Source organism: Vicia villosa, linkage group LG4 (assembly GCF_029867415.1).
Source record: "Vicia villosa cultivar HV-30 ecotype Madison, WI linkage group LG4, Vvil1.0, whole genome shotgun sequence".
Taxonomy (NCBI): Eukaryota; Viridiplantae; Streptophyta; class Magnoliopsida; order Fabales; family Fabaceae; genus Vicia; species Vicia villosa.
The window spans coordinates 8,774,300-8,846,388 of record NC_081183.1 but is presented as its reverse complement, the minus strand read 5'-3'; the positions used below and the strand labels follow the sequence as shown (position 1 = coordinate 8,846,388).

The window sequence follows — 72,089 nt, the reverse complement described above, 5'->3', positions numbered from 1 at the left end:
TTGGCTTTATGTACATTTACCGCCTTGATTTTCACGTGGCAAAGATGTCTCGTATTTTTCACGTTGTAAAAAGTTGCTATATGTATTTATGTGTTGTGTTTGCTCACGTCGCTAATTTGTGATTTGTGGCGTGATACTTTTGTTTGCAGCGTGAATTTCACGTGGCTAATGAGTATTTTTTTAGTACAGTATCATTTACATGACTAAATATATTTTTAAGAAAATCACAATGATTCTTAAATTAATAATATTTGATTATATTTATGTTTCAAATACAAACTGACTCGTATCAAATAATTATGAATACATTTTTTTTAATATTGAGTATATATATGTTTCAAATAAAATCTATTTATTATTAATAAGTCAACTATTTCACCTCACATATCGTAAAACTAAGGTATATATATCATGTACGCACCATGTTTTTTTAATAAAAATATATACTATATTCCGTCGATTTTTTCGAAAACTGGGGGTTAACTAATTCAGCGTACACGCTTTGAATCCCAACATCGGACCATTTTTTTTATTAAAAGTAACGCCTTATTGAATATTTTATCTTTAATCTATAAATAAGTCACTTTTCACTTAAAGCTTTAGATTGTAGCATTCAGTTCCACATGTCAACTCTAACGAAGAGCCCTCAACAAGATAGTCATAAATATCACTGTTGAGAATCGAACATGGGACCTTTAGGTCTATCACAACGGTTGTATTAACTAACCGTTGTGATATCGCGTGTGTTTTCCAGTATACTACAACGGTCGCAGGATCGTGATTGTAAGTAACATGTTTACAACAATACATAACAACGTTAGGACCTATGTGATTAAATATCTTTTCCAACCGTTGTTAAATTCCTTTTTCATACTAGTGCTGGTTCAGTTTTCTGATTCCAAATCTTAACTCTTTAATATTTGTTAGCTACGAAGGTTCTAACATGACTTCCAAAATTTATAAAGGTTTAACACCATCTGTGAAGATAACATTCACATTCATCTAGTGTTTCAACTTCTCTGCTTCGTGAGTTAATCCTCCTTGTTAGATACTTGGAGAGACTCCATATATTATTTCAAGAGTGTACCACATTTCCTTAGCAAAATTATATTTAAGGACATAAAGAAATTGATTTTCACTTAAAGACATAACCACAAGGGTTTTAGCTTTAACATCCAATTCGAACTTTCTCTATTGTCTTCTTCAGTTCAAAGGAAAACAAGTTTATCTACTACTACACCATTAATGTAGTGACTGGGATAAAGGGTCTTGATTATTATTTTCCACAATTCAATATTGATACTTAGTGAAAATTTTAATTCTAACTTTCCACAATTCAAACATATCACCATTAAACAGTGGAGGTGTGTTTAGAAAATTCTGCTTGTTAAAATAAGTGTTTGAAGTCATCTTTCTTCTAAGATTATTAGTATTAAAATAGGCATTAGGATTTCATACCATTTGTTGAACATCTGACTTGTAGAGTTATGTGAATTGTAGAGACTTGAGAAACTTTGGTTGAAAAAATCATTTGGAAAAACAGAAATTGGAAACATTTTAAAACTAAACAAGTAAATAAGCAGCGGAAAACCAAAGGAAATACAATAAATTAAAGAGATAAGGGATAGAGATAAACACTAAAGATTTATACAAGTTCGACCTTAATTGACCTACTCTTGTCTCCAAAAATAATTCTTGAGAATATCCAATAAACTAGAGAGCTTTTAAAAGAATATGCTCATAAACCTCCTTATACAAGCAAATAAATTTTTAAGGCTAATTCGAACCAAACAAGAAACAGGGTTTAGAATACTCATACTCCAAATCAAACAGAGATTTTCAACAAGTTGATCTCGAACCAAGATGAAATTTTGAGTCGGTTAGCCTCTGAAATGAACTAGAGTTTTATATAGGGTGACCAAGAACCAAGTTGAGATTTTACAAGTGCTAATATCAAACCAGCCGAGCTTTAACGTCATGTTGAACTTAAGAACCAAGTTAAATTTTACACTAGCTAATCTCAATTCGATAGAGCTTTTAACCAGATCGAGCTTAAGAACCGTTATGGAGATTTTAATGGTTGATCTTCACAAACCAAAAAAGAGTTTTTCTTCTTGGCATAACTCATGAACCAAATGGAGACTTTCTAAGACAATCCCCCAAATCAAACAAGACTCAAGAACAAAGTCCTCACTCTTGGTAACTTACAATTAAATCCTCACTCATAACAAAGTCCTCACTTAGACTCAAGAGCAATCTCGAAACATTATGGCTAAATATGTGTGAGAAAATGAGGGATTTATTGAAAATAATGAGAGAAATGAAAGTGAGATCAAAGTTCATTTTCCATGTGAAATAAAATGATAGAGAAACTCTTTTTCTATAGTCCAAGTTGTGGTTTAAATTTTGAAATTATCCATGAGTGAAATAATTCTCCTAATTAATTAGGCCAATCGATTATTAACTTCTAATAATCAATTGTTCAAGGCATAAATGGAAGGTTTTGATATTTAACCATTACCAATCATTAAGAGACAATCTTAATGGATTTTAGAATCAACCTAGTGAATATAATTGATTAGGTTATTAGGTCTAAATGATTATTCAGTTTGAAACAGTCTTCCAATTATCAAACATTCCCCTAAATAGATGGCTAGGCCATAAAAATATTTTGGCTAAACTACCTCCAAGATCCTTTAACTTATTTAATTGTAACAAGTTAGTCCTTAATGTATTTTCCGCTACACGTGGGTCCTTTATGTTAACTAACGCCTACACTGTTGACCTTTTTATGCTTTATTTTGTTCTATTAATTTTATGTTAACTTCTATCATTCATATTATATGCTTGGAGGGACTCATCCTTTCCCTGAATAATGGCTTCTAGCGACGTCTCTGATTTCGGGTGGCGACGAGAGGCCATGAAATGTCTGGACAAGGTTCTCCTCAACTGTCTCCAGGACTTAATGGACCCGTCGAGGAGATTCTTATACCAGGCCATATACCCTTTCCTCAAAGTGGTGACTTGCATTTTATCATGACCCAGACGCCACGGTAATCGAGCAGAGCCTCGATATTTTCTATATGCTCGTCAGGGTCGGTGGTATCGTCATATGTGTCCAAAGGGGGAGGATTCTCCAGTCCCTTGAGAAGTCTGGCCGTCGTGATATCAACATATCACGGGCCTCGAGGCTCGTCATCGTTGTTGAAATTGGGAGAGTGGGTGGGAGACCCACGATGTCTGCGGTCTTGTCGAGGAGACTGACTTCTTGAACGATCTTTGGGAGGTGTTCGCTGAGTCTCTGCCCGGGGATTTTCTTTACATATCTTGGACTCCGGAGAGAGCTGATTGTGGCGGGGAGAGTTAAAGTCACGCTTCTTGACCACTGGGACCTCTGGTTCTCCTCGGTTCGAACGACATTCTCTTGGCCGTGGAGAGGGGCTTCGAGCCCGTCCTCGGTGTCTCTGCTGGGGAAACCTTGACGGGCGTGTTCCTTCTAACGCCCCGATCCTTTCGTTTTGTAAGAGGATCAAGGAGTTAGTCTTGTTGATGGCTTTGAACAAGATCGGGAGCATGGGATCGACATTGATCGGGATAGGGATCTTAGAAGATTCAGGCACGCTTTCTTAGATCTTTTTGGCGTTGCCAGGGTTGGTGTGGAGGGCGCCAAGATCGCGAGCATCATCCGAGGAGGGAGATGCAGTGTCACCGTCCCGTTTCTGAGGGATTACATCCTCCAAGAAAGGGTTGGCGCGGTCGAGGTCGAATTTACGCTCGGGATATATAACGGCGGTATGAACATTACGGTCATCGTTGAGTGTAATACGGTGAATTGACTTTATTCGAAATGTACGGTAAACAAGAGTTGCCACCGGCTTTTATTTTATCCAAATTATCAGAAAGGCTAAAAGAACAGGAAAAACCTTTTAAATAAAAACTGAGTTCGGGGGGTAATTTATGCAAAGGGAAGGTGTAAGGCACCCTTTGCATCCATGGTTTTCCATGGGCTCTTAATTGCTTTGCTCTTTAGTTTTGAAGCCAAAAGTTTCAGAAATGTAGAAGAAGAGAAATAAGGAGTTTAGCTCGTAAGTGAGCGTAGCCTTTTTGAAGGTTCATGAAAAAGTGTAAGAAACAGATTTAAGCCAGAGCAAAGCAATTAGGACCAAATTACCTGGTTAGATGAAAAAATTTCTTTTAGCCTTTCAGGGCTATCCATACCATAGGAGGGTAGGGAAGTCCTTTTATTTGGAGGTTAACGGGTCATCGAATTATCGTTCGCCACAAGACTGTCCCATGCCATAGGGGGCAGGTAGTCTAAGGGAAGGATCAGAATAGCCTTTCGTTTAGGAAACCAGAGGATACCTCAGCACTTCGTAGGCAACTTCGAGGGACGAGATCATATTAGCGAATCGAAGGAAGCATCATTGGGACCTATGATCTTGAGAATGAACTGAGGGCAACATTGCTGAGGTATCCTCGTATTCGAGGGACTTGGCTATTCTGCATTAAAAACACAAGGCAACAAGCAACAGGCAACAGGCAACAGGCAACAAGAGGGGTACCATAAAAGGTGCGTGGGTGCATCAATCAGTGATCAGATTCAGTTATATTATCTTGCAATTAAGTGATTCTAATTCAATTCGAGGTTAACACTCCCTAGAATTACTAACCACGCAGTAATATAATATGACAGATTTAAGTGCCTTCAAGGCCACACAATACAACCTCGAAGCAGATACATAATACTATGGGGATGGGGAAAAAAGGAATAATAGAACCAACAGTGCAATAGGTCTGACACAAGTAATAATTTAAAAGAAAGAAAAATAAATTAGGTTAGATTTTAGGGTTACCGACTAATCGAGCTTTGACGGCTGGCTAACCCTGAAAATTTGGAAAAGGAAAAACAAACACAAAAGGGTGAGTGTATGGCCAGTTCATTGATATTGAATATAAAACCCTAATTTTAAATTAACAAGGCAAAAATAAATAATTAAACTAAAGGCAAAAATGAATATTTAAATGGAAAAGGCAAAAATAAATATTTAAATTGAAAGGAAAAAATAAATATTTAAATGAATAGAATCAGGGACTTAGCTTTGATCTGATATGGTTCGTAGTCGGAGGAAACCCTGGTGCTAATCCTGAAAAACTGCACAAAGAAAACATTTTCAGTGTAGGAATAATCCTCGTAAACCCTGATTAGGGCACAAGTTAACCATGACTAATAGAATAAATAAAATTTAAATTAATTATTGATTTTCAACCTAATTAATTAAATCGGCAAGAAATAGAGTTTCGATCAGATTAACTAACCCTAATATTTAAACTAATTTTAAATCAATTATCTAGTTATTTAATCTAAAAAAACTATATATTACTTAATTAAAGCAAATTTAATAATAATAATTAAAAGAAAAAAACTAATTGTGAAATTTTTATGAAAAAACTTAAAATATAAACTTAAAAGACTTTTAGTTGTAATAAAAAAACAGTTTTTTTTAAAATAATTAATTACTTAAAACAATAAAGAAAAAAAGAAAAAAAAAAGAAAGGAAGTAGGACTCAGCTTTGGATCCTATGTGGTGAGACTTGTGAGGTCTATGGTGGACTGGCATTCCCAGGGCGCTGGATCTGTCTGGCAAAGGGATCCGACGATAGAGATCTGAGGGCGTATCATGGATGCATATGAGACACCTGCATAGGATCCGTTGAAGCAGAATATTGAAAAAATAACATGCGTGGGGTGAGGATCGAACCCCATCCCTCACGCACAAAGGCCTTACGCTCTCCCTTTCTCCAATGGTTATGATTCAGTACCTGCGTTTTAGCTACGAACTTGCTACGAGTAAATCGTAGCCAATTCCTGCAAACACTAATATCATCGTATATGCCAAATAAACATCAAACAGAGGCCCAGATTCATTACACGTGACCCCACGAATATGATAGCATCGTCAATTTGGGCTAATTTCGTCCCTAATCCAGAAACCCCAATTTAAAGATTATGAACCCTAGCAATGGCATCTCATCATATCGACCCCAAAACTCAAACTAAATAGTTCAAACATGTTCTAAACATCAACACAAACATAAATACGCAAACAAATTCCATTAAAACTCATGATTGAATGAAAAACGATTTAGAGTTATGAACACCAAACCGTGAGCGCAAGGTGATGGTTCTGAATGCATGGGGCTTCTGAGAATGATTGGAAAAGCTTCACGAGTGATCCAGGAATGTTGTTTGATCTTCAGAACCTCTTAAAATGCCCTGCAACTTGGAAACCGGTTTGATCTTTTTCTTGTATTTTTTGAGTTTGTTAAGGGTGATGAAGCTGCAGAAAAATCGTCCCTGAAGGTCTGCAATTGCTTCCCTTATATAATAGAACTCATTAGGGTTAGATTTATAGGCCAAATCCTTTTAAATCTTGGATTGCAAGTTTTGAGAAATTTGATTTAAAGAAGCTTCTAAATTTAGCAAATTTGCCCTCAATTATGCCAATCTTATTTTGTCATGAAATTTGATAGAAAATATGGAGTTTATTTGATTAGATATGATTAGGAACTAGATTCAAAACAAATCTCCTTCATAAATCTTTGATTTTTTCAATTTTATTGTCTTTTTAAATGAATAAAAATTCAAATAAATTAATTAAATCAAATAATTTAGTGGCCAATGGATTTTGGACTCTCCATATCATGGGGAAAGAGATTGGACCTTAAGAACATGGGCCCATTTGCAAAGAAACTTATTTTGAGGCCTTTTACTTCACATTTTTTCCTTTAAAATTGTCCAACTTTGACAAGGCATATCTCCCTCAATTTTTAAGATATGGAAGAGTTCTAGGACTTTTTGGAAACCTCAAGATGTCCTCTACAAGCCACCTTGGAAGCTTTTTCCCATTTGAAGAATTTATCTTCATGATATTACCTTTGACAAAAAAACTGTTTTTGGTTGACTTTCAAAAAGGACCTATAATCTTTTGCTCCATATCTCTCAAATGAAGCATTTTTAGACTTGGAATGTGAGAGACAAAATTGTAGGGAATTCAACTTCCTTCAAAATGAGCTTTGGATGGAAATTTTCTGATGTTCCATGTGGGAGTTATGGCTGGTCAAAGTTTAGTTGACTTTCTCCCACGAAAACCCTAATTTAGAAACTTTTGAAATTGTTGATTTCTGATCTTTCCTTGATGAACCATGATCATTTATTGATCAAATGGTAAATGATACTTCAAAAATAAGGATTTTGACAAAAATCAGGAGTTTTGACTGTACTTTGACCACAGTTGACTTTTAGGTCAAATTAGTCGACTGTTGACTTTCTGAGCAATTGAGTGATCAACTCTTTGAATTGAGCCCTGAATTTTGTCATGGAGGTAGTTTGAAACATCATAAATCATATGAGATGCCTTGGTCCGCGTTTTGGGCTGGATCGTGGATCTAGGCCCAAAATGCGTTACTGTCAGAATTCTAGGAGTATGTTTCGGAATCCTGGGAGGCTTTCCGAAACTAGTCGTTGGTCGGGCAGAAATGTATCCTTGGTCGACAAGAATGTCGAGCGAGCAAGAGGTCGTCTGTCCTCGACGGAGGGGAAGAGGAACTGCCTAGCAGTAGGCGAGGGATAAGCCAGGTCGAGCGCTGCGACAATATGCTGTCCTCGAACTTAATGGAGGAGTGTCCTCGATATAGGGGCAGACAGAAAGGAGTTTCCTTTGCCCTTATGTGATTGGGCCAAAGTCATTGGACCGCCCTAAAGTCAGAAACAGATTGGATCATTCCTAACCATCTGACCATACCAGTCTAGAACAGTATTTAATTAGCAAATCAATCTCAATAATTAAAAGATTAGTGCTACGATTTAGTTAGGTCTTACGGTTAGGATACTCTTTATATATATGAAATGATATACACAAGGCAAAATATTCTCTTACTAGTAATCAATTATTTAGTTTTTGAATTTCCAAAAGCAATATGTCAATCTCAAATATTTTGTTTGCATTAAACTATTCATTTTAGAATGGATGGTTCGTTAGCTTATTTATCCATGTCAAGCTGTATAGAAACAATAGTACACACATAACTTTTTTTTTTCTTGAGCAAACACATTAACCTTCTTATTTTTTTCAGTATTTCATGTGTATGTGAAATCTACAAGTCACCAAAATTGAAGTTAATGCCACACATAAATGATAAGAATAAGCACATACAATATTAATATCTACATTCAAAGAATACATATGTAACAAACATAACTTTATCATATACATAAATGCTTAACATAGTACAAAATTGTAAATCGAATGTAATTGAAGTGAAAAAAAAAACAGTATACAAATTCAAATTGTTATAATTATTCATTATACATATCAAGCTGCTGCTGCATCTGCATCACGATCGGTAAAGAAAGAACCACTACTACATCTTCTGACTCTAAAAGAAAATATTGATGGTGATGATGAGTTACCCTTGGAAGAAGAAACCAAAGGAATGCTCAACCAACGACACTGCACAATCGGTGTCGAACATGCGTGGGGTGAGGATCGAACCCCATCCCTCACGCACAAAGGCCTTACGTTCTCCCTTTTTACCACTGAGCCAAATTGTTTTTGTTGATAATGACACAAACGCCAAACCTAATAAATAAATTCAAGAAATTTTAAATAATACTTTGCGCGCCCAGTCTGTTGCGTCGTCTTCTCCAATGGTTATGATTTAGTACCTGTGTTTTAGCTACGAACTTGCTACGAGTACATCGTAGCCAATTCCTGCAAACACTAATATCATCGTATATGCCAAATAAACATCAAACAGAGGTCCAGATTCATTACACGTGACCCCACGAATATGATAGCATCGTCAATTTGGGCTAATTTCGTCCCTAACCCAGAAACCCCAATTTAAAGATTATGAACCCTAGCAATGGCATCTCATCATATCGACCCCAAAACTCAAATTAAATAGTTCAAACATGTTCTAAACATCAACACAAACATAAATACGCAAACAAATTCCATAAAAACTCATGATAGAATGAAAAACGATTTAGAGTTATGAACACCAAACCGTGAGCGCAAGGTGATGGTTCTGAATGCGTGGGGCTTCTGAGAATGATTGGAAAAGCTTCACGAGTGATCCAGGAATGTTGTTTGATCTTCAGAACCTCTTAAAATGCCCTGCAACTTGGAAACCGGTTTGATCTTTTTCTTGTATTATTTGAGTTTGTTAGGGGTTATGAAGCTGCAGAAAAATCGTCCCTGAAGGTCTGCAATTGCTTCCCTTATATAATAGAACTCATTAGGGTTAGAATTATAGGCCAAATCCTTTTAAATCTTGGATTGCAAGTTTTGAGAAATTTGATTTAAAGAAGCTTCTAAATTTAGCAAATTTGCCCTCAATTATGCCAATCTTATTTTGTCATGAAATTTGATAGAAAATATGGAGGTTATTTGATTAGATATGATTGGAAACTAGATTCAAAACAAATCTCCTTCATAAATCTTTGATTTTTTCAATTTTATTGTCTTTTTAAATGAATAAAAATTCAAATAAAATTAATTAAATCAAATAATTTTGTGGCCAATGGATTTTGGACTCTCCATATCATAGGGAAAGAGATTGGACCTTAAGAACATGGGCCCATTTGCAAAGAAACTTATTTTGAGGCCTTTTACTTCACATTTTTTCCTTTAAAATTGTTAAACTTTGACAAGGCATATCTCCCTCAATTTTTAAGATATGGAAGAGTTCTAGGACTTTTTGGAAACCTCAAGATGTCCTCTACAAGCCACTTTGGAAGCTTTTTCCCATTTGAAGAATTTATCTTGATGATATTGGCTTTGACAAAAAAATTGTTTTTGGTTGACTTTCAAAAAGGACCTATAATCTTTTGCTTCATATCTCTCAAATGAAGCATTTTTAGACTTGGCATGTCAGAGATAAAATTATAGGGAATTCAATTTCCTTCAAAATGAGCTTTGGATGGAAAATTTATGGTGTTCCATGTGGGAGTTATGGCTGGTCAAAGTTCAATTGACTTTCTCCTATGAAAACCCTAATTTAGAAACTTTTGAAATTGTTGATTTCTGATCTTTCCTTGATGAACCATGATCAATTCTTGATCAAATGGTAAATGATACTTCAATAATAAGGATGTTGACAAAAATCAAGAGTTTTGACTGTACTTTGACCACAGTTGACTTTTAGGTCAAATCAGTCGACTGTTGACTTTCTGAGCAATTGAGTGTTCAACTCTTTGAATTGAGCCCTGAATTTTGTCATGGAGGTAGTTTGAAACATCATAAACCATATGAGATGCCTTTGAGCTTTTGATCCATTGATTTTTTTCTCAGAACAACAAAACCCTAGTTCCTTGAACCTTGTTTAGGAGGGGTGTCTTTGAGCCATGCATGTGCCTTGACTTTGAGTTTGAATAGTATGGGCAAATTTTGGGGTATGACATTGAGATTGGCCATAATGTGATTGTTGAAAATTGCTTTGGTTTTCTAATGTTGAGGAGGAAAAGACGGGGAGAGCAAATGTTTCCCACAGACGTCGCCACTGATCCGGAGGGCGATCAGAACCTAAAAGTGGGCCAGCGTTTCCAATGATCAAGTAAGTAGGAGCACAGATACGTTTCAGTGTTTCAAGGGCTTGGCCATTGGTCCGCATTTTGGGCTGGATCGTGGATCTAGGCCCAAAATGCGTTACTGTCAGGATTCTAGGAGTATGTTTAGGAATCCTGGGAGGCTTTCCGAAACTAGCCGTTGGTCGGGCAGGAATGTATCCTTGGTCGACAAGAATGTCCAGCGAGCAAGAGGTCGTCTGTCCTCGACGGAGGGGAAGAGGAACTGCCTAGCAGTAGGCGAGGGATAAGCCAGGTCGAGGGCTGCGACGATATGCTATCCTCGAACTTAATGGAGGAGTGTCCTTGATATAGGGGCAGACAGAAAGGGGTTTCCTTTGCCCTTATGTGATTGGGCCAAAGTCATTGGACCGCCCTAAAGTCAGAAACAGATTGGATCATTCCTTACCATCTGACCATACCAGTCTAGAACAGTATTTAATTAGCAAATCAATTTCAATAATTAAAAGATTAGTGCTACGATTTAGTTAGGTCTTACGGTTAGGATACTCTTTATATATATATATATGATACTCTTTATATATATGAAATGATATACACAAGGCAAAATATTCTCTTACTAGTAATCAATTATTTAGTTTTTGAATTTCCAAAAGCAATATGTCAATCTCAAATATTTTGTTTGCATTAAACTATTCATTTTAGAATGGATGGTTCGTTAGTTTATTTATCCATGTCAAGCTGTATAGAAACAATAGTACACACATAACTTCTTTTTTTTTTCTTGAGCAAACACATTAACCTTCTTATTTTTTTCAGTATTTCAGTGTGTATGTGAAATCTACAAGTCACCAAAATTGAAGTTAATGCCACACATAAATGATAAGAATAAGCACATACAATATTAATATCTACATTCAAAGAATACATATGTAACAAACATATCTTTATCATATACATAAATGCTTAACATAGTACAAAATTGTAAATCGAATGTAATTGAAGTGAAAAATAAACAGTATACAAATTCAAATTGTTATAATTATTCATTATACATATCAAGCTGCTGCTGCATCTGCATCACGATCTGTAAAGAAAGAACCACTACTACATCTTCTGACTCTAAAAGAAAATATTGATGGTGACGATGAGTTACCCTTGGAAGAAGAAACCAAAGGAATGCTCAACCGACGACACTGCACAACCGGTGGATTAAACCGTCCACTCTTAAAAAAGCTTCCAAACTTAGCTCTAATTCGAACATCCAAATCAACCGCCAAATCATTGTAAACCCCGAGCCGCGTCTCTTCGCTATACTCATCAAGTTGTTTACGTCCTAGATTAATCACACGGTTCCCTTTGAACTCTATAGGTCCAAGATATGTTGTATTCTTGTGACCTTGATCAAAGGGTGCCAAACTCACATAACTGAATTCATTGTCTTTGTACCAAGCAATCGCGGTGATTCTTCGGTAATAGACGATGATGTTGTTGTTAGGGTTTCTTGCTGTGATGTTGACTTTGAAGTTGTAGTATAAGTTGTTGTTTGTGAGGTTGAACTCGGTGAGAGTAGCGTCGGTTATGTGGAACTTCACGCTTGAGGGGGAGATTACTATCAAGAAGATGATTGAGGTGGTTATGAGTAAGAATATTAGGGTGTAGATTGTGCAATAGAGGCACAAAAACCAGTGTCTGAAACACATATTTGTGAGGTTTGAGATTTGGTTTGTTGATGAATATGTGTTTGTGTGTGTTTTAAAGTTGGTGAATTGTTGTGTTTTGGGGTGTAGCGTGTTGTTTTTTATTTGCTAGGTGATTTCGTAGCAATATAGTAGAGTTTTCGGAGAGAATATAGAAGAGCGTTTACTTTTGGAAACTAATGATGGAAGAAATATTCAATGGCTTGAGTAACAAGAATCTATGAGATAAGTTTATAGAATACTTAGATTTGAAGAAAAGAACGTGTGAGAGAGAGACAGAGGAAATAAAATATAGTAACACTTGTAGTAACAAAAGAATTTCTTCATATATGAAAGGAAAAGGTAAAGAGACAGAAAGGTTTAGTATGTCATGTATGCCAAGTATTTTTGGACATTGTATATTAGTATAATAATATATTGGAGAGTTGTGGGATAAACGTCTAGGTCCTAAAAGAAAACACAACAACCAACTACAAGAATACAAAACACCAATAAAGGGGGTCAAAAATCAAAAGAACAAATAGTAGGCATACAATAATCCAACCAGACAAAACTAGATCTCCCCGATCCAAGAACACGTGTAACAGCAACGAAGCTAAAAGACACAACAAACAGAAATGAGAAATGCTAGCAACACTCTCTTTTCAACACTCTCTCCAACACTCACTTTCTTATTGGTTGAAACATGTGTGGGTCCTACCACTTTATGTGGGATCCATTTCTGAAATGAGGGACCCACACATATTTCAACCAATAAAAAAGTGAGTGTTGGAGAGAGTGTTGAAAAGAGAGTGTTGCTAGCACTCCTCAACCGAAATTCACGAATTAATATATCATTTCTAAGCCAAAATAGTGCTCATGTCTTTCACATCTTTAGGTGTCATTGAAGAATAAAAAAAACTATCATTTTGAGTTTTCTAAATCAAAAAAACTATATCTTTCTTTCGCTTTTAATTGATGTGAGATGATTCATACTTGAACTCAAAAATTTCTCTCACAAGTAAACTATCCACGTCACTAGCATTGACCCATGCTAGATCTCATTATGGATCTTCCGCTAAGTTTAACCTAGACTTTAATACTATTTGTTAGAAATTTGACCGTCAAGACTTTAATACCACTTATTTGAGAAGTTTGAGAAGCGTGGAGAGTGAATAGACTAAGCATTAACACTACATTTTTAATTAAAATTTTACGAGTAAGTGTGAAATTATGATCTCAAAATTTTTTATGGATCTTGAACGTTTAGTCCATTGATATTAACCACGATTCCTATATTCTCTGACAATTACTTAATTTTTAATTATTTTTATGTTAAAAATTGTAAAAAGAAATTCTTGTATAAATGAAAAAAAGATAAATTAAGAAAATTTCTTTAGCCACCTCCCTATGGGGGTCACCCCCAGCGAAAATCCCAAAATACCCCTGCTTCGGAAATGAACTTCCGAAGCGCTTTTTTTTAAAAAAAAAATTCCATAATTCGGAAGTTCATCTCCGAAAACACCTCAGGGGGTGTCTTCGGAGATGAACTTCCGAAAACACCTCATGGGTGAATTCGGAAGTTTATTTCCGAATTATGCAGAAACTGTGTTTTTTTTATGTTATTTCTTAAACAGTCTCGCATTTTAATTAAACGCAAACGCCAAATAAAATAAGCAACAGATAAACAGAAAATACTAATACGATAAATAAAATCCAAATAATATATACAAGCCGAACCAAATAGTAATAGTGTGCGCAATATACAATCCGAAAACAAAAAATAAATAAACCCGACCACTACTGGGTGTGCCTAACCCTCTCACCCTGAGCCCTCCTCTACCGCCTATACCCCGCCGCACGGCCCGCATCAGTGACGATCGCCTCCATCACGGCGACTGCATCTGGACCGCCCTGAAGAACGACACCCCGATCCAAGGCGTCCCGCCCAAGCATCTCTATCCGCTGGCAGATCGGCAGGAGATCAATGGCGTGGTCATCCTCGGCCTGCTGGTTCTCCAGGATCTCCTCATGTGCTGGCCTAGGAGCGCCGGGAACGTCGGGTCTCAGTAGAGGATGGGACACCCGGTAGAACCATGTGACGTACCCCTCCTCACTGTGCCAGTCCTGTGTGACCCGAGTGAGACGGTACTCCTGCGGTACCACATGATGCTGCCAGTCCTCCCATATGGCAGTGAGCTGCACTCGGGTCACTGTGTCGGGAGCTGCCTCAAAGGGTGACCTGGGTATCCGCTGCACGAATCCGAACTGACGCATGCACCGCTCAGGGAGATACCGGACCATGATGCCGGTCCCGCATGCCAACCAGCCTGAATATAGAGCAATGCCGTCAAAGGGGACAATCTGAGCGTAGTCGACGAACGGCCTCCAAGTGATGTGTTGAATGCAGTATAGGGCAAGCAACAAAAAAGATTTGGAAATATTGATCCGGGAATTATCGTCCTCAGAGATGGAGAGATGCCATTCAACAGTTTCTATGGTTTCGAACTTTGGATTGAATGAGCAAAAAGTAAACAAAGATATAGACAAGAAAAGAATAAACACATTCTTAGAAGAGAAATAACTTATCAGGAATGTAAATATATTCACTCTTCACAAACATACACTTACCAACCCGTTATACTCAACCTACGATACTCATCTATGTCATCACGTATTTCTCACATAAGCGTCCATCTCTGGAGCACAAACGAGATCATCTCACAACTAAGGTTATCTCTAACGCGAAGTCACGAGAACATTCGTGTTCTCGCGTCGGCGATCTCTCGCGTGCCGCTCAAACACAAAAGCATTAAGAACAGATACAAATAGTGAATGCTAGCTCTAAATCTATCTCTAGAGTTCAGAACCAACAGATTATCATCCTAGATAAGGATTCAAGAAGTTTATCTCTAAAGCACCCCAAATCCCCAGCATAGAGCAAAAATCCAAGATAACATCAACACAGATTTGTAAAGCAATTTAAATATAACATTATAATCGGTAAATATACATAAGATTCAAGTAAATATACAAACAAAACCAACCAAAGAGAAATACACAAAGAAGAAGAGAAATGAACCGAAGATCTCCCGGTTTGTCAGCTCCGTTCGACGCTCAATCCACCCCCGATCATCCTTATGCAACCTCCGAAGTTGTTTTCTAAGCCAATTCTACTCTAAGAATGAAATTGATGGTGTTGGGACTCAAAAATATCCAAACCATGACCTAAAAATGTGATTTTGGCCCCTTTTAACGAGCTGCTGTCTTAGCAGGTCCGCTTAGCGGACCCCCTCCGCTCAGCGGACTCAAAATTGCATCCAGACTCTGATTTGCTCCGCTGGAGCTCCGCTCAGCGGACCCCCTCCGCTTAGCGGAGTCTGCTAAAAATCAGATTTTGTTTTCGCCATAACTCGAGAACCGTAACTCCGAATTGCGCCCGGTTCGAAGCGTTGGAAAGCTTATTCAATGCTCTATCCAATAATGAATGAATGGAAACCAAAATGATGATTTTGGTCATCCTTATTTTGAGTCTTTGGAAGTCCGCTTGACGGTGGCTAAGCGGGCTTTCACCAAAATTGCGAAATCGAAGCCGTGCCTTTGACACTTTATTCCTCAAGGCTCCAATAAGCATGAATACCTATAAAAACAAAGGAAAAACTATCAAATGGTATAAAAGTATATGAAAATACAATTATTCACAAAGTATACGTATTTATACACAAAACGGAGAATTATTCAAACGGTATTAACAAAAGTATCGATAAGTGCCACTATTTACATACACAAAATAAGTACATTTTGGCACTTATCAAACTCTCCCCAACTTGAAACTTTGTTTGTCCTCAAACAATGTCAAATAAATCAAAGAATCAAAAGTAATAAACCAAAGAATTGTGAATCAACAAGTTTTGAAAACCAAAAACAAATGTATGGCTCAACACAAAAACGTATAAACAAAGTAAATACTTACCACTATACTACAACGACAACATGTAAACGAAACGAATCCTAAGCACAAAAAGCATACAAAACATTCTAACACAATACATGCTCACATCATGAATCACACCTAGCAAAATTTCATCAATGGATGAAGAACACACAAAGGTGGAGGACTTTTAACACTCATCCAACAATCTTGCAAACAAAAGATTAAATTATGCATTCATCCAAAAATCACATTGAAGATATAAAAGCAAGAATCACAAGGGCTTTTCAAGGTTGTAATGTGGCTTGGTTAATAAACAAGGGATAAGTCCTAAGGCTAATCGAAACAAAAACTTGCCTAAACCTAAGGGAGTGATCAATCCACCAAAGATTCAAACAACAAAATCTCGATTAAACTTCTTCCTTAAACACAAGTTTCTCAAACCAATCACAATACTTATTAGCACAATTATTAGCTTCTCTTTTCTTTTTGTTTTTCAAAACTTTTTCATTTTTTTTTCTTTCTTTTTCTTTTCTTTTCTTTTCACATTTTTTTTCTTTTCTTTTCAATTTCATAGCAACAACCAAATAAGTACACAACCATTTCTCTCCCCAACTTGAATTCAACCACATCATCATGTGAATACTCCCTACTTTTTAAGGCAAGGTAAAAATTCATACCAAAAATCATGGTTGAGGGTTCAAGAAAACAAAGAATCAATCATCCATGCAAAAATGACAACTAAACACTCAAAGATAAGCATTTAGCAAAAACAACATGGACATTGACAAAAAGGCTCAAAAGGGTTAACAAATGATCACACACTCACAAGGTGAATTGACTATTTGGTTATGGTGGTTGTGCTCAAAATGAAACAAAATGCCTTGATCCTTTTCATGCTTTCATAAAATCAACATAAACAAAAGATTAAGCATAATAAAATCCAGTTAAAACAAAGATTGTGGCCTCCAGCATATATGAACAATGGAAAGCTTCCTCACATTTATGGTTTGGGAACTAAAGTGATTCAATCAACAAGCAAGTAATGCAAAAGAATGAATGGTATGGTAATTGTACAAATGAAAAGTTTCCTAAACATGCTATGCTATAGAAAGCGATAAGTGAGTACCTTGAATGATACACTTCAAAAACAATATCCTACCATACATCCGCAAGTTGAAACACTCAAGCTTTGGAAAATCACCTCAAAAATCTTCGAATTACCGAACCAAAAATTGAGTACAAACAACCAATTAAAGAATTAGAAAAATAGAACTAGTATCTATAACTACTTAGCCTTGGTGAAAGTGGGAAAAGGAGTGAACCAAGTGGAATGGGAACCCCACTGGTACAGAGCAGAAAAACAAAATTCTGCTATGCTCGCTTAGCGGAGCTGAGCTCGCTTAGTGGGCACATCAGAACTCAGAAAAATCAGAATTGCACCAGCTGTTTCAATCACTCGCCACTTCACCTAAATTCCTCTTAAACATAAAAATAAACAAAACTTTACAACCGTTGGGGTGCCTCCCAACAAGCGCTTGTTTTACGTCGTTAGCTCGACACCTTTATTGTTTTGGTGTTTGGAAAGTAGCTTTTTCTCGTCATGCCATGGTGACGTCTCACCGCATAAACCTAAAGAAAGTGTCCTAACCAACCACTCAATAAATGTTACGGGTACAAATATATACAACGATTATACGAACATAAAAGAAAACGCAAGTATACACTTATGTACACAAACCAACACATATGCACAAGTATGAAACACAAACAACTATTATCATATAAAAAGAGAAAAGTTAGTGAATGTTGGATTCACAAGTTGAAAAGTGACGATTTGTTATTAAAGAGCTCATCCGAGATCAACATGTTTCACCAACATTCACCAATAAAAGTATACTTATATGTAACATATACAAGTAAACTTATATGGTGAACATAAACAAGTAAACATGTACAAGTAAATATATACATGTGAAACTATACAATATATACGTTATATACAAAGCTCAAAACCATGAAAGCTATTGCGATGCAATCATAACCATCCCCGGCAACGGCGCCATTTTGTTGAATGTAGTATAGGGCAAGCAACAAAAAAGATTTGGAAATATTGATCCGGGAATTATCGTCCTCAGAGATGGAGAGATGCCATTCAACAGTTTCTATGGTTTCGAACTTTGGATTGAATGAGCAAAAAGTAAACAAAGATATAGACAAGAAAATAATAAACACATTCTTAGAAGAGAAATAACTTATCAGGAATGTAAATATATTCACTCTTCACAAACATACACTTACCAACCCGTTATACTCAACCTACGATACTCATCTATGTCATCACGTATTTCTCACATAAGCGTCCATCTCTGGAGCACAAACGAGATCATCTCACAACTAAGGTTATCTCTAACGCGAAGTCACGAGAACATTCGTGTTCTCGCGTAGGCGATCTCTCGCGCGCCGCTCAAACACGAAAGCATTAAGTACAGATACCCACAGTGAATGCTAGCTCTAAATCTATCTCTAGAGTTCAGAACCAACAGATTATCATCCTAGATAAGGATTCAAGAAGTTTATCTCTAAAGCACCCCAAATCCCCAGCATAGAGCAAAAATCCAGAACAACATCAACACAGATTTGTAAAGCAAGTTAAACATAACATTATAATCGGTAAATATACATAAGATTCAAGTAAATATACAAACAAACCCAACCAAAGAGAAATACACAAAGAAGAAGAGAAATGAACCGAAGATCTCCCGGTTTGTCAGCTCCGTTCGACGCTCAATCCACCCCCGATCATCCTTATGCAACCTCCGAAGTTGTTTTCTAAGCCAATTCTACTCTAAGAATGAAGTTGATGGTGTTGGGACTCAAAAATACCCAACCCATAACCTAAAAATGTGATTTTGGCCCCTTTTAACGAGCAACTGTCTTAGCAGGTCCGCTTAGCGGACCCCCTCCGCTCAGCGGACTCAAAATTGCATCCAGACTCTGATTTGCTCCGCTGGAGCTCCGCTCAGCTGACCCCCTCCGCTTAGCGGAGTCTGCTAAAAATCAGATTTTGTTTTCGCCATAACTCGAGAACCGTAACTCCGAATTGCGCCCGGTTCGAAGCGTTGGAAAGCTTATTCAATGCTCTATCCAATAATGAATGAATGGAAACCAAAATGATGATTTTGGTCATCCTTATTTTGAGTCTTTGGAAGTCCGCTTGACGGTGGCTAAGCGGGCTTTCACCAAAATTGCGAAATCGAAGCCGTGCCTTTGACACTTTATTCCTCAAGGCTCCAATAAGCATGAATACCTATAAAAACAAAGGAAAAACTATCAAATGGTATAAAAGTATATGAAAATATAATTATTCACAAAGTATACGTATTTATACACAAAACGGGGAATTATTCAAACGGTATTAACAAAAGTATCGATAAGTGCCACTATTTACATACACAAAATAAGTACATTTTGGCACTTATCATGATGTCGTCGTGCATCGTGCGGTCCAAGTACAGACAGTATGGTCCCACCGCATCGTTCCCCCTCTGGAGAGCGTATCTGGCGGCCCTGGGCATGGCGTCCACGTACGCAGGATCGATGTGAAAGCCGTGGATGCGGGAGAAGTAGGAAATGATCCAGCTCTGAAACAGAAACACGATAATGTATTAAAAATAAATACGAAACATAAATAAATAAATAAATACGATAATGTGTTAAAATAAAACGTACCATAAGCAGTGTGCAGGATCCGACCAACTGCCTCGTCCTCCAGTTGGGGGCCTCATTCAGCTTCTGGTAGAGGTATGCCAGAGTAGCTGCCCCCCAGTTCCACTGGTGAACGGTATCCAGGTCCATGAAGTAGCGGAGGTAGGTCACGTCGACGTACCTGGCACTCTTGTTCACAAAGCATGCAGCGCCTACCACATGCATGTACCAGCACCGGAGAGCGCAGCCGCGGTGATAGTGTGTGAACAGCTCGTCACCCGCATCCTCGGATTCGGCCGCCGACACCAAGTGGTGCTCGAAATAGGCGCTCAGTGTGGTGAACCGGATATGAGGCCCAGAAGTCGTGGCGCACTCAAAGTGAGCAACCTCGTGCTCCATGCCCAAATAGAGCGTCATCCACTCAATGGCCTCGACCCTCTGGATCTTGGAGTGGTGCAACAGCGGCCCCCTAATCGGCAGGTGGAGAAGACACTGCACGTCGTGCAAAGTGATCGTCATCTCCCCAACCGGCAAGTGGAAAGAGGACGTCTCCTTGTGCCAGCGCTCCACAAATGCCCCCTGCATGCCGGTGCTGATGGTGGTGTACCCCGTCATGCAGAGCCCGCTGAGCCCTGAACCTCGCACATGGTCGTTAAACCACTCAGCTGCTGGTTTAAACAGACCGAAAATCTTGCGGGCGTGGTTGACCATTTTCAGCGGCTCTCTCTCCTGTTACAAAAAAAAACAAATAAGCGACATATATTAAATAAGCGGACATATATTAAATAAGCGACAAATAAACGGTTAGATTATAAAAAATGGTGACAAATAAACGGTTAAATTAAAAAAATACCTCTCCCTCCCAGATCCGCCGAGCGACGTGATCGTGGTAGTGAATCAGCACGGAAGTGTCAAAGGGCCCTCCCGGATAGCCATCCTCCTGCTCGTCCTCCTCCCCGGCTGGAGGGTCAACATCCGGTACACCCTCCTGCTCGTGGTATGGCACTGGCCCCTCCTCCTCCTCCTCTCGCTGGCGGGAAGAAGATACCCGAGCCAGCCGACTCCTAGATCCTGAAGCAGATGTACCCTCTCCCACGTCCACGGGAACTCGCAGACGGCGTCCCCGGCCCTGCCCCCGTCCCTCAGTCGACGCCAGCTGCGCCGCCGCCCGCTCGCGTCTAGCCGAAGCAGTCTGAGACTCTCTCCCCTGTCTGATGCGTGTTGGTTGGTTGCCTGACATGTTCCTGTAAACAATTGAAATCGATTAATATGCGAGACAAAAGAAGAAACAAAAAAAATTGAACTTCTGATACAGTTCGGAAGTTCATTTCCGAAAACTGGGATGGAGGTGTTTTCAAAAATGAACATCCGAAACACCCCTGCGCAGACCTTCAATACAGCCTCCAATGGCAGACCCAAAAAACCTAAACCAAAACTACTTTTATGCCTACTAAACATCCTAATATCAGTACTAACTTATCTTAATGTGATTTTTTCAGTTTCTAAACACCCTATTAGAGTTTATTCAAATAGATCTAAAACTTGAAAAAACAATGTAGAACTTACCAATTAGTGTTTGATGATGAGTTTGGAAGAAGACTTGGGAATGCTCTTTGATCTTACACTTGATTTTGGCAGAAAATTTGAAGAGGGGTTGAGTATTAAGTTGATTTAGGGTAAATGAATTGGGGGAGGGGGCTGTTTTGCTAAATCTGCAAAACGCGCAGTATTTCGGAAGTTCATTTCCGAAATGGTGTTTTCGGAAATGAACTTCCGAAATAAGACAATTTTTTCAAAAAAAAAGGCGCTTTCGGAGATGCATCTCCGAAAACGCATTTTTCTTGCATTTCGGAAATGAACTTCCGAAGTCATGGGTAGTTTGGATTTTTCACCAGAGGTGGACTAGAAGGTTGGGAGGTCTATAGAGAAATTTCCTAAATTAAATTAGGGAACATGTATTTTTTTAATACTAATTAAAAAGTAATGTTCACTCGTGGGTTTTCGACTTCAATAATAGTGGGATTTTCTACTTCATTAATAGTAGGGTTTTCTACTTCTAGTAACATTAAGCACCTCTAGTCTTTTAATATCCATTAACAAATTATTTGTTGAGATGAATTCAAGCCTCTGGTAGCTTAGAATTCGGTAGGTAGTTGGTTATGAATAGCTAATTCATAGTTATTTATAGTTAGTTTCCAACTTTAAAAAGTTTGTATAAAGTAATTATTTGATGTGTAAGCTAATTCATATATTATTCCGTTCTTATTCACTTAATTTTTATTCTCATATTCTTTTTTTCAATTTTTTTTTAAGAAATAATGTTCTTAACAAATTGGTATCAAGAGTGAGAACGATCTTAAAGATTCAAGTGAATTCAATCACTATGGGTTATGGAGAATTCGAAGGACACTTATCAATTCTTGATAGAAAGAATTGAGATAAATAGGTGACTCGGATAAAAGTAATTTTTGGTGTTCAAGATTATTATTACACTACTACGAAAAAGACATACTACAACAGTGGGAAAAAATGTATAATCACACAGGTCTCGACGTTGTTATATAGAGTGTTGTTGTGAATGTGTTACTTACAATCACGGTCATGAGACCATTGTAGTATACTAGAAAGCGTGCACTATCACAACAGGTAGTTAACATCTCAACCGTTGTTATAGACTTAAAGGTCTCAGGTTCTATTTTCAGCAACGATATTTTTGGAACATAAATTACAATTTATCGCGGTTACATTAGAAAACCGTTGTGGAAAGTACCCATAGTTTATTATATATACTACGTAGATTGCTTGTTTTTTCATACACCTCATTAAAGAAATACAACCATTCAAATTGATTAAAAAGTGTATAATCTAAAAAATTAAACTATTCTTGAAAACGAACTTTAACAAACCACTGTTTTCCGAATTGCATGCTTCTCATCATTCATTTCCTGCTCTTTAACACATAAAATGTAGTTTAGTGGTATGATTCATTCATTGCATAAATTCCTTCGATTCTAGTTTAATTTGAACCACATCAATTTATTGGCTAGGTCTACCTCATCATCGTCGCTTTTCATTGTGATTGTTATGATAACTTATCATCACAAAAATCACGATGATAAGCGACGATAATGAGGTAGACCTAACCAATAATTAGATTTTATTCATATTAAACTATAAGAAAAGATATCGATGTATTGAAAGAATCAAGTCATTAAATCACATTCTAAATGTTAAAGAACATTAAATGAATGATGAGACACAATCAATTCAGAAAACATTTATTTATATAAGTTGATTTTCAAATACAACTTAATTTTTAAAATATAAGTTTATAAGTCAATTTAAATGAATGTATTTTCAGTGAAAAATTAATGAAAAAAGCAATCTACATAGCATATAATAAACTATACTTCAACTACTGTCAACCTGTATAAGAATTTAAGAACAAAACATTGGTAAGTCACAAGAAACCTCTTTCTTGTGACTTAGCAATGTCTTATTCTTGTTTTGAGAACATTTGTCAACAACAACAACACAACAAATACATGCAACAACATAAAAAAATATATACATTTTAGAAACATAACACTAACAACATACAACATCACAAGATATATTAAATTGTTTCAAGAACACACCTTTTATTGAAAATAATCGTGGAATTGGAATAAATTATGAAGTTCGTCTAGTTTGTGAAGTTATGAAAAAGATATATAAGCTACACAAACCATATGTACGATCGTCACGCATGCGCTTTGTTAAGGTGGTGAAGACGAATTTGAAAAAATTATGTCAACAAACATTTATCTACATTTATCAACAACAACATACGATAACGACAAAGCTAATGACGATGAAGAAGAGAAAAAATCTTATGAAAATCATGTGAAACATAAGAACAACATACACGAAAACAAGAGAATATGGAAGAAGAAGAAGAAGAAGAAGAAGAATAACTTTGTGTATGAAGAACAAGATTTGCTATTCTATAAAATAGGAAAGCTAATAACGAAAAAGAAGAGAAAAAATGGGTGTTATGGTTTTATTGTGAACGATACAGCGATATTGTCAATAAGCGAGAGTTAATTTGCTTATATATAGGTAAAAAAATTCACAACAGTTTTCATTACCAACCGTAGTGATATGTTTATGTGTGTGTGTCACAACAGTTGTATAAAACAACCTTAGAGATATCCCTTTTATTTATTTTTTAAAACTAAATAAAAAAGAAAATGCACGTCTTAACGTTAAAGAAATAAAATATTTAGATCATAATTTAGATTTTGGATTTGGTTTGAAGGTATGAGTAGGTATGGTAAATCGGCATGCCCGTCCCGTTTAGGTCTCTTCCGGAAAAAATGGGGCAGGCGAGAAGGACATAGTTGAGTTTACGAGTCTAAAACATAGGCTCACCTTGAAAAAAAATGAATACGAGATGGAGAAAGCTTGCGGGCACTGCACCTTTTAAATTTAAAAGCACAAAAATGTATATAAATAACCGCGCACGCAAAAGTCCACGAAAAAAACGGAGCAGAGTGAGCACATTAGAGGGTGAGGGTTAAATCCTTGGTCCGTCCCGCACTAAATTGTAAATATAACAGGCATGTCCAATGAGCCAGGTCTATTTTGCGACTCCTAAAAATGAGTGAAGAGAGTGAATTTTCCAGATTAATTTAGAAGAGATTTGTAAACCTCGCAAACTAAAGCAATTTTTTGCAGCCAAACAAATGGTTGAGTTTAAGTAACATGGTGACCACGTCAACTTTCATTAAAGCAAATAAACGACAAACACTAAAATTTAGAAGAAAAAATTTAAAATGACCATTGTTTCAAAATAATCTTTTAAAAGATAAAATTAAATCATGAGATATTTACATGAACCCAAATATATTTTACTCATAAAAAGTTACTTTTAAAAAGTTTCATTTACCTATTACATATTTTCACATTTTAAATAAAAAATTTGTTATAAATATATTTTCTATAAAACTATGTTTTATGGTTGCTTCTAAGGTGAGGGCTCCATTAAATCCCTCACCTATGTACCACCAATAACAACCGTATGATTAAATAGATCTATCTAATTTTAATATTTGTTGTTACACTGAATTTTAATTTCTTCTCTCTGTCTCTCTGTCTCTGTATGAGATTTTCCTTTCTCTTTGTCAATGGCATAGTTCATTGTTATCACAAACCCTATCTTTTTGCCATCAATGTCACCACCACTCATCACTAACAATCACATTAGTGCTCATTACATCAACAATTTCTTTTTTATTATACCCAATACTTATCGACAACAACCCCAACACTGTGTTTTTGTTTCTAAATTGTTATCTGGGCTGCAATCACAACTCCTCATTTTACCGGCGACGAAGTTAAACGAATTTTCAAAAAATTGTAGAGAGAGTAGGCAATTTTTAAAAAATAAATAACAAAAAAAACCTTCTAATTTTTCAAGACAAAATACCCTTTTTCAATGTGATTTTCAAATTTATGTTTCAAGTAAAATCAAGAAGAAAAGGATATTGAATTATGAATTAAATTTTATATGGTCTTAGAGTTCTCGAGACACATAACAACAACATGCTGTGTGAAGAGTAAAAGGGTTTGGGATATTTCTGGCAGGGTTGGATTTAAGATAAAGAGAACACAAAGGATGAGAGAGAAGACAGAGAAATGAATTAAGTGTGTAAAGATATTAGTGTTCTCATTTTTTTACAACTCATCTTAGCCTTTAGATAAATCTAATGGTGTATAAAAGTGATACACCCATGAACCATTTAATTGATGGTTCATTCTAGAATTCACCATGGGTTGCTTCTAAGGTGAGGGCTCCATTAAATCCCTCACCTATGTACCACCAATAACAACCGTATGATTAAATAGATCTATCTAATTTTAATATTTGTTGTTACACTGAATTTTAATTTCTTCTCTCTGTCTCTCTGTCTCTGTATGAGATTTTCCTTTCTCTTTGTCAATGGCATAGTTCATTGTTATCACAAACCCTATCTTTTTGCCATCAATGTCACCACCACTCATCACTAACAATCACATTAGTGCTCATTACATCAACAATTTCTTTTTTATTATACCCAATACTTATCGACAACAACCCCAACACTGTGTTTTTGTTTCTAAATTGTTATCTGGGCTGCAATCACAACTCCTCATTTTACCGGCGACGAAGTTAAACGAATTTTCAAAAAATTGTAGAGAGAGTAGGCAATTTTTAAAAAATAAATAACAAAAAAAACCTTCTAATTTTTCAAGACAAAATACCCTTTTTCAATGTGATTTTCAAATTTATGTTTCAAGTAAAATCAAGAAGAAAAGGATATTGAATTATGAATTAAATTTTATATGGTCTTAGAGTTCTCGAGACACATAACAACAACATGCTGTGTGAAGAGTAAAAGGGTTTGGGATATTTCTGGCAGGGTTGGATTTAAGATAAAGAGAACACAAAGGATGAGAGAGAAGACAGAGAAATGAATTAAGTGTGTAAAGATATTAGTGTTCTCATTTTTTTACAACTCATCTTAGCCTTTAGATAAATCTAATGGTGTATAAAAGTGATACACCCATGAACCATTTAATTGATGGTTCATTCTAGAATTCACCATGGGTTGCTTCTAAGGTGAGGGCTCCATTAAATCCCTCACCTATGTACCACCAATAACAACCGTATGATTAAATAGATCTATCTAATTTTAATATTTGTTGTTACACTGAATTTTAATTTCTTCTCTCTGTCTCTCTGTCTCTGTATGAGATTTTCCTTTCTCTTTGTCAATGGCATAGTTCATTGTTATCACAAACCCTATCTTTTTGCCATCAATGTCACCACCACTCATCACTAACAATCACATTAGTGCTCATTACATCAACAATTTCTTTTTTATTATACCCAATACTTATCGACAACAACCCCAACACTGTGTTTTTGTTTCTAAATTGTTATCTGGGCTGCAATCACAACTCCTCATTTTACCGGCGACGAAGTTAAACGAATTTTCAAAAAATTGTAGAGAGAGTAGGCAATTTTTAAAAAATAAATAACAAAAAAAACCTTCTAATTTTTCAAGACAAAATACCCTTTTTCAATGTGATTTTCAAATTTATGTTTCAAGTAAAATCAAGAAGAAAAGGATATTGAATTATGAATTAAATTTTATATGGTCTTAGAGTTCTCGAGACACATAACAACAACATGCTGTGTGAAGAGTAAAAGGGTTTGGGATATTTCTGGCAGGGTTGGATTTAAGATAAAGAGAACACAAAGGATGAGAGAGAAGACAGAGAAATGAATTAAGTGTGTAAAGATATTAGTGTTCTCATTTTTTTACAACTCATCTTAGCCTTTAGATAAATCTAATGGTGTATAAAAGTGATACACCCATGAACCATTTAATTGATGGTTCATTCTAGAATTCACCATGGGTTGCTTCTAAGGTGAGGGCTCCATTAAATCCCTCACCTATGTACCACCAATAACAACCGTATGATTAAATAGATCTATCTAATTTTAATATTTGTTGTTACACTGAATTTTAATTTCTTCTCTCTGTCTCTCTGTCTCTGTATGAGATTTTCCTTTCTCTTTGTCAATGGCATAGTTCATTGTTATCACAAACCCTATCTTTTTGCCATCAATGTCACCACCACTCATCACTAACAATCACATTAGTGCTCATTACATCAACAATTTCTTTTTTATTATACCCAATACTTATCGACAACAACCCCAACACTGTGTTTTTGTTTCTAAATTGTTATCTGGGCTGCAATCACAACTCCTCATTTTACCGGCGACGAAGTTAAACGAATTTTCAAAAAATTGTAGAGAGAGTAGGCAATTTTTAAAAAATAAATAACAAAAAAAACCTTCTAATTTTTCAAGACAAAATACCCTTTTTCAATGTGATTTTCAAATTTATGTTTCAAGTAAAATCAAGAAGAAAAGGATATTGAATTATGAATTAAATTTTATATGGTCTTAGAGTTCTCGAGACACATAACAACAGCATGCTGTGTGAAGAGTAAAAGGGTTTGGGATATTTCTGGCAGGGTTGGATTTAAGATAAAGAGAACACAAAGGATGAGAGAGAAGACAGAGAAATGAATTAAGTGTGTAAAGATATTAGTGTTCTCATTCATTTACAATATATTTATTATTACAAACAAACACCAAACAATTTAAAAAAATAACTAAATATCAATCTCTAAATTATTTTAAACAAACCTCAACTTACTAAACCCCTCTTATGCCTCACTAACCACCAATTATCACCAATTTCCATTTCCTTAATTTCTTTGAACAAAAAAACATTTATCATCATCATGTATCAAATTTCCTTCTCTTCATTTCAAAACCAAAATCCATTATCAATGCCATTCATCACCCACTCACCACCATCTTCTTCCCCTTTCACCATTGTCACCTCTATGGGATTCACTGCCACTCCTTCAAATCTCACTTTCAAAACCACTACTACTTTCCCTTTCTCTTTCTCCTCCACCAGAAACCGCTCCCGTTTTGCTTTAATTGTCAGAGCCAAAACCGAAACTGATTACTACTCAACTTTGAATGTCAGCAACACCGCTTCGTTGCAAGAAATCAAAAGCTCCTACCGAAAACTTGCTCGAAAGGTATAATTTTTACTTTTTAAAATGGGTTTTGCATTCTGTTTTGTTCTATGCTTTGATTTGTTTAAGTGATACTTTTGATGGGTGTGTTTAGTTTTTGGGAAATGGAGTAAAAGGTGGGGAATTGGAAAATGGGCTGTTGAGTTTCGTATAAATTTATGCTGAAAATTGTCTCTTTTTTATAGTTTTCAGATACTTTTTAGCTTGTTGATGGGTTTGCTTTGTAAAGTAATAGGCATAATTGTGGTTAAAAATTTATTTAGTTTCCACTTCCAATTTGAAAACCTAACAATCGGTTGGGATTCAAATGTGAGTAATTAGTCTGACATCAGGCTAGGATTGAGGTTACTGAATACAGTGTGATGATCTTCAAATATTTTAGGCTCCCTTCGCGACCCGACACAAATCAGGTAGGACTTTCAATGATAGCACGAAGATGAAGCAATATCATTTTTCTAGAATGTGGCTTTGTGGTTCTCATTTTTATATATGTTGGTTTCTAGGATCTTTCTGTAGCCAAAATATGTTTCCTCAAGAAAATAAGATTGGTGCTGTAAATATGAAAATGTTATGTTAGATGAGTGGTCTCTCAAGAAAATATTAGAATAAGAATGATAGAGTTAGAGACTAGTAAGGGAGGGTATCCTCTGTTGGTAGAATTTCTTCTAAGGTAATTTCGGTATGTGCTTGAAACACATAGAAGTATCATTAAGATCATTTGGAGGATTCTACTTTAGCTGTCAAACCATTAAGGAAGGTTTTGAATGGTCTATCCTTAAAAATTATTATATCTATATAGGCAATGGTTCTAAATTGTGGTTGTGGTCAGGGTTATGCTGTGATGAATGCTATTGTGGCCAAATGTGGCTGCAGCTGTGATCGTGATGTTGTTTTGTGGACACCATATGGTTAAGAATTCAATTTTTTGTCACTATAAAAGTTGAATTTCGGCATTAGTTAGGACTTTTTATGCACTATCCACGCTAAAAAGCCAAAGGGACCATGCATGAGGGGGTATTTTAGGTGTAACACCATTTATGTACTTCTATCCAACAAATACAAGCTTTTGGAAATAGCTGGTTCGTAATAATGTTTATATTTTTTGGGGATCAGTACCATCCAGATATGAACAAAAGCCCTGGAGCAGAAGAGAAGTTCAAGGAGATTGGTGCTGCGTACGAGGTAATTCTTCTACCACTACAATGATATATTCTCTATTTTCAACCATCTATGAAGCTCGAATACTCCGAATAGGAGATGTATCCGTATCGGATGCCGATACATCGCGGTTATGTATCCTAGAAGTATCAGAATTATTTATTGAATTTTTAACAAATATTTTATCGGACTCGTATCAGATAGTTCAAAGATACTTGCGGATACGTAGCTAGAATAATATATATCTAGGATACATTTGAGAAATTAGTGATGTACACCGATGATAATAATGAGAGAGAAGAGAGTATCAGTTAACTTTAAACGAGACGTGTTTTGAGTTCTTCATACCATCCATAATTCTTTCTATTTTCTGTTCTACTATTTCATTTGCTTATCGTCTGAGCATTGACACTGTAATAAACTAATTATTCCCCCATCTAGTATACAAGGCTGAACTAATGAAATTTATGAATACTTGTCTTATTTCGTGGATTATAACTTTCATGTACCATATTTGTATCTGTCTCTTTTTGTTCACTTGGTAACAAAGTATGCAAATAGGTTCTATCAGATGATGAGAAAAGATCTTTATATGATCGCTTTGGTGAGTCAGGTCTAGAAGGAGAAAATGGAGGACCCGCCAGTGCCTCAGGGGTATGTCTATATTCAATTTCTTTTGCTTTCTTCAATGTTAAAATGAACTTTAAGACTCTTTGATTTGGTGATGCAGAATTAAATCTGTTCCTGTCTTTTCATTTCCTACCAAAGTACTTATTATTTATTTTGATTTTACTGCTTGTGGTGTTTGAGTTGATCAGGTTGATCCTTCTGATTTATTCGACGCATTCTTTAGTCGTTCGGAAGGACTATTTAGTAATGATAGGGGCTTCGGCTTCAATATAAGAAACGATAGAAACCGCCATGATATTCGGTAAATTTCGTCTCTTGTTACAGAGAAAGGCAGTTGTCATTTTCGTCGGTGTGTACGTGTTAAATTAATTGTGTTTTACAATGCAGGTATGACCTACGTTTGAGCTTTGAAGAATCTATTTTTGGAGGAAAGAGAGAGATAGAAGTTTCTTGTTATGAGACATGTAATAGTTGTGATGGTACAGGAGCTAAATCTACGAATTGCATTAAAAAATGCCTACATTGTGGTGGCAAAGGAGGAGAGAAGAAAACCGAGAGAACGCCGTTTGGAATGATGTCTCAGGTAATTTCAATTAAATAGATTTAATTAGCGAGTGACTATATTTCTAATTACATTTAAATTACCAGCGGCATTATAACAAGAGTATATTCAATGATGACATGTGACATTCAGGTTTCTACATGCTCGAAGTGTGGTGGTCTCGGCATGATAGTCACGGAAAGCTGTCGAAAGTGTGACGGTAATGGTCATGTGCAAGCTAAACGAAAAGTGGAAGTGGTCATTCCTCCCGGTGTCAATGATGGAGACACAATGCGAATTCGAGGAGAAGGAAATTTTGATAAGAAAAGGTTAGCAGCATGGAACTATTGATATGCAACCAGAAGCAAAAAGATGGTCAGAATCACGATTATCAACTCATCTAAGCGCTTAGCGCTGATTATTAGTTTTGTGACTTTTTCAGGCATTATACCGGGGATCTTTTTGTTGTTCTCCATGTGGATGAAAAGCGAGGAATTCGGAAAGAGGGTCTCCATTTATACTCAAAGATTAACATTGACTTCACAGAGGCAATACTAGGGTCTGTTAAAAAGGTATGAATTAACCTCAAAAAATGGCAACAATTAATAATGCAAAATGGAGTAGCTTGTTGATTTAGATGATTATGTTCTTTAAATGTTTTGTTTTGATTTTAAACTTGTTATTCCAGGTAGAAACGGTTGAAGGTTTAAGGAATCTCAAAATTCCTTCCGGGATTCAACACGGACATTCAGTGAAACTATCACGTTTGGGAGTTCCAGACATGAATAAACCATCTATTCGGGGCGATCATTACTTCGTTATAAATGTTCTTATTCCAAAAGATATCAGGTCTGTACTTTTTCTTACCATCTTTACTGCTTTCTAATATCCCTCATAAAACTAAAGTGGTTTCATTCATTCTCTTCAACTCCGTGTTCTAGTGACACCGAACGCGCACTTGTTGAGAAATTAGCTTCGTTGAGAGCATCTAGAGGAGGCCGTTCGTTTTCTTCCGATGACCGTTCGTTTTCTTCCGATGACCGTTCGTTTTCTTCCGATGACCGTGGTAAAATAGTTCATTTTAAAATTATGCTGAACATACATGGAAAAAAATATATTATCCTAGATTTTTCACAAATGTGTTTTTTCAGGAAAATCTAAAGGAAAATTCGATGAATTCCTGATGAAGAAGGATACAGAAAGTGATGCCTCGGGCAAGGGAACCGAAACTGCAAAGTCTCTTTGGGGATCAATCAAGAACTTCTTAAGGTAGGTATTGATAGGATCAATTTAATATCTAAATAGGGAAAATAGCAGAAACAAGATAATATAAGAAAAGACTGACGTTTATTTGAATTTCTCTAGAGTTCAAAGGGGATCTAGGGTTCCAAATAAAAGTAGAAAGCTGTAGAAAAAATGCAGAAAAGATAGAAAGAAAAAGGAGGCTCTTAGAGAGGCCTAGTCTCTCCCATGTGGTATATCCACTACTAATTTCTGCGTGCCCTAATGATTGCTGCAGCCAATCATTAAATACTGAAACCTAGGAATTATTCTCCACTCATCTACTGCCAGCTGGCAGGCCCATGTGCAGCACCCACTACAAAAGATTCTGCTCTCTCTCCTTGCCCTTTTGTCTTTTTCTCACATAAACCTTACCATACCTATCAGGTATCAATAGAGCTGTGTATGTGCTAATTCTGGTTGAATATAAACAATCATTGCTGTTTCCGATTTGAAATCTTCCAAGTAGAGATCGTTTATGAATAATCGATACCTACTTCTTTATGTACAGGAAAGGAAACTCCGAAGAAAGATTCGCATCAATTAGCCAAGATACATCGACAATGTTGTGGAGATTTGACCACCAAAACTACTTAGTCCCACATACCATTTTTGTTGTTCTATTTATAACATGGATTTTTAAATCTATAGCAAAGTCTAAGAACTTGAAAAGAACCTAATCCTTCATTTATAGAGTAGAACACAGCAAATAGAAAGGTTTTGGTTCCGAAATTGAGAGAACCATCCATCCTATTACATTTTAAAACAAGGATTGGTGATTTTCTTCCAAAATTCTCACCTGAGTGAGTTGAAATCACCTTCCTTTATGTTCTTTCCCCTATTGTATAATGCTCCAAGTTTGAAACTATGTATCATATGTGTTCTTTTGTGTTACATAACTTTCACATGTTAATGTGATCCGAATTGAGTTTGTTAGATGAAGATGTAGTATGGTGAAAATACTAGTACTACTCATTTCTGTCAAGGTAGTGATTACTTCTTAAGACACAGGAATTGATAGACTTTGTTGCAACACTGTTCACGGCATGTGTACTGATCATTGACAACTTTGAAAGATGTGATTCATGTTCTCGGTCTACCGAACAATCTTATTTATATTTATGAACCATTTAATCTCATTCATTTTGATGTTTAAGGATCAACTTTTGTTTCTAAGAGCATCTCTAATGGTAGTATTTTTTTTTTGAGTTCTCCACCTGGACATCAATATAATAATTAAATATTCAAATATTTTTCCATGTCATAGTACAGTTGCATTGCAATGCAACTAGTAAAAAATTGTGATACCCAATCAAATTAATTTATGAGGTAAAGTTGTGGAACCCATTATAATTACACCAATAAAATAAAAATTAAATAAATTATTTTGAGATGATATGGCTGGTGGGACCCATAAAAAACTCAAAAATGGGTTGCACCATTGGAGATGGTTTAACATTTCCATTGCGAAATGATTTATTTCTTTTATTGATGATAGTATTTTGGATTTTCTTGATGAATAATAAATAAAAAATATCATAGTTATTTATTTAACTTTATAGTATAATACAAAGACAATTTAGAAAAGGTATTAAAAGAATACTTTCTCACAATGGTAAAGAATTTGTCAATCATAATTTTTACAACCTTACCAATAAAAATAGCATCATTCATGATTCTCATGTGTCGACACCTCAATAACAAAATGGTGTCGTAGAAAGAAAAAGTTGTCACTTACTAGAAGTCCTCGAGCTCTTATCTTCCAAAATCATATTGGAGTGAAGCAGTCATGATCATTTCATTGCTTATCTAATTAATTGAATTTCATCTTGTATTATAGGTAATGATAGTCTTGTTCGGTTTATGATCTCTCTCTTTCCTTCCACTTCCATGTTATAGGGTCTTGAACCTCGAGCATTTGGTGGTATGGGTTTTGTTCATGTCCATAAGCAACACCAAAATAAGTTGGATTCATGTGCCCTTAGATGTAGCTTTGTATGTTATCATTCTAACAGAAATGTGTACAAATATCATCATCCTCCCAGTCGTAAGTATTTTGTTTTTAAAGATGTCACATTTTACAAAAAAAAAATTGTCTTACTTCACTCGTCATCAGCCTCAGGGTAGAGCATGAATGACTCTGACTCTGAGTTTGAGTTTATGATCCTTAACCATAACTTCCCTAAATTGCCCGAGTCTATTTTTGAATTTGAGTTTTCGCCTATTGTGAGTGAACCCATTCTTAGTCATAGTCATGAATCTACACCTAGTCATATTTTCGTTCCTTGTTGTCTTTTCATTTGCAAAAACTAGCACATTCAACACCAATTATTGTGTATTAGAGAAAAGGTAAATCTGATATGCTCCATAAACAATTTCAATCGCTTGAACCGAAGGTAAGTGTTGAAAATGATTCTCATATTGGTGATTCCAACAAAAAAAAAGTATACTTGTGATTTAGATATGAATGATTTAATTGTTGCCTTGAGAAAAGTTAAAAGACTTTGTCCCTCACTTATAGATATCCTATTTTTAAATATGTCTCATCCAAATATCTTTCCATGCATTATCAAAGTTTTGTTGTAGTTATTAATTATGTGACAATCCTATTATTTGTTGAATAAGCATTGGAATATAGGAATTGAGCTCAAGCTATGAGTGAGGAAATGACAGCTCTTGAAAAAAAATGGTATTTGAGAGATTATTAAGAGGCAAGAAGTCAATTGGATGCAGATGAATCTTTACCATAAAGCATAAAATCAGATGCCACTCTTGATCAATACAAGATAAGATTAGTGGCAAAAGGTTATATTCAGACATATGACATTGATTATCATAGTCTGAACTTGTGTCTTTAAGGCACTCATCTGAGTATGACTTATAGACACATGACATTGATTACGGGGTTCTTTGCCATAGTTTTTAACTTGTATCTTTAAGACACTAGTTTGAGTATCACTTATAGAAAGTTAAGTATTTTTACGGGGTTAAGAACTAAATGGAGAAATGTTATTTTGGAAATTGTCCATTGATTTAGATAAAAATATATAAATTTTATATTGTTTTTTTCAATACAAACTTTCTATAAGTGAACTTCTTAACTTGTGCTCCTAAGATACAAGTTAGCATTATCCATATTTTTTTATCCAAAAATAACTAAAAGTTAGCATTACCCATAATTTTTTTATCCAAATCAAGTAACTAAAAATATCAATTCATTTAATTATTTAAATACTATATTAAATTAAGTTAAAATAAAAAAATCTTTACTATCAAATTGAATACCAATTAATCTTTAATATATTAAAACAGGATACATATTTAGCGCCAATTTTAGACCAAAATCCCGCCTAAACACATGCATCTCACGGGGTAAAGTACTAGTTTGTACCTATAATTAAGTAAGTCAAACTAAAAAATGGCCCAAAAAGTAATAACAATTCCCACACTCTCAATTTAGGCGGGAATTCATTTCCCACTTTTTCTTTTAACAATTGAAAAAAGAATTTGCCTCCATGAAGAACTGAAAAACCCTAGACCGCCGCAGCCAGCTACCCCAACCGCACACCGACTTCATACTCCGGCGATCCTCCGCTCTGCCGTATCTCGACTGCTCACTCTATCCGTCTCCGCTTCTCATCGCGTCACGCCGTCATCTCCTTCCGCCGTTCATTCTTAGTAAAGGTGATTCTCCGAACTTTATCAATTTTTGCATTTGGTGCTTAGATAGATAGTTACCTTTGTTTATTCCGTAATTTTTCATTCATACTAAGATACTAAAATATCAGCATTCAATTGTATTACTGTACTGATTCAGAAATTGATAAAAAGGGAAAAGATGCAGATTCGTGTGAAGTGCAATTGCGGTGAAGGAAACTGCGCGGAATGGGGCGTTGTTGAACTTCAAGGAGTTGTTGAACCTCAACCTGGTTTTCAGGGTTCCCTCGCCAACCTTCAAATTGGCACTCTCTGTCGTCCGTCTTCTCAGGTTATACTACTATATTATTTTCCATCACTTTAGTACCAATATATGAATCACAGACACTGGAAATATGACACTGACACACGCCACACCGATAACTATTAAAAAAAATGAATAAGTTAAATTTACTCACAGGTGTTGGTTTTAGACACTAGCGTCTTTTTTTGAGGTGTCGGTGCTATAGAGTTACCAATTAACCCCTAAGACTATGATCTAGTTCCCTATCATGATTATTGGTTACCAATTGTTTGTTTGCAAATGGTATGTATTTTTACATTGTCTGAAGTTATTGATTGTAGTTTCAAATTTCAATTTTTAACCAAAATATTAGGGTTTGAGAAATTGTCAATTTGGTTAGCTTTTTTTCAAATGGGGGTTAAGCCCACAGAGTTTTTGAAAGAGAGTAATAGTGAATAAATTTTATTTAGGATTAAAATGGAAAGGTTGTGATTTTTTTTTGGTACAAGATTGTGATTTTACATGTGCTAGTCTAACACTAACAGTGTAAGAGATTATTGTGTTAGATAGTGAGGGTGTTATTTTGACATGGAAAATTTTTTCATTTTATTGGTTGTTTACCGGATTCCTAGTATAATTATAATGATTAAGATTTAAACTGCTTAATGATATTCTTAATTCTTGATTGTCGAAGCAAAATTTTGAGTTACTAAGATAAAGTTGCTTGCTTTAATCAGGTTAGAGCTACAATTAATATATATCACTTTTGTTTAAGTCAAATTACTAGGAAATATTAGACAAAATTTCACAAGTGTGCTGTGTTTTGCTCGTAAAAATGAAAAAGGTAATTCTGGGTTGATGTTACTAATGAAAAAACCAGATCAACTTTGTCTCTTATACTATAAAAGTCTATATTTGGATTCTATATAGTAACTGCATGACATTGCTTTTTTATCTTGATTGTGCGATGTCAAATTAATGGTAAAATTATTTAGAGATGATTTGGTGAAGGTGTAATGTGAGTCGATCAAGTTCAAATCTATGGTTGATATTAAATAATACGCGTAACTGCGTTTTCTTCTAATGCATTGAATCATAATTTGTAAGAGTTTATGATATAATCTAGTGTGATTGGAATCCACTGTCACTTTTCATCTTATTAGGAAAAAAAAAACTAATATTGTGTCCATTCTTTTCTTGTTCAGGAAGTCTACACTTTAACTATTGGGTACCATGAACTGACAGGGTCAAAGATTTCCTTGAAAAAGCCGTTGTTAGTGCTCAAGAAAGTCAAGCATATGGATGGAGAAAATTGTAGTGATGTTGAGTTACAGGTTGTTGGAATCATTAGACATAAGATTCTGTTCAAGACCAGACCAAAGGCCCTCATTTCTAGTAAGATCTGACTATCCTTTACTCACATTATCCCTTGTTGTACCGTGTTTTTCATTATGTAGATAACAGTTCAGCAGCAACATTGAACCCTCCTAAATATTATCATTCTTTTCATGAAATTGGATACCAATTGCTAATATTATCCTTCTTTTCCCTTGTTTTTTCAAGAGCCACAGATAACATCTAGAGAAAAGCAAAAGACTATCATGTTAGGCTCTCCAGCTTCAAATCAGGCTGTGTGACATTCACTGCCTCTGTCATTCAATGAACTCAAGTTGGACCAGAAGTCTAAAGTACAAGGAGACACACATCCCTTTTTTCTACACTGCTAGTAAAATTTAGGCAATCTCATGTGTCATTCATATGTATTTGTAATTTGTAATCTTGGCAATCACATGTGGAGCACAATTGATTGCAAAAGTGGCTGTAATATATGATTAAGAGGAGTTTGGAGTGTCATTATCTTAATATCTATTTTGATGTAAATGTGCAACTAATGCATATTAAACTAAAGCTTGTCCGAACTTCTAGTGTAGAGGATTGAAATATGAATATATTTGTTCTTTTGTTTGATTCTCCTTACATTTGGAAGAGCAACGTCACGGTTGGTTTAACCCCTTGCCCTCACCAATATTAAGAAAATCTTGACAATTACAAATTCACTAGATGCAAATGTGAATGGACGATCATCAAATAGTTTATAACACTTATCTTAAAGTCATTAAAAGAAAGACAAAAACCTATGAAAAAGCATAAGCACTTGTGAAGTGAAAGGGGATGACACACCCATTATATTTATATTAGTTGTATATCCTCTAATCTCCATATGGGGGAAACATTCCATAGTCGTACGAAGGGTATGCATCAATCGAATTATGGTGTAAGCCACCCATTTGAATGAAGGTAGAAATGATTCCCAATATTTTTTGGTCCACTCAATTGTCAGAGATATATATTTTTTATTTTTCTAGACATAGTTGATGCAATCTCCATAGTTAGAAGTGCTACGAAGAAGAGCCATATACAAATAAGATATGATAAATACTAACACTCATGGTAGAAAATACCAACAACAGAAAAAATCTCTCGAGAAAGAAACAAATATATCAAATGCCCAATACTCAGGAAATCCTAGAAAATGGGGGCATGAGCAAGAGAAAATAATTTCTCTATCTTAAAGAAGATGACCAAAACTAGAACAACGAAGCTCGCGTGAAAGAATGAAAAGAAACGCATAAAGGAATTCTTTCAAGTTGCTAATGACGAAAAGGGTAAAAAAATAGACTTCAAAGGTCTCTAATAAGCTACTCGTCCATTAAGGATTGCATGATCCATGGCGTACCACCAAAGGTTGGAATTTCATCAAAAACTATTTAAAGTACAAGTGCTCTAAGGAAGAGGAAACATCATCACCTACACACATCACTTGATCCCAACAAATATTACATATATCGAGAATGACTTTAAATGCACATGTTCTTGGTGACAATGACATCCCATTAAAGGCTTTTGCTTCTCCGAATCTAGTGACCGAACTAGAACACACATGGCAAACTCTCATATTGCAAAGGAAATACAAGAGTTTGAGGGAAAACTATTTTAGATAGTTTGCAAGGCTTAAGAGGAAAAGTGCGTTATTTATCAAGTATTCAAATTCATTTTTATCCACACATCACTTTTCACTTTCTTACGAAATTAAAAATTAGAGTGTTAATCTTACATGTTAATCTCCCTCCACCACATCAAAATCTCAAAACTACCGCAACAAATTTTATTTCCTCATTAACCGATCAAATCAATTCTAACTCCCAAAAAGAACGCCTACATTATAAAATTATATACTAGCATACTATTTGAATAATTATATTGGTATTTTAGAAAATGCTATTAATGCATTACTAAAAAAACATCTAAGATAATACGGATACCAATAGGAAACAAAAAATCGCATTTTGGCGGGAATTCACCCCCTACTAACTATTTTCTTTTTTTTAATTCAATTATTATTATTCAACAATTAAAAAAAAATAAAAACTCTGTCGAGCTTGAAGGAGAACCCTAAACCGTCGCAGCTGCAGCCTACCACCGGCTCACTGCTTCCGTGCCGCTCCGAAGTTCTACCGGAGCTCGACTGCTCAGTCTGTCCGTTCCGGCTTCGCATCGTGCTGTCATCCTCTTCATCCGTTCGCCGTTCGTAAAGGTGTGGTCATAAATCAAATTTCCAAAATACAGATTCTGCATACTTTATCTCAAATTTTGTCTTCGATACTTATAGTTAGAGTAGAGTTATCTCTGTTTATGTTTTCATTCTATATATGCTACTAGTATGTGAGTATTCTATGTTTGTGAAATTGATTTTATATTGGGGATTTTGGTGAATGCATGCAAAGTTATTTTGTTTAGCGATTTTCGCAACTCAAATTTAGTCACAAGCTTAGCTTTGTCGAGACACGACACTGGCACTGATATGCTCACACAGTTACTAATTTGAAAAAAAATGAATAAATTGAGCATAATTACAAGTGTCAATGTCTGGACACCAAAACACTTTTTTTCCAGTGGTGTCTGTGCTACAGAGGTACTTATTGCCTATGTCTATGTAGCACTAACACACGACAAATGTTTCAATAATTTCCATTTTATCAAATTGATAAAGTATCAATTGTTGTATATGTGTTAGTATTGTCCCCGTCTGATTAGTGTTTTTGATTGACTAAAGAAGCGGAAGAAGGTATAGAGAGGAAGGATGTTGTGGGTTGACAAGTACCGTCCCAAGACTCTCGACAATGTTATGGTTCACAATGACATCGCTCAAAATCTCAAGAAATTGGTAACTCATTCACACACTCTCCTTTTGTATTTGAGTCGATCAAATTTGTCCTTTATTTTTTTTTTTAAAGTTTCAGTTTTTGTTTGGATTGTATGTGTTGTTGCAGGTTACCGAACATGATTGCCCTCATTTGTTGTTCTATGGCCCATCGGGCGCTGGCAAGAAAACACTAATTATGGCTCTCCTCCGCCAAATGTTTGGACCTGGTGCTGAAAAGGTCTATCTTTTAAAACCCTTTTTTGTTTCACTGATTACTATTTTAAGAAAGTGCATATGAATTGTCAACTACTTTTGGTTTGCTCCCAGAGCATGCGTTATTGTTTGAGCACCAAGAGTAATTTTAAATCTAATTAAATTATATTAATTTTAGTAAGATGTGTTGATTTTCTTTTCATGTTATAACATTATCATGTATCATTAAAATTTTGATTTGATGTACTTGTAGATTCTTTGTTTATGCTAGAGCAACTGTTATTTACTTCTTGGTGCTGTAATTCAATGCCTTTCTAAATTCCCTCTTTTATTGTTTCAGGTGAAGGTGGAGAATAGGGCGTGGAAAGTTGATGTAAGCTTCATTCTTTTTCAAACCGCCCTGTTCTTTCTGTGCTGTTGCAAACTTTTATTTGTTAGTTAGTGAGCAATGTCTGTTTGGATATTATTTTTGACCTCTAAGTTTCAAACAGTTTTGCTATATTGGCAGAGAAGAAAAGTTCCATATAATCAGAAACATTATTGAAGTCAACTCGTACTGATATATTTTTACAATGTATATAATATGACAGTGGAGTTGGTTTTGCACAAATGTTTTAACTATAGTAGATGACTCTAAATGAACACCTTCAAGTTCAAGTCAGAAAAAAACTTTTAATTGAATTTCTTTGCTTAGAAATATCTTTTGATCCTTTGAAATTTCAATATCACACGCACTGCATTGGATTTTTTCTGTACGATAAAACTGAATCATTGGTGTTTTATTTGGATATTTATTATTATTCTGAAGTAGTTGAGAATTGGTTTCAGGCTGGGAGTAAATCTATTGATTTAGAGCTGACTACATTATCAAGTGCCAATCATATCGAAATGACTCCAAGTGATGCAGGCTTTCAGGACAGATACATCGTTCAAGAAATAATCAAAGAAATGGCCAAGAATAGACCCATTGATACTAAAGGGAAGAAAGGATTTAAAGGTAACTGTCTGTCTTTTTGTTTAACCTGTGTACAAGTGTTATTTTAAAACAATACAAGAAGGAATCTTTCATCTTTGCATGGTCAGCTGTGTGGAACTTTTAGCACATGTTAGTGCTATCTTTCAATTCTTATGTGCTGTGAATCATTTTCTCTTTGATTGTGTAGATTGTTGTATGGTATGATAATGTCTTATTCACTTGTGTAATGCGTTTAATCTCTGCTCCTTTATGGCTATATCAAATAATAAACGTCTCCACCTTGGCTTGTATGATAAATGCAAGATTTCCAAGTTTTTTTTTTTTCTTCTTTTAGTTTGCTTCAGTCTTTGCATACTGATGTTTGATTTTATTCTGTATCAGTACTAGTGCTTAATGATGTTGACAAACTCTCTAGAGAAGCCCAACATTCTCTCCGCAGAACAATGGAGAAATACAGTGCTTATTGCAGATTAATTCTATGTTGCAATAGTTCTTCAAGAGTAACAGAAGCAATCCGCTCCCGTTGTCTTAATGTACGAATAAATGCACCAAGTGAAACACAGGTAAATAAATTTATGTCTTCTGTAGCGTCCAAGGAATGAAAGGAATCGGCTTCCTATGTTTTGGTATATTTTCCTCTTGTTTTTTAGCACTGAGGCAATTGTTTTCTCTGGTAGGGTTTGTGAGTAGTAAGTACTTTCATTGGTTACAATGTGTTATTATTTTTGCTTGTTCGTTATTTCCACTAAATGAATGATGTCCTATCAAGTGGCTTGCTTGCTGTTTCATTATTGATCTTTTTTTTTGTGTGTTAATAAACACTTTGATTAGCATATCCACTCTGTAAGTTGAATGTCAACAGACATTGTTATATACTGATCTTGTCTAGCATATCCATTCAATAAGTTGAATGTTCCTCTTTATTGAATCTTTGGAAATCCACATGGCAGATTGTTGAAGTTTTACAGTTCATTGGTAAGAAAGAAGGTCTGCAACTTCCTCCTACTTTTGCTGCTCGCATAGCAGAGAAATCTAACCGGAATTTAAGGAGGGCCATATTGTCATTTGAGACTTGCCGTGTCCAACAGTAAGCTCCTCTGGCTTCCAATTTAATATGGGATTCATAATCTTGGATATTCTTCTCTTCTCAAAGCTTTAAGGAAAACTACTAATAGCCCTCTTTGCAAATTGTCTTGTAGGTATCCTTTTACTGACAAGCAAACAATTTCCCCAATGGACTGGGAAGAATATATTTCTGAAATTGCATCTGACATAATGAAGGAACAGAGCCCAAAAAGGTTTGCTTTTGATTCAGTTTGCAGTTTTCTGATCTTTTATGATTATCTAAAATGTTTCACCGAACCTTGTCAGTTTACGAATCGTATTTGGATATAGGATAAGGGTAGTTTGTCTACCCGATTGCGTTGTCAACTAATCTCCCGTTTTGCTTACGTGCAATGAATGTTTTATCTCCCATATAATATGATCTTATGTTTAGGCTGTTTCAAGTTCGGGGAAAGCTGTATGAGTTGCTGATCAATTGCATTCCTCCAGAGATTATTTTGAAGGTAAATAAATGTGCTGCTTCACATTGTCCCAGTGCAAGGACTTTTCTTTGATTTTGTTTTTTTCGTACTTCACTTTGACATTATAATTGTTGTTTCAGAGGCTTCTTTACGAGCTATTGAGGAAACTAGATGCAGAACTGAAGCATGAAATCTGCCATTGGGCAGCATATTATGTAAGTGCATTATCAGTATGATGTTTCATGTCAGCAGATAGAGTGCTTATGATAATGTCTTCTGCTTGAACTCTGGCCTTCTGTATTTGTTTTACTTCATATTTGTCATATTAAAGAGTTCCTGATTCTTCTTTCTCTTCATTGAACCAGGAGCATAGGATGCGCCTCGGGCAGAAGGCAATTTTTCACATTGAAGGTACTTTGATCTTAATGTGTGGAATAGACTGATGGATGAACAGTTACATTTTATGAGCTTGTTGCTACCCGTGTCGAATTCTCTATACTTTTTAGACTCATTGGTCTAGACTTGTTTATAGCTATTTCTTTATACTAAGTGGATATATATTGGTATGCAAACTATGGATATACAATAATTGCGTACTGATTGTATTTATTTGTTTTTCCAACATTGGCAGCATTTGTGGCTAAGTTTATGAGCGTCTACAAATCCTTCCTCATTGCAACATTTGGCTGAAGAAATGGTGATGGTTTGCTTTTCCATGATACATTTAAATTGTATTAATTACTCGAAATAACTTGCATGATGAGTTTCCTCTCATCTTTAGGTTTTCTGATCTTGTATTAATACCGCAATCATGGTGGCATAGTTCTGATGTTTTGGTTTGTATAGATGTTATGTTTTGCATCCTAAAATTGTGTGTACTTTGCATGATGTTTGATTATCTCCTTCGCATTCCCCACGGTTTCCATTGAAAGGGAATCAGTGCATGTTTGGATTTGCAGTTGCCGTGCATTATAGTCACAGTAGTTTTATCGCCCATTTAGTAGAATAAGGCTTGGTTGTTGTTATGGTAAGACATGGTTAGCAAGAAACTACCATTGTTGACTTCTTTTCAGAGCATGATGGCGATGAGGGACTCTACAAACATATATATATTTGGCCTTCAAAATTAGAGTATACTTAGAGGGGAGGGATTTATTCTTTAATCTCATGTCTCTCTTGAAACTAAAGACTTCATAAAATTCCATGTTGTAGATTCATCAGCTGTATGACTGTGTCCACCTTTGACACAATGAGAATCCAAGAAAAACAGTTGCCGACCGTCACATTTATATCAGTGTAATTAGTCTTTCTTTCAGGCCAGCACTGCATTTGTTGTAAATATTACTCCCCATTCTATTTATATGAAAAAAATTCACACATTGGATCATTAATGCATCTAAACAATATATAAATTAAATACATTATTAGTTATTAAATGAACTTAAAATTAAAACTTTTTTTTTATAGATAGAACGAGAGGAATAACATCCATCCCTATAAGAAGACATACAATCTAAATATTAAATGTGAAAACTCATACTCATATTTGACCAACCAAAAAGACCTTTTTAAGACATTATTACACATTTTAAGATCATTTCTTAATACATATATTAAAAAAATTAGTTGTAACAATAAAATCTGTTTGTCTTTTAATGATAAATTATCCCACACCAAAAATAAAAGGGTTTTATAAATAAGGAGATACTAATACCATTAATAAAATATATTTATAACTCTTTTGATGAATACTCGAAGGTAATAATCACAAATTGTTTGAGTGGTTTATTACACTTATTTATTAGCAGTTGGAAAGTTAGGTCTAGGTACAAATTTGGTCATCACATGGGTAACCAAATAGAAAGTTATTGCCCTTATCCCTCTTTATGTGTAAAGTTGTTTTAAGTAACCAAGACTAGCTTGCTTTCCAACTACAAACTCTTGAAAACAGTTACTATGGGCTATGGTTGTTGTCACCAATGTTCTATCAAAGGTTGAATTCGAAACGTGGTATTTTGAATAATCCAAATGATTTGCTTTGCCCTCTATGCCTTAATGTAGAGGAAAATTTAAATTATATCTTCTTTGAGTGTTTTTTTACTAATGTTTGGTGGAGGAAACTTCTTCTTTGGTTAAGATTGGTTGATGATTCCGTGATTGTTTCGGTAATGGGCCGTCTTTGTTGGTTGGAGGAGCATTTTGGTATGGTGGGCGGTGTTGATTTGAGATGGTTCTTCGGTTTAGTTTTTTGTTGGATTATGTGGAATTGTAGAAATGATGTTATTTTCAATGGGTTGGATGTGTCCTCCTTTGATCGATTATTACTTATGAAATCCCTATCTTGGAATTGGTTTAGTGTGTTTTTTAGGAACCATTGTAATAGGTCCCGGGAGGATTGGTTCCTAGACCCCGAGACTTTTATTTTTTTGATTGTTGGTTGGGTTGCTTACCGACTTTTATTTCTTTGTATTTGGGTTAAGCACCCCTAGTGCTTTTTTAATCCAATTTTGCTTATAAAAAAAAACCTTTAAAAAAATGTACACAAAAATCCAACTTATACTTTCTTATATTTCACAAAATCTCATATTTCACTATTTTTTTATTAAAATATTAATGTTTCTTTATTGTCATAAATGTTAGAAGTTGAAAATAACACTCTTTTGAGACTATTGTTTTACAAAAGAAAAGGTAGTATAATTGATTTTCCATTTTAGTTTCTAAATACTATAGTAAACATGAAGTTATTATTGATGGGTTTCTTTTTATGAGATGGTAGTTGTTTGTTAGATGGTCCAACATCTATAGACTTAAAATAATGTTTTTTCTTGTGCCTAGTCTAAAAAATTCCCACCAATAATGCATGCATCATGCATGTCGAGTAAATATCATAGTGTGTTCGTGTAAAATTTGTATTAATTATTCACCTAGAAAGTGGGAAAAAAAGGATTGTAATGTTTCGTGTAGCTAGTTAGTCACAACCAACATTTGTCATGGCTAACTTTTACAAATTAATAACTTTATATTAAATTGAAAAGTGTTAGTCAAAAGTGTTATGTTACATAAATACTAAAGTGGATCATACATCATCGGAATTTATATTTGGTTTGATTTAGTTTCACGGTTTTTTTATTAAGTCGGTTTAGTTTTGAACATTACTTTTAGCTGATTTTTGTGTGTGTTGGTATAATGTTAAACTTTTGTTAAAATGTTAATAAAATAATGTAACCAACTCAGGTCAGCCATATTTTTTTTTCATTTTTTTAAATATTAGTAATTCCACATAAGCAATTTTTTTTTTTTTAGTTTGGGTCTTAAATCTTTAAATGCAAAAATTAAAATTTTGGTCCCAAAAAGAAGAGCTAAACCTATAACCTTTGCTATCATAAGGTAATCTCTATTCACTGGAACAACCATTCAATTTATTTATAACATTGCAACACAAATATATATTACATAGTAATTTAATATTATTAAAATAATTCATTAAATAGTTTAATTTTATATATTATTAATTAATTTTATAAAAACATCTTATTCTTCTTCAATTCACCTCCATCTCTATTTTTTCTCACCTTCACATTCATTTTCAACCTCTATTTTATCTTGCACAACATCATTTATTATTATAATCATTTCAAGTATTGTTCTCAATTGCATTCCCACTTCAATTTTTATATTCAAACCCTAGAATGTATGTCTATTATTCTAAATCACTTTTTTCTGTTTTACCTCTGAAATAATAGTGGTGTATTGTTGCGAAGGTGTTAAAGCAAATTTTTTATGTAAAATATTTTATGCTTACTCTACAAATAGTTAAATTTATGGTTTGTTATATTCTTTAATGATAGAAATGTTTGGCTATTATTAGATTTATGACTTTGCCAACCCTCCTTCCTTATTAGTCAAATACTTCAATTTCTAATGTTAGTCAAGAGATTTGAAACTGCATCATTGATTTATTTATTTTTTTGTGAAACTCGAAATTAGGGACTAAAATCATAAAAAGAAAAGTTTTGTGGACTTAAACCAAAAACGCACCAACTTATAAAGACAAAAAGACTATTTAAGTTACAATTATGGATTTGTGTTCATATCATCATCCCCAACCATACAAACCCAAGAATGTACAAACAAATCATATGTGTTACTTCCTCATCCAACTACATTGGTTTTATAAAGAGAAAAAAGTTGTGTGGTTTCAAAACCAACACTAGCATGTAAAGTTAGACCCATCGAACATGTCTATTTTGTCTGATTTTTTTGAAGGACAAACCAAGGTTTTAGGTGCACACCTTCTAATATGTGTGCTCCATTCCACTCCATTTTTTGTGGGCTTTTACAGGCGTGTGTGTTAATATATTTTTTGCAGTTTTAGCTTTTAGGGGTGCAAAGTCCATGTGTCCACCTGTTTACTAGTATTTTTATTAAGTAATCACGAGTTTAGTCCACTTAAAAGATTAACTCAAAAAATCTCGAAGACAATTTGTGCAGAAAAAATACAACAAAAAATATTTGAGAATTGGATTTAAATGTTTGTATAAAGACAAATTGCATGTAAACTTTAACTACGATAAACCTTGGATAAAGATAATAAACCAAAAGCACAATAAATGGCATTATAGTAAGATGTTTAATTAAGGAAACTTAGAAAAGTAAAAGACAAGGACGCAAACTCATACATTTCTCACAAATTATTTTGCTCTGGAACTTGGGTACTTCAGTTCTATAGAGAATAAATGAGATTTTTGCGAACATGATTACATGCATGAGCCTGCATTACATACTACTCTAATGATAATTGTCGGCGACAGTTATTTCCTCAACAATCAATACATATCTCCTTAGGTGGGCTTCAAGCACCTAATTTGCTTCCCCACGTCTTTACTAGTTAAAAACTGCTGCAAACCATTTGTCACGTTGGTGATAAGTGTCAAAGTGTAGTTATTTTTTTATATAGTTTTACGACACTTATCGTCTCTTTTTCCTCAACTTGTGCGTGAATGCGTCTGTTTTCATTATATTTGTACATATTATGTATTCTTCGAATTTTTGATTCATTTATCTACCGTTTGATAGTTTTCTATTTATTTTGTAGGTATTGATCGGTATTTGGAGAATGAGCAATAAAGTGTTGAAGACACTGCTTCAAATGCGCGATTTTGAGCAATTCATCAATGAATAAGGCTCAAAACAAATATGAAAAAAATCATCAATTTTGTATATATTTAGTCATTGTTAGATAGGAAATTGAATAAGCTTTCCAACGTTTCGAACCGGGTGCAATTGAAGTTACGATTCTCAAGTTATGGAAAAAATAGTAATGCTGATCTTTTCATGACAGCGCGAAGTGCTCTCTAAGTGCGTGAAGCGCGCCCTGCAACTTTGGAATTCAATAAATAGGGGGAAAATCAGATTATTTTTTTTAAGGTATGGGTTGAGTTTTTTTAGTCCCAACATCATCACAACCATTTTTTAGTAGAGAGGGCTCGAAAACAACAATGGAGCTTTCATTTTGATGATCCGGAGTCAGATTGCTCATCAATCGGAGTTGACAAACCAGGATATTTGTGATTCTACTTCTCTTATCTCTATGTATCCTCTATTTATTGGGTTTGTTTGTAAGTTTACTCTAAACCTATGTATATTTGTTACTCTATTGTTGTATAAAGTTTTCTTTACAAATCTTTGTCGGTGTTTCCTTGATCTTTTTGCTTAAATGCTTTTGATTTGTGTTGTTATAAATATATAGCTCATGAATCTTGATTAGGGGGATATTTGTTAGCTTTAGATTCTAGAGATAGGTTTGGGGTTAACATCCACATAATATCGGAGTTTAATGCCTCTCTGTGTTGTTCAATCGGTTTGAGACATCGTCGAAAGAGCAATATGGTTGAACTCTCGTCGGTGTTGCAGAAATGAACATTGATGTGAGGGATATGTGGTGATTCTGACGAGTATTATAAGTTTAGTGCAATGGAGTGATAGGTTTAAGTTTGTGACGAGTAGTTTACATTCATGCCAGATTAATTTCTCCTCTCGAAAATGCATTTATTTTCTGTTTATAATTTACTTTTTCGCTCTTTACTTTAAAACTCATTTAACCCGAACTCAAAAACTAAGAATTCGTCGAACGACAATTCTTTCCAACCAATCCATGTGGAGACGATAAATTCACGGAATAATATTTCCAAATCTTTTGTTTCTTTCCAAATCTTTTGTTTATAACTGCCTTTAAGAGTCTCTGATTAACTTCTATAGCGTTGCCGAGATATCGTTTGCTTAAATGACGCTTATACTTATAATATATGATAAGTCCTATCGATCTTAACCTTTTCTCGAAATCCTTTTTGAGATTTTGGACATATTTTGAAAAGAGAGTGATCCTAATCTTATAGACCTGATCCTAATCATATTTTGAAATGAACATTGATGTGAGGGATATGTGGTGATTCTGACGAGTATTATAAGTTTAGTGCAATGGAGTGATAGGTTTAAGTTTGTGACGAGTAGTTTACATTCATGCCAGATTAATTTCTCCTCTCGAAAATGCATTTATTTTCTGTTTATAATTTACTTTTTCGCTCTTTACTTTAAAACTCATTTAACCCGAACTCAAAAACTAAGAATTCGTCGAACGACAATTCTTTCCAACCAATCCATGTGGAGACGATAAACTCACGGAATAATATTTCCAAATCTTTTGTTTCTTTCCAAATCTTTTGTTTATAACTGCCTTTAAGAGTCTCTGATTAACTTCTATAGCGTTGCCGAGAATCGTTTGCTTAAATGACGCTTATACTTATAATATATGATAAGTCCTATCGATCTTAACCTTTTCTCGAAATCCTTTTTGAGATTTTGGACATATTTTGAAAAGAGAGTGATCCTAATCGAATAGACCTGTTCCTGTGACTCCTCCAAATTACGCCTACCACGTTAGTTGAATCCTCTTGGTCGACATAGCCATTATGTCGAAGGTTAAGCCTCTTCATACTTAATCATTTTCCAAACATAGTTGTCAATAACTTTATGTCAAATCTCTTGGTTTGAATTTTCAGGCTAACACCACCCCACCCCATTTTCCATCGGGAGGATCAAGGTTTTAACTTGACAACCTTAACTATGTATGCCCGCCTCGTTTTTTTTTACGAGTTTTTACATGACAAACCTAAATGAGCCTGATATATCTGTTTGCCACCCCTAATAATATCTTTGATTCACATATAAGTTTAAATTTATATATTTATTTATTTATCATTTCATATACTTTATTTTATAAAAAAAAATAAAACATATATTTATTGTTAGTAAAAGAGAGATATTTAAATGGCTATTTTAATTTTTTGAGGTTTAAAAATGTGATGGTTGTAACACCCTTCTAAACCCCGCGGAAATTAATAAAATAATTCAGAGTAAAACATGAAAACAAGGGTGCCACAATTCAATTTAAAACAAATTATCATAAATCAATTGTCATGCTTCACTTAGGGGCAAACCATCCATTTAACAAAATCATGTTTCTATACAGCGGAACATTAATCAACAGATAAGCATAACATCATCTATGCAATATCTCACAAAATTACTCCAATAACAACAACATAGAGTATCATCATCAAATCTAAGCTAGCGTTCCCCCAGTGCTACAATATCAGAGCATGACACCGACGCTATACTAAACAAACTGACTCATGAGCTAATCCTCACCGAGCCACAAGCCGATATCCTCAATCTGAAAATATCAACAGTAAGGGTGAGTCTCATTCACAATTAACAAATGTTATCGAATCATAAACAATAACACATCATAGTCACATTATTCATCCAATTTCATTATATTCAGATTGTCAGGAAGTACTCATCAACACACAACAACAAATAGAATACATTACCAAGAGACAACACCATAATTCATCCAAACAAATCATAACCATTACACAATCATCACATATTATAACATTGGACAATCTTCCATTCATGTTATAATAACACAAGTAGCCTAATGCAAATGCAACTATATGCATGTGGTACCAAAATCTGGGATAACCCAACTCACCGATCCACCATCGTCAAGGATACGGCAACACCCACTCACTAATTCCACACAATGGGAATTAGCTACCACTGATCCACCATCGTTAAGGATCAGCCACATAATGATTATGAAATGCATGTATCAACCATAACATGCTCATCATCCACATAAACCATCCAAATGTCATAATCATCAACCAACACAATAATCAATAGCCACACACAATTATGCTATTTCTCAACCATAATAAAATACATATTTTACACCAACAATATATGTATAACAAACACCAATTACAACCACAACATCATAGCAGGTAAATCATTCATTAATGTGTTTGTACACATAAACCACCACACAGTGCAACAACAATAGCACCTCTCACCATCGTGTACCAAGTACAACAAATCAACCCAACAACAACAGAGCATTTACATCATCGTTCATCAAAACACATGATAGCCATATTTACCATGAACAACATCCATTTGCATAACAAGCAGAAGCAACCACATTATCACAGCACACATCATTGCACATATTCAATTATGCAAACAACCATCATTGCACCTCATCAACTATGCAAAACCAGAATAAACCACATTTGGAGAAAACGGTACTTTTCAAAATAAAATCAAGATATTGTTGTTTTATTTATTTCATATGGTAGAGCATTCAATTTAAGGAACAACATCCAAAACGGCGTCTAAAACGGACTTACGGTTTGAAAGTTACACATCTTTAACTTTTTACTAGAAAACAATTATCGCTACAGCACGCGGCGCCACACCCAGTCCGCAGCGCGTAACGAATAGAAAACACGCCTTCGCGGCGCAAACACAGGTTCGCGGCGCGGAACGAGAAAATCACTACGCCTTCGCAGCGCGCACCTACCTTCGCGGCGCGAACTGGCAAAAGTCACAACTTTCATCGCAATTGACAGCATTACGGGATTTACCCCAAAATCCCCAAAACTCAAACCAAGTTATGTCATGAACATCAATTACCACCATATCAGCCACATACATGTTATAACACAAATATAACACACAAAGAGGATCATTTAATCATCATAACAATCATATAATCATACAATTCATCAAATCATACAATTCCCTTCAAAATCATCCCAAAACTCCAATCCATCATATAACCAATTGACACAAACAATGCATCTAAATCAGTCCTATTATCTATGATACGATAAAAGATATTAACCGGAAGAGTCCCCCCTTACCTTAGCCAAAGATCTTGATTAGCCCTCTTCCTCTTCTGTTCCTCTTCCACGTATCAGCTTTCCAATCTCTCATCTCCTTTGCTCTGCTTTTCACGTTCCTTTTTCCTTTTTCCCAATTTTCCTTATTTCCTTTATTTTATGAAAACATAAAATAATTAGTAACGGGCTTACTCACTTAGCACCCCCATACTACTAATCTCACCATTCCAGCCCAATGGCCCTTAATCCATAATTCTCCAATAATTCAACAAAATACAAAATAATTCTAAATAATAATTTAATTTCCGATTAAATTAAAATTAGAAAATATGGGGTGTTACAATGGTCATAACTTTTTTCGAGCATACATTAAATTAAAATAATAAAGTAATCGTAAATAATTAATTTCTTAATTTATTATGGTTAGTTTTGAATTTTTTTTATTATTAATATGATTAAAAATATTATTTTATATTTATGAAACTATGAAAACTTGCATAAATAAAGATGAAGGATAAAATCTTCCATGACTTAAATTCGAGACAAGGATAAAAGAGGATATAACTCCTCCTCTTTTAAGCTAATAGTTGTATTTTTTTTTTCAAATCATAACACTTACTAACATTACTTTTTGAACTAGAAATATTAAAAAACAATTAAGAAAATATTACTAACTTGTTATAAACTTTTAAGAAAATAAAATTTACAAGTTTTAAGATATTGATTTTTAAATTGAGTTCTTTTAATATGTGAGGATTTATCTTAATTGTAATCTAATCCATCTCAATTTTAAAAGGCATATGAAATAAGCACATTAATTAGATTACAATTTTTTTAATATAAATAAAATTTATAATAATTCTTTTTGTGTTTATTGAATATTTACTGCACGCAATTGTAAATATTAATTTCTCTAATTAAAGAGAATCACAACTATAATAAATAGGGCTGACAATGAATCAAACTAACTCGAATATAGTTCGAAACTCGATTCGTAAATTAAATCGTTGAATTAGGTTCATGAATCAAATGAGCTGGATATGAGCTAAAAACTAAGTTCGTTAACTAAATGAGTTGAACTTAAATTATACATAGTTTGACTCGTTAGGTTCATGAGCCAATTCGATTATATATGAGATAGAGTAAATTTAAATATTTGCTCTAGATCTTAGTATCTAACAATTAAAATTGATAATTTATATTTTCAAGTGAGCAAAATATTTCTACAAATAATTATACAAATAAAATTAAAATTGTGTAAATTATAATCTTATAGAGTTATAACTTTTATTTTATATCTATATTTTTTATTTAAAAAATACTAATTTAAAATATCAAATATATATATATATATATATATATATATATATATATATATATATATATATATATATATATATATATATATATATATATATATATATATATATATATATATATATATATATATATATATATATATATATATATATATATACTTAAAAAAATTACTTTTAAGTTCGTGAAATAAGCGAGTTAAACCTAACAAGAAAAATCTAACGAGTTGAACCGAGATGTTCGTGTACTTCTAACAAGTCGAGTTTGAGCCGAAAAAAAAGTTCGTGATGAACTCGAATTCGGGTTCAAACTCGGCCAATTCTTAACGAGTCGAATTTGAGCTGAAATAAAAGTTTGTCATAAACTCGAACTCGAACTCAAACTCAGCCAATTATTATCGAGTCGAACTGAGCTGAGGCGAATTCGACTCGACTCGACTCATTTTCAGCCCTAATAATAAATAAAAAACCTCTCTCTTAAAATGATTAACACTTTACCATTCAAAAGTATGAATTTAAATCTAAAACTTTTAATCAAATTAGAAGAAATTGATGTAATCTCATACATGGAGTTGAAAATTATATTAGGAATAGTCTCTAATTAATAAATTTATTTCACCTAAATTTTATAGATGTATCTTTATTAATATTTTGACTTATAATTTTGAGAAACGGTCCATTCCCTCGTTATCTATCTTCTTGGTTTATAGCTTTATTTGACTCATAATTTTGAGAACAGGTCCATTCTTTCATTATTTTTTTTCTGTCTTCTTAATTTGTCTCTTTAGCATATACAAATTTAATGCTTCTAGAATCGATAGATTACAAATAAGATACTCAATCCGTTCTCAACTACTAGTACTTTTCTTTTACTTTTTATATCACTTATTTTAATTATCATTTATTAATACTATCTTTAATTAATCTATAATATAAGAAAATTAATGGCTCTGGAAAACTCAATTTTAACCTTTCTTCTTTACCCTCCACCTCATTGATTTAGGGGCAAATTGCGTCTAAAATTTACTTTTTGTGACTAAATTGTACTACTGGTTACAACTCAAATATACTTATTTTTAATTGTTACAAATTACAAAGGTATATGATTTTAGTAACTAAAGTAGGACAAAATGATAATTGATAAAGTACACAATTGATTACACAAAGTCTTTTTTGTTGCATTGCTGGAATCGAAACTGTCTGATTTCTGTTGCTATATGTTATTTTATAAAAAAATATTCAAAAATTGCTTTTGTACTTCTAAAATTACTTCTTCTTATCTCTCTATTCATTTACTATTATTCTTTCTCTCTCTTTTATCATCTTTTCTATTTTCCTTCTTTCTCTCTCCCACTCATCTAACTCTTCCATTTCTTCAAACTTCTCTTTTCCTCTTCTCTCTGTCAAATCTACGTTCTTCCTCTTCTCTCTTCATCTGACTTTTCCATTTTTTAATTCTTCTCTCATGGTTCTTCTATGGTGGCTTCAAACATAACAAACTAAACCAAATCTACTACAAAGCTTTTATTTTGAAACCCTAACCGATGTCACAAATGGAAGTGATGCACGCGCCTGTTTACTTTGAGAAATTCGATGTGCATGGTGATATGAAAGTTGTTTCCCTTGAATCGATCCATAAGAATAAGGTTTGTTTTAAAGTTTGAATGCTTACTCCTATGGATTTCTGAAGTGTTGATTTTTGTTGTTTTTTTAACATCATGAAACCTTCTCAATGGCTATGTACGTTTCCAACAGTTATACAAAGAAGATGGAGATCTTTTTGTGGGTTATGGCTTCATTTCATGCAAGGAAGTAGAAAAAGCAAATATGATTTTTTTGATGTGGTAAGAAGTTTAAGCTTTTATCAAATTTGTTTTTACTATTGTTCTATTTTTATTTTAATTACAGATTTAAATATATGTATCAATTTATGTTACAGAGCCGCAACATCTGAAAAATATGAGTTGAGCTAGATCTTTAAAAATTGATTGTGAGAGACATTTTCATGACAATTTGTTACAATATATTTATTTTCTTTCGTTGTTAGGCTGTGTGCACGGGTTGTGGAGGAAATCTTCTTCTTTTCGATGAGACTGAGACAGTAGCTAAGAGTTGTGAGATATCTTCTACACCATTTGCAAAAGGTAATACTTAACATTAAGGTGGAAAGGTAGTTTGACTATACCAGTTCCTTCCCTGTGCTGCTAAGTGGTCTAATAATATCCAATTGCAATTATATTTGTTTAAACTAAGGCTTTTATCATAACTCTGTACTCATTTAAATTTTCAAGTTATGGTTTTCTGTTTCCATCAGGGTTCAAGGTGATCTGCTTGCTATATCGACTATGGTGAGACTGTGATTATTTGTAAGTTGAAATTCTATTTTAATGTAATTCTGTTTTGAATAACATTGGAAATTTTTTCGATTTCTGTGGTTGTTGCAATTGCAACAGGGCGTGATTGTGAACTTCAATTGCTTGGAGCAAAGGGGTATCAATCAGAATCGGGGAGACGGTGGCGGCTAAGGGGTATCAATCATGAATGTAATGTAATTATGTTTTTATTAATCATATAGTGAAAACTAATTTAATATTCTCCGTAGATTGCAGTTTTTAATGTATATGATATAGTTTTCATTCTCATGGATTCCAGGGCAAACATGGAGTATAAAAATTCACAAGGTAATTAACACTTTACCTTCCTAAAATTCAGCTAATTACAGTTTTGACCCGATTTCTGCATTGATTTGCAAATAATATTCGACAACAAATGTTCTTGAATGAATGCAAATCCTAATTCACTGTTGCTTATTTAGGAGAAACGCCTTTAGATTGTGCTCCTGTTACACTTGAATAAAAAATGTAACAGAAAATTGAAGAAAGCAGATCAATGGGCCAAATGAATTGAATACCGACATTTAAGTTATGATATGGCTCTTTGTCTGAAAGCATAATGAAACTCTCTGCTACACTATATTATGGGGGTTGGAATTCAAGTAACTGTTAAAACTCTTGGGGAGGAAGTATTCATTGATGATGATAAAGTGTGTGTAGGTCTCATTAGTAACTATGAAATCTGTTATTTTATTCATACTAATTAGATTATTCAATTAACAATATGTATTCCCATGTCTCTAAGAAAGGCATTTCACGACGAGGTTACATTACTTTAGAAAGCAAGGCATCCAAATGTCATCCGATTTTTGGGTGGCATGACATAAAACACTCCAATTTATGTCTGTTTTTCTGTTTATTTCTATTTAGATATGTGGGAAAAACTTATATGAATGAACAATCTTCTAGAAGTCGGTTTGTATTCACTCTTCGAATATACGTTGTGAATGAGTTGTTTGGATTCATCTAACGTACACCAAATTGCGACTTGGTAGAAGTATGTCTATCAATACATATATCAATAATTAGGACCATATATGTCATTCCTTTTATTGCCTATATAAATGTCTTATTAGTGTTGTAATTGGTTGAGTTTGTTTTGATTGAGAAATCTTATAGAGGTCTTATTATTGTCTATATAGATGTCTTTCGTGGATTTGTATTTTATGTTGTTCACGCACTCTAGAAAAGTTTATGAGTTGTAATTTTCCAATGTACTGGATTGAGCATTCTTTATGCCTATGTTTTAATGCATTATATTTTTTATTAGAATATACATTCCATTTTATGTCCCCTCAATATCAACTTTTTTAGAAATTTTAGTAATATACATTCAATTTCAGATAATTTTATGTCCCCTCCCTTGCCTAATTCTTATTAATTTGATTTTTATTCATTAAATTTCTAAATTGATACGGAATGATGCATTCAATTTATTTCCTTTTATCCTTAAAATTAACATTGTTTAAATTATAGTAATTTATTACTCCCTCCATTTTTTATTATAAGTCGTTTTGAAAAAAAAAATTATTTTAATATAAGTCGTTTTACAATTCTAATGAATAATTAATGCTATTTTTTCTATTATATCCTTAAATATTTATTATTCTCTCTCCTTTCAATTATATAAATTTATATTTCACATGTCATTAATGACGAATAATTTTGTAAAAACCTTCATAATTTCTCATTTTCATACAATAATTATTATTTTTCTTAATCTGTGTGAAAAGTCTAAAACGACTTATAATAAAAAACGGAGGGAGTACATTTCTTAGTCTTTTGTTATGGCTTTAGAAACAGTGCAATGATTCCAATTAAATATAAATTAGCTTTCCATTACTTATTATTATTGAAAGTTTCAATTAGCTTCTATTTTAATATTGGTACTTATAAATAAATTTTGAATTTAATTGAAATGCATTTAAACTGTCAGTTAATCACAACCGTTGATAAATTAATAATATTTAATTTTTTTTTGAAAAGCAATATAATTGAATGGTCATGATATAGTAGTGATGGTGTAAAACAATTAAACTCATAAATTTTATATTTGATCTATATTATCAAAAGTTGCAATGTATAGTCACCCATATAAAAGAAAAATAGAACTACTGTTTCTCCATTAAAATAATTCAAATGGATTATGATGTTTGCTTCATTAATTCAATCTTAATCTTTAACCTAACGTTCTAATCCAAATATTTTTATAAACTGTTATTTTGCGTGAAAAGTGTATTTTTTAATTCAAATATTTTTATAAATAATATTAAAATACGGAAACTAATGTGTGGTTAATCCATATATTTTTATAAACGATATTATTTTTATATATAGGAAACAATTACTACTAATTCAAATATTTATATAAATGATGTCAAAATACATGAAAAACCAATGTATGATTAATCTAAATATTTTTATAAAAAATATTATTATTATATACGGGAAAAAATGTACTACTGATTCAAATATTTTTATAAATGATATCAAAAATATTTTTATTTTGTTATTTATTTAATTTATATACAAATGCGCATAAATGTACTACTGATTCAAATATTTTTATAAATGATATCAAAAATATTTTTGTTTTGTTATTTATTTAATTTATATACAAATGCGCATAAATGTACTACTGATTCAAATATTTTTATAAATGATATCCTAAATATTTTTGTTTTGTTATTTATTTAATTTATATACAAATGCGCATAAATGTACTACTGATTCAAATATTTTTATAAATGATATCAAAAATATTTTTATTTTGTTATTTATTTAATTTATATATAAATGCACATAAATGTACTACTGATTCAAATATTTTTATAAATGATATCAAAAGTATTTTTGTTTTGTTATTTATTTAATTTATATACAAATGCGCATAACATACCAGTACCCGTGCGTCCGCACGGGTATTTTACTAGTTTATATTTTATTTTACGATCAATAATAAATACTAAAATCTTTAATATTAACACTAACATTAACACATTCTCTTTTTTAAATGTTAAAATTTATAATAAAAAAAAATCAATTATCAACAAGTTTATATTACAGAAATTTTCTTAATTTTGGTAACTTATTTAAAAGAGTCTTATAAGTAACTTTTTAAATATTATTTTTATGATATCTTTAACTATTTACTATCTGTTTAGTTGCTATTATAAGTAAATTTAATTTTTTTAGTCAACAAATAGTGTATTTGATTTATTTAATAGAAGGTTCATCCATGATTAATTGAATTAAAAAATTAAATTTGATTATAATAGTGTCTAGTTGGAATAATATTTACTTTTCTCTCTTCAATACATAAATGAGTCTCACTTTACTCTATTTATCTATCTCCATTTAAAAATTAATAACAAATGATAAATAAATCCTTTAAATTTAATTAACAGATTTTACTAATGATTTTTCCTCATGAATTACTTGTGTATATCTATCTCCTAAATAGATTATAAACTGTTGGAGTTAACACAAACTTTCAATCTCAAAAGTGGTTACAGTGAAAAAATTGAAAATGCTAATCAAATGAAACTTAGATACAAGTTAAACTCAAATGTATATAAAATGCAACTTAACATTTTGAATTTGAATTACAATTAACATCATCCTTTAATTCATATTCAAGTTAAAATCAACAATATCAATTTTATCTCTCAAATTTATGAAGTGTTCGGTCTTAATAGTTTTGATAAGTACATTTATTAGTTGCTTCTGAGTGCTATAGTGTACCATCACGAACACTCCATTATGAACTTGATTTCGCAAAAAATAATACTTAGTATCTATGTGATTGTTTCTCCCATGCAACACTGGGTTTTTGGCAAGATTTATTGTTGGTATGTTGTTAATCATAAGCTTGACTGTTTTACTCACCTTAAACTTCAGTTCTTATAGCAAATTCATCAGCCAAACAGCTCGGCAAGCTGACACAACTCCAACAATGTATTCAGCTTACAGGTAGGGGTGTTCATGGGTACGGGTCGACTCACGAACCTGATAACCCAAACTGAATCAACCTATAAATTATTTAAACTTGTTCATTTACGGCCATACCCAACCCAACCCAACCAGCAACAACTCATATAATTTTGGTTCGGATATCGGGTTTGAGTTTTGCAACCCGCGGACCCGTCGACCCAACACATTGATGTGGCATTAGTAATTTCTTGTTTATTATTATTATTATTATTATTATTATTATTATTATTTTAAATAGAAATATAAAATTATTATCTCAATACTAACCATAATTTTTCCAAAAAAACTTCATTCTCCACCAATAATACTACCAGATCAATGAGTTTACGCAATTCTAAGATTAAATGTTGTTTCTTATTTTTCTTTTGTATTATTTCCAACTTACGTATTTTATAAAAATAATGTGTCTTATGGAATTTTATACTATTATCTAGTGTTATGTCATGTTCATGAATATTGTTAGATATTATATGATGTGCTTCATTCATTTTGTGTGTTAGAAATGAGTATAAGTGTATTGAATTGTGTTCCAAGATTTTTTTAATTGAAAAAAGTATAGTTTTTTAATTTTTAACACAACCCACGAACCCAACTCATAAATGAGCAGGTCAGTTCAGGTCGATTTTGATAATAAAATTGCGGATTGGAAGAGGAACCCAACCCATTGAAGTTTGAACGGATTGGGTAGCGGGTTAGGACAAACCCGATCCAACCCAACTCATGTACACCCCTACTTACAGGTTTACAATGCAACCAGTAGTTGCTTGTTGGAACACCACTAGTTGCTTCTTGGAACACCAAGAAATGAAAGCACCTAGATACATAAACATGTAACTTGTAGTGCTTCTTCTGTCAACTCTGTCTCCACACTAGTCAGAGTCTAAGTAGCATATCCGTTCAACAATATTTGATATTGATACTTCATTTGGAAACATAATTCCATGCTTTAAAATCCGCTTTGCATACTTGGGGATTCTGACTGCAGCTTGTTAATGTGATCACTTTGGTTTACTCATAAACCTACTCACAATTCCAATTGCATAACATATGTAAAGTCTGGTATTACACAAATATTTCAAAGGCCAACCAATTGTTTGAAGGTTATAGCATTTACTTCCTCACCATCTGGATCGGAGTTCATTTTTTCGATTGTTTCTGCAGGCGTGACTGCAGATTTACTGTTCATCTGATCAAACCTCTTTAGCAACTCAAGTTCATACTTGAGTTGATGTATGATGATTCCCTTTTCAGAGCGTAAAATTTCCATCCCTATAAAATATACCATATTACTAAGGTTAGTCATATCAAATGCATTCATCAGCACCTTCATGAACTTATTTATCTTAGCAATACAACTTTATGTTAGCAATATGTCATATGCATACAGACACACCAAAATTACATTGCGATCAGAGGTATACTGCATATACAAACTATACTCCATTTCCCATTTTATGAATCCTAATGCTTGGAAAATAAATCAATTTCAAGATTCCAAGCTCTTGGAGCTTATTTAAGTCCATATAAAACTTTATGCAGCTTGTACACCATCCCTTCTTTGTTCTCTATGACAAATCCAAGAGGTTGTAACACATAAAATCCTTCTTGCGATGTACCATTCAAAAAAGAAGATTTTACATCTAAATATATCAGATGCCAAGTTCTATTTATAGCTATAACAATCAACAGTCTGATCATTTCATGTCTAGCTGTAAGTGCAAACACTTCAAAGTAGTATAAACTAGATTTCTATAGAAATTCTCTAGCTACTAATCTTGCTTTATGCTTATAAATCCCATGTTTAGTTTCTTTTAACGGCCTCAAGTTCTTCCTTCATGGCTCTCACCCAGGCCTTATTCTTTAGAGCCTCGTCATTGCTTACTGGTTCAACATCCACCATCATGACACACAATATGACTTCTCCTTCAGAGTCAATCTTAGTGTCATGCATCAATTCAAAATTTGCAAGTCTCCTTAGTATCTATCTAACTCCTTGTGGCCTTTGGAACTGCGCAAGTTCGTCTTCGGAGCCAGGTACACTTTCATAAGTTTCACCTAAGAGGCTGGACCATCTTCAGAGGCTAGATTACCATTAGAGTCTGAGTCACCTTCAGTGTCTGATTCACCTTTAGACCCAAAATATTCGTTAGAGTCAGGATCTCCTTCCGAAGAAATTCTCCTTTAGATTCAGAGTTATCTTAAGAGGAAGATTCTCCTTTATATTCAGACATCTTTAGAGGCAGAGTTTGCTTCATAGGTATCTTCAGAAACACCTTCATCTTCATAAGTAGGATCAAACTTATTCCAATTCCATGTTTTTTATTCTTGCACTATCACATCTCTGTTGACATCAGCTTTATTAGTGATTAGGCAATAGATTTTATAGGCATATGTAGAGTGTAACCTATAAGCAACATGGCATTGCTTCTGTCATCCAATTTCCTTCTAGTAACATCTAGAACATGTTTGTAACAAACCGTTACAAACAGCACCAAACACCTTCAGATGGCTCACACTCTACTTTCTTCGATTCCATTTCTCCAAAGGAACTACTTCCTTTAACTTCTTAGTTGGACATTTGTTGAACATATAAGCTGCAGTAGCAACAACTTCACCCCAAAAAGTATGAGGTAGATTCTTCTCTTTCAACATGCTTTTGGTCATGTCAAGAAGAATTATGTTTCTTCTTTCAGCAAGACCATTATGTTATGGAGTGAATGGCTTAGTCACATCATGCTCAATACCATTCTCCTCACAAGACTTCTTGAATTCTCCATAGTTGAACTCAGCTCCACAATCGGTTCTAAGGATCTTCAACCTTTATCCACTTTGACTTTCAGCCTTTACTTCAAACTTCTTAAACTCAGCAAACACCTCATGTTTGAACTTTATGAGTGTTACTCATGTCATTCTGGTGAACGCATCCACAAATGACACAAAGTACTTGTTCCTTCCAAGTTAAGGTACTTCAAAAGGGCCAGAAACATCAAAATGCACAACACCCAAAGTATGAGTTACTCTTAGAGGCAATTATACAATCTTGATTGCTTTCCTTTCATGCATATATCACATGATTTCTCTGGTGCCACAATCTTAGGAATTTCAAGTACCAGATTCTTTGAATTCATATGCCTTAAGCTTCTGAAGTTCATATGCCTCAATCTCTTATGCCATAACTCACTCTCCTGAACATTCTTTTGTTTCTAATCTTTTGAAGAAGAAGGTTTTAGCTTCTGAACATTCTTTCATAGTTCCTTCCAGTCATAGAGTGTCTCTAAGCTACTTTGAAGTTCTTTAATTCTCATGGTGCTAGTGTCTTTAGAATGTTCTATGGCTACAACTATGTAATCAAACTGAAGAGTAAGTGATATGAGTACCTTCTCAACAATAACTTATTCAAAGAGAGTTTCTCCACAAACCTTCATCTCATTCGTGATCAAAGTCACTTTAAATATATAATTTGGTACCTATTCATTGTTCTTCATGTTGAGGTTCTCTTATTGCTTGCGTAGAGACTGCAACTTCACTTTCTTCATTTATCTGTCATTGCCATCGCACCACACCAGTATATCCCACATAACTTTCATCGTCATCGCATCATCGATCTTCTTAAACACCATCGTATCCACATATTGATGGATATAGAACAATGCCTTATGATCCTTCTTCCTCATTTTGCGTTGCACGTTTCTTTGCGCTTCTGTTGCATCTCTTGCAACCACAGTGTAACCGTCATTGACAAGATCAAAAAAATCTTGAGCTACAAACAATACAAGCATCTGAATCTACCACAAATTCCTATTCTTTCCGTAGAATACTGGAAGGTTTGTGTTCAAGCTATTGTTTCCTCCATTCATCTTCGACCTTGTGCAAATTACTCAATTCTTACCAACACTCGTACTTTTCAATCCCGTGGAATCAAGAAATGTGATTCCTCTCCGATTTCGAATTTCAATTCAGTGTGAATTTGAGGAACGAAATCGGTCACACACCACATGTACACTCGTGTTTTCTTAAACCTGAATCGAAGCTCTAGATACCAATTTATTGGAGTTTACAGTAAAAAAACCTCAATTGACGCACAAGAGGAAGAAGATGAAGATGAAAGAATTGCAGAGAGAGAAAAGAGAAACTGTAACCTAAGTTTCTATCTCAAAATGTAAAAATGAATGTTATTACAACTAGGGTTGTTATCGGTCCGGTCCAGATATTTTCTATCCCGAGAATCAGACCGAAATAGTAATCGGGTAAATTCGGACCGGACCGAAATAGTGATGGACCATTTTTTTGGACCGAAACCGGACCGTTACTTCGGATATCCCACAAAAGTATTCAATAAATATCTAATATAGTATTCATTTTTGGTATCGGATAAAAAAATCATCCATTCCCGAACCGAGTAACATTTTGGCCGGGCCATTAGTCCGGTTCCAATGGACCGGTTCTCGGGTGGTTTTCCGATTCTATAGGTCCAATAACAACCCTAATTACAACTGAAACTCACTTTTAGTTTATATACACAAGACTAAATTCAAATGTAAATCAAATTAATCTCTTACATTTCGAAAGAATTTTAATATCAAAACCGCTCAAACCGCACCGCAAACACCCCTACAAATAACATGGATGTTTTTTTAATTCACCGAAAGTATAAAGAACAAACATTAGGCAATTTTAATTAAGTATACCAAATTACCAATAATAGTTTTAATCATATAACAATTTTCAATCAGTTCACATTGTTAAAAAGCATGTACATATAACAAAAATAGTAACTGTCTCCTACACCAACAAGTATTATATGTTTTTTATAACAAATATTGATATAATTACTAAAATTTTTGTTTTTCTCCACCCTCTTACTCAACTTCCCTTGGCGTGTCTCTCCAAAGTCCAACCTCACACAACCAAACAAAAACCAAACCTAAAACCATAGCCGCTCTCTAAAACCAAAAACAAAACAAAAAAGGTTTATGTAAGTGTTCTACAAAAACACACACACATTACAACAATTTCTCCAAATGCAAATGCAAATTCAAATGCAAATGCAAATGCAAATGCAAATGAAACTCTTCTTCTTTTTCCTTCTTCTTTCTTTTGTGAAACCTGACTTAACTTCCGAACGCGCCGCCCTCTTAAACCTACGCGCCGCCGTAGGCGGCAGAACCTTCCTCTGGAACACCACCTCCGCAACTCCATGTAACTGGTCCGGCGTCAAATGCGACCAAAACCACACTCACGTTGTCGAGCTTCACCTCCCTGCCGTCTCACTCACCGGAAAACTCCCCGCCGGGGTATTCCCCGACCTCCCTAACCTCCACACACTCAGCCTCCGTTTCAACTCCCTCTCCGGTCCTCTCCCCTCCGACCTCTCCGCTTGCACCTCCCTCCGTAACCTCTACCTCCAGCAGAATACTCTCTCCGGCGAACTCCCGGCGACACTCATCCAACTCACCGGTTTAGTCCGTTTGAATTTAGCTTCTAACAACTTCTCCGGCAAAATTCCGGTTGGGTTTCAAAACCTAACCCGGTTGAAAACGTTGTATCTTCAAAACAACCTGTTCGCCGGTTCTCTTGACGAGTTGAACCGGGTTGAACTCGATCAGTTCAATGTCTCCGACAACATGCTAAACGGTTCAGTTCCTGAAAATTTACAAGCTTTTGGTAAAGATTCGTTTTTGGGTAATAGTCTCTTATGTGGAAAACCCCTAAACCCTTGTCCTAAGGAAGGAGGTGCAAATAGTGAAAATGGGGGTGGAAATAGAAATTCTTCTTCGGTTGATGATAATCAAGGGCTTGTGAAGAACAAGAAGAAAAGCAAATTATCTGGTGGTGCCATAGCTGGAATTGTTATTGGGTCTGTTGTGGTTCTTTTGTTTATAGTTTTTGCTATGATTCTTCTATGCAGGAATAAAAATGGTGAAAAAACTAGTTCAATTGATGAAGTTGCTGCAACTTTGAAGCATAATCAGCATGATGAGGGGATTCATAGTGAGAATGTTGGAAATGGGAATGGGTATTCGTCGGCCGCGGCTCTCGCGGTACCGGCTGTGGTGAATGAAGGCGTTGTTGTGGGTGGTGGTGATAAAAAATTGGTGTTTTTTAGGAATTGGGGTAAGGTGTTTGGTTTGGAGGATTTGTTAAGAGCTTCTGCGGAGGTATTAGGGAAAGGGACTTTTGGGACTTCTTATAAGGCAGTTTTGGAGGTTGGTCCTGTGGTTGTAGCTGTGAAGAGATTAAGGGATGTGACCATTTCTGAGAGGGAGTTTAAGGAGAAGATCGAACGGGTCGGAACGATGGTTCATGAGAATTTGGCACCTCTTAGGGCTTACTATTATAGTAGAGATGAGAAGCTTCTTGTTCATGATTATTTGCATATGGGAAGCTTATCTGCACTTTTGCATGGTGAGGATTTGCTTTACTTTGCTTCCTTTTTTATAACTTTCTATATTTTTTGAGTTTCTTTGTTATGACTTTAGATTTCTTTACTCGTTTTGATATAGAATTATGATTTCGGCAATTGCAATTGTCATAAGTTGTTTGCATAAGCTCTCTCAAATAGCCCATTTGTTAGAGTCGCGATTATGCATCAGTCTTGTAAGTCTTTTATATTTTGAATACAGGAAACAAAGGAGGAGGTAGGACACCTCTGACTTGGGAAATGAGATCAGGCATTGCACTCGGAGCGGCTCGTGGTATCGAGTACCTACATTCGCAAGGGTCGAATGTTTCACATGGAAACATCAAATCATCTAACATCCTTCTAACCAAGACCTATGAAGCAAGAGTATCTGATTTCGGTCTTGCACATCTTGTCGGTCCTTCATCCACACCCAACAGGGTAGCCGGCTACCGTGCTCCCGAGGTAACCGATCCTCGAAAAGTATCTCAAAAAGCCGACGTATACAGCTTTGGCGTACTACTCTTGGAACTTCTTACCGGAAAAGCTCCAACTCACGCCCTCATGAACGACGAAGGAGTGGACCTTCCGAGATGGGTGCAATCGGTTGTTAAAGAAGAGTGGACCTCCGAGGTCTTTGATCTCGAACTACTTAGGTACCAAAACGTTGAAGAGGAAATGGTTCAGCTCTTGCAACTCGCAGTAGATTGTGCAGCAACGTACCCCGATAACCGCCCCTCAATGTCGCAAGTACGACAGCAAATAGAAGAGTTGCATAAGTCTAGCTTGAAAGACGGTTCTCAAGACCAAATTCAACACCCTGATTTGATCAATGACATGGATGATATCTCTTCTAGATGAGTATCTCAGAAGTCCCTTTATCTAATTTTTCCTAAATTATGTGTGCTTATGTTGTAACTTATTTAGGTTTTAATTATTCTATAGGTCCCGAACCGTAATTTAAAACAGTTTAGGGACCTAGAGTGTAATTTAAGTTTTTTTTAGGTTTGGCCTCAATTTTCATTAGCACCCTCCAACTTTGATGTATTTTCTTTTCCTCTATAATTTCCACTGTACTAGTACTATCTTAGGGGAGTGCATAATGCATATCTGTTCCATTAGAGTTATTTGGCTGTAGATTCTTGTTGAAGTTATTATTATTATTCTTGCTTTAGCATTAACTTTTGCTTTTGGTGAAACCTTTAACTCTGTTAAAAGTGAGATTATGTGGTTGCTGTCATGTTTGGTATTACTGTTACAAAGTTGGCATGAATCACAATCTTTAATTGTTGAGTCTTGTGAACCCCTCAAATTGGTAGAGATGGATGATTTATACCTTGAACCAACTTTGATCAACTTTTTCTTGGCTTGGCATGTGGTTCAAGATGTTGATGCTTATCTTATCTTCTGTTTGAAAATTAAAATAAAATTTCAGAGAATTTCAATCCTTAAAATATAATATGTTTATATTAGTTCAACTCTAAACCTCTAAAGCAAATCTAAGAGCTAGTATCGAGATGCATGTTTTTTTTTAAAAGATACAGTTTTGAAAAGTCGAAGGAGGATTACTATTAGAGGTTAGAAACTTGGAGGTGAGCTTTAGAAACACATGATTTTTACCTAAGCAGAAGAAGTGTTTCTAATCCATTGAATTCAAGTTGGATGGCTCAAACGAAGAAGAGCTTTAAGAATTTTATGGGACACAAATATACCACTCAAGCTGAAGGAAATTTTTTATTTGATTACGGTGAGATTGACGATGTTGTACAAGATAGAATGTTAAGTGATTAAAATCAGCGTATAAATAAAGTGTAGTAGAGATAAGAATGTTTGTTTGATGTGTGGTAAGACCAGGCAAAATAAAATTATAAATGACAATATTAGAAAGAGTGTTGAGGTAACACCTATAATAAGAAAAATTATGGAAAATAGATTTATATGATTTTGTCATCTAAAGAAAAGATCTATAGATTTTTGTGGTAAAAAGAATAGATTATATCGAGAGAAGTCAATCAATTAAAAGTTGAAGAAATAAAAAATTTATAAGAGAAGTTATTAAGAAAGATATTAAGATTAATAATTTGGATAGAATCATAATCTGAATAAAAAATTATGGTGGAAATTGATTCAATTAGTTGATTCCATTTAGTGAGATAAAAGTTTGGTCGTTGTTGCTATAAATGTAATAAAAGAAGACCGGCAAAGAAAAGGAATAAAAATTTGATCTACCTTTGTAAAATAAATTCCAGATAAATGACCAATTTTACAAGAAAAAAGATAAATAATATGTTGAAGACTTTATATTAAGTTATAAAAACCTATAATTCAGTTTACCTTTAAAAAAATTACATTTTCTTGAAAAAGACACTTTTTCACAAAATTAGTTGGCGCCAATTTAGATCAATTTTCAAAAAGTTATTATATGAAATGTTATGTATAAAGTGTTAAAGCCACATAGTTGTCTTGTCACATGTGCCAAAAGTTTGATATGATATCTGTATCAGAAATGATACTGAAAAAGAAAGAATAAACTTTGTAGCATGAGAATCAAATGATTTTTTTATAAAAAAAATCAATTTGGTCCACAAACTATCACTATCTCTAATTTAGTCTTTAAATTATAGAAATCTAAGCAATGCCTAAAATGCAATTTTGTTAGATTAGATCCATAATGATAACAAACATGCTAATAGTGTTGTTAGTAATGTGTCTTCATGCTATCTTATCCTTAATGTAGATTTTGAAATTCAAATACCAAACCAAATCATTCCTCTCAAGTAAATACAAACCGAACCAACAAATTTGTGACTTTATGGTGGGACCAAAATGGGATGGCACTGCAATTTAAAGTTAGCATTTTTGAGATAGTGGTCCTACTGTTTCTTCATTGTGTTGCATAGTCATTTTTTGTTGATATGAGTGATATAAACCCACTCTTTGGTATGAGTGATATAAACCCACTCTTTGGTACTTCAATACTGTTAATATTTTGAGGAGCTATTCAAACAAGGTTGAAAATGGATGATAATGAAATGAGTGATAAAGAGAAACAAATATTGGCATCCCACCATTTTGCTACATGGGATGCTTTTGCCTCTTTGGTCATTGTTGTCTTGTTCTATCCAATTAATTGTCTTTAAAAATTTGTGAAACTTGAGTAAGTACAATCACAATCACATTGGACCATTGTCACTTCCTTCAAGACAGCTCGACACTCTGGTTTATATTTGGCACTATACCCTAAACCTTAGTGTATCGTTAGTTAGATAGCTCTAACTTCTAAGTTCCGAATTTGGTGCAATAAAGGAAATTGTGGTGGTAATAATATAAGACAATGATTTCCTGCAGTCATGCTGTCATGAATCCTAAGCCATTCGATTCAGATCCACTGATCAAGATTTTATATCAGTATTTTTGAATTATATAGTAAACTTCAACTCCTACAGAGTTTCTGTTCCAAAGGTTGAACACTTAAAAAAGATATATAGTCTAGACAGACTAATATAATAAGTGATCTGACTTTATCTAATGGTGATAAGAAGATTAGTGTATCAAGTTTAATTGTTGAAATCCACATAGTATTAATATTATTGATCCAAAAATCGTCAATAAAACTCGAGAAATGTTGAATCGACTAAATCAATAGAAACTACAACAACTTAATGACTTTAGCTTGTAAATAGCTAAATTAGTCAAGGCAGGTCCCCAAAATGCTTGAAGGAAACACAAACTCCACCCTTCAAATTTCTATAAGTAAATAATACTACAGTGGCCTGAACAAAATAGGATGTATTCCGATATTCTCATTAATAGCAAATTAAGGGAAGTACACAACAGAACAATGGGAGCTAATGCTACATGCATTTTACAATTTATACAGTCCTCAACTCATACACAACTATCCGACAGATTGAAACACCCCCCACTATTGTCCTATGTTATATGCATAGAGTACATCCGGAACCACTTTAGAGTCTCTAAAATATCTGCAAAAATTCAGCAATACAAACTAGATCAGTAACAACAAATGAATGACTTAACAACAACAACAACAACAACAACAAAATCTAAAAGGCACTGAAATAACACTTTTGCAGAATCATACATGTACATGTTATACAAACAACAACGACTGGTATGCCTCCAAATTGCTTGAATCATAGTTCGAAAATCAAATTCTGGACTTTGACAGAAGATGAGGCATCTCTATGCACTAGAATTTGTTGAGGGATCATCTTTCCATCCCTTGGTGAGATCATAATTGATTGATGCAAGCTGGGAGAGATTCTGAAAACCAAACAGAAAGGTTAATCACAATTAGAAAAAATATGTATAAATTACAGTAAAGTATAGCTTAATAGCATGCGACCAAATAGAAAACGTAGAAAAAAAAAACACCGGACTAAATATTAATGTTAGAATATTATAAAATATCTTATAATATCCTTTATATTAATTTAGAGTATTTTAGAGTATATCTTATTATTATCATGATTTGATTCGTTCTTAGGGATTAGCAATAACTCTTTTGTATCAAGTCAATAGTCATTATAAATAATATTTTTCTCTCATTTTTTACACATAATCATAAATTCAATAATTAACATATACGGGTCCAAAAATATAAGGAGGCTAGGGGAGAAACCATTCATCTTCCTATTCATCCCATATTAAATAATGTCGAAGTGATAAGAAAAAAATAACCATAGACCATGCAACATTCATGGGAGTTATTCTAATTTTTATATTGTAAATATCGAATATAATTTGAGAAAATTACCTTAAAGGAGAAATTACTAAAAGAGTAATTGGCGGAAGAACTAGAATCAAACTCAGCAAGACCCCCACATTCATCTCCCTGCTTGTATAGATATGTTTGCAAAAGGAAGTCAGCCCAAAATACTTAAAATTGATATTTTACAGTTCGTATTTTAAGTTTAGCATTGTCAATAAATGCAGTACCACTTCATCATGGCGATTGCTCAGGCAACTGCTGCTGCCACTTAAGCTATCGGCATCACTTGAATCTTCAAAATCACTTGGCGGGTAAATAAGGCCGCCGTCAGAAGTATTCCATGAGTAGCGACTAGTGAAGTAACTGGTGTCTAGAGCACTCTCAGAAGCAGGAACAAATGCAGCCTGCAAAACCAAAGGATTGACAGTGCAATTAACAATAAACATGTCTTAAATGAATTATCATGTAAAATAAATTTTTGGGCTCGGTAATGATATTTCCAGAGTGGGTTTAGAACCTTTGCCTTTGGGAAGCTAAAAATCTAAGTTTCACTTTTCTCAAAATCAATTCTACTTGCAGCAGAATTGATTTCTTAATCTCCCAAATGCAAAAACAGTTGAAACATAATTTACTAGACACCAACAACAGTTGAGATATTCTATCCAACCAGGCACTTGGCATACCTTTTGCCTGGCAAGCGTGTCCCAGTTTATGTCCTTGAAGAAAACATGCTGCTTCACCTGGATTATTAAACGCCTATCAGTCTGTCATTTGAAAGATGATAAAATATAAGGGAAAACACACATGATTATAAGATATTAGATCACCTCTGAAGCCCCTCTAGCCCCTAGTCTTTGATTAGGATCTTCTGTCAACAATCTGAAAATTTAATGTCTAATTAAGTTTACTTGCTGGTTAGTAGTTACAAGTTAGTATGTCAAAGGCCATCCCAAGTATAACAATACGAGACCACG

At 34.2% G+C, this 72,089-nt stretch overlaps 6 protein-coding genes across 10 annotated transcripts in view; 4 read left to right on the top strand and 2 right to left on the bottom strand.

Annotated features, from left to right (window-relative positions):
• Window positions 1-11,460: 11,460 nt before the first annotated feature.
• LOC131598779 (NDR1/HIN1-like protein 10) lies at window positions 11,461-12,500 on the bottom strand. The gene has a single exon (XM_058871350.1). The coding sequence runs from the start codon at window positions 12,289-12,291 to the stop codon at window positions 11,647-11,649; it is 645 nt and encodes a 214-aa protein (XP_058727333.1). The 5' UTR covers window positions 12,292-12,500; the 3' UTR covers window positions 11,461-11,646.
• Window positions 12,501-28,178: 15,678 nt separating this feature from the next.
• On the top strand, window positions 28,179-33,812 carry LOC131594451 (uncharacterized). 3 transcript variants are annotated; one of them, XR_009281383.1, is made up of 12 exons: window positions 28,179-28,561; window positions 29,672-29,740; window positions 30,278-30,370; window positions 30,535-30,647; window positions 30,734-30,929; window positions 31,041-31,216; window positions 31,330-31,459; window positions 31,576-31,736; window positions 31,829-31,953; window positions 32,039-32,156; window positions 32,253-32,555; window positions 32,680-32,805. XR_009281383.1 is itself a non-coding variant. In XM_058866589.1 (11 exons), the coding sequence occupies exons 1-11, from the start codon at window positions 28,253-28,255 to the stop codon at window positions 32,846-32,848; spliced, it is 1,638 nt and encodes a 545-aa protein (XP_058722572.1). In that variant the 5' UTR covers window positions 28,179-28,252; the 3' UTR covers window positions 32,849-33,812. The 3 variants fall into 3 exon arrangements, 2 of the variants coding, with proteins under 2 accessions (XP_058722572.1, XP_058722571.1); XM_058866589.1 differs by lacking the exon at window positions 32,253-32,555 and having other exon boundaries at window positions 31,829-31,931; window positions 32,038-32,156; window positions 32,680-33,812; XM_058866588.1 differs by lacking the exon at window positions 32,253-32,555 and having other exon boundaries at window positions 28,180-28,561; window positions 32,680-33,809.
• A 1,807-nt stretch (window positions 33,813-35,619) lies between these two features.
• On the top strand, window positions 35,620-38,076 carry LOC131598778 (uncharacterized). Of its 2 annotated transcripts, none has more exons than XM_058871349.1 (4): window positions 35,620-35,852; window positions 35,986-36,156; window positions 37,314-37,503; window positions 37,672-38,076. In XM_058871349.1, exons 2-4 carry the CDS (start codon window positions 36,007-36,009, stop codon window positions 37,743-37,745), a joined length of 414 nt encoding a protein of 137 aa, XP_058727332.1. In that variant the 5' UTR covers window positions 35,620-35,852; window positions 35,986-36,006; the 3' UTR covers window positions 37,746-38,076. The 2 variants fall into 2 exon arrangements, with proteins under 2 accessions (XP_058727332.1, XP_058727331.1); XM_058871348.1 differs by having other exon boundaries at window positions 35,621-35,852; window positions 36,000-36,156.
• A 1,437-nt stretch (window positions 38,077-39,513) lies between these two features.
• On the top strand, window positions 39,514-43,915 carry LOC131598776 (replication factor C subunit 3-like). Its single transcript, XM_058871347.1, has 12 exons — window positions 39,514-39,703; window positions 40,223-40,333; window positions 40,440-40,550; window positions 40,866-40,898; window positions 41,354-41,522; window positions 41,883-42,064; window positions 42,452-42,588; window positions 42,701-42,799; window positions 43,000-43,069; window positions 43,168-43,242; window positions 43,393-43,438; window positions 43,659-43,915. The coding sequence occupies exons 2-12, from the start codon at window positions 40,250-40,252 to the stop codon at window positions 43,715-43,717; spliced, it is 1,065 nt and encodes a 354-aa protein (XP_058727330.1). The 5' UTR covers window positions 39,514-39,703; window positions 40,223-40,249; the 3' UTR covers window positions 43,718-43,915.
• A 20,863-nt stretch (window positions 43,916-64,778) lies between these two features.
• On the top strand, window positions 64,779-67,507 carry LOC131594450 (probable inactive receptor kinase At1g48480). Its single transcript, XM_058866587.1, has 2 exons — window positions 64,779-66,385; window positions 66,604-67,507. The coding sequence occupies exons 1-2, from the start codon at window positions 65,002-65,004 to the stop codon at window positions 67,239-67,241; spliced, it is 2,022 nt and encodes a 673-aa protein (XP_058722570.1). The 5' UTR covers window positions 64,779-65,001; the 3' UTR covers window positions 67,242-67,507.
• Window positions 67,508-70,154: 2,647 nt separating this feature from the next.
• Window positions 70,155-72,089, bottom strand: part of LOC131594448 (probable serine/threonine protein kinase IREH1) — a 12,884-nt gene continuing 10,949 nt past the window's right edge. Inside the window, exons 13-18 of one of the 2 annotated variants that reach the window (XM_058866585.1) lie at window positions 71,943-71,994; window positions 71,799-71,855; window positions 71,343-71,519; window positions 71,161-71,241; window positions 70,486-70,667; window positions 70,155-70,366 (exon numbers count right to left, since the gene is read on the bottom strand). In XM_058866585.1, the coding sequence (XP_058722568.1) occupies window positions 70,587-70,667; window positions 71,161-71,241; window positions 71,343-71,519; window positions 71,799-71,855; window positions 71,943-71,994 (448 nt within the window). In that variant the 3' untranslated portion in view covers window positions 70,155-70,366; window positions 70,486-70,586. The remainder of the gene's footprint in view (window positions 70,367-70,485; window positions 70,668-71,160; window positions 71,242-71,342; window positions 71,520-71,798; window positions 71,856-71,942; window positions 71,995-72,089) is intronic. The other variant, XM_058866586.1, reaches the window with a different exon arrangement.

Bases quoted from the DNA above. Each gene is read 5' to 3' on its own strand.
- LOC131598778 (XM_058871349.1), top strand. From the start codon at position 36,007: ATGCAGATTCGTGTGAAGTGCAATTGCGGTGAAGGAAACTGCGCGGAA. The intron at 36,157-37,313 runs GTTATACTACTA...TTTCTTGTTCAG, and splicing joins TCTGTCGTCCGTCTTCTCAG to GAAGTCTACACTTTAACTAT. The intron at 37,504-37,671 runs GTAAGATCTGAC...TGTTTTTTCAAG, and splicing joins ACCAAAGGCCCTCATTTCTA to AGCCACAGATAACATCTAGA.
- LOC131594450 (XM_058866587.1), top strand. From the start codon at position 65,002: ATGCAAATGCAAATTCAAATGCAAATGCAAATGCAAATGCAAATGAAA. The intron at 66,386-66,603 runs GTGAGGATTTGC...TTTTGAATACAG, and splicing joins CTTATCTGCACTTTTGCATG to GAAACAAAGGAGGAGGTAGG.
- LOC131598779 (XM_058871350.1), bottom strand. From the start codon at position 12,291: ATGTGTTTCAGACACTGGTTTTTGTGCCTCTATTGCACAATCTACACC.
- LOC131598776 (XM_058871347.1), top strand. From the start codon at position 40,250: ATGTTGTGGGTTGACAAGTACCGTCCCAAGACTCTCGACAATGTTATG. The intron at 40,551-40,865 runs GTCTATCTTTTA...TTATTGTTTCAG, and splicing joins TTGGACCTGGTGCTGAAAAG to GTGAAGGTGGAGAATAGGGC. The intron at 43,439-43,658 runs GTACTTTGATCT...CAACATTGGCAG, and splicing joins GGCAATTTTTCACATTGAAG to CATTTGTGGCTAAGTTTATG.
- LOC131594451 (XM_058866588.1), top strand. From the start codon at position 28,253: ATGTATCAAATTTCCTTCTCTTCATTTCAAAACCAAAATCCATTATCA. The intron at 30,648-30,733 runs GTAAATTTCGTC...TTTACAATGCAG, and splicing joins AGAAACCGCCATGATATTCG to GTATGACCTACGTTTGAGCT. The intron at 32,157-32,679 runs GTAGGTATTGAT...CTTTATGTACAG, and splicing joins TCAATCAAGAACTTCTTAAG to GAAAGGAAACTCCGAAGAAA.